The 72,089-nt window shown below is 34.4% G+C and overlaps 2 protein-coding genes and 1 long non-coding RNA gene across 3 annotated transcripts; all 3 read right to left on the minus strand.

Annotated features, from left to right (window-relative positions):
* Positions 1-27,049: 27,049 nt before the first annotated feature.
* On the minus strand, positions 27,050-28,778 carry LOC135087355 (uncharacterized). Its single transcript, XR_010260764.1, has 2 exons — positions 28,385-28,778; positions 27,050-28,274 (listed from the first exon to the last, which is right to left on the minus strand). It is a non-coding gene; the product is annotated as an uncharacterized LOC135087355 (long non-coding RNA).
* Positions 28,779-31,657: 2,879 nt separating this feature from the next.
* LOC135087316 (uncharacterized) lies at positions 31,658-32,719 on the minus strand. The gene has a single exon (XM_063982114.1). The coding sequence runs from the start codon at positions 32,717-32,719 to the stop codon at positions 31,658-31,660; it is 1,062 nt and encodes a 353-aa protein (XP_063838184.1).
* Positions 32,720-34,860: 2,141 nt separating this feature from the next.
* Positions 34,861-37,581, minus strand: LOC135087317 (uncharacterized). Its single transcript, XM_063982115.1, has 6 exons — positions 37,562-37,581; positions 37,291-37,416; positions 36,974-37,099; positions 36,339-36,674; positions 35,947-36,088; positions 34,861-35,061 (listed from the first exon to the last, which is right to left on the minus strand). Coding segments are annotated over exons 1-6 (933 nt in total). The 5' UTR covers positions 37,564-37,581.
* Between the last annotated feature and the right edge of the window lie 34,508 nt (positions 37,582-72,089).

Consider the following 72,089-nt stretch of genomic DNA (forward strand, 5'->3'; position numbering starts at 1 on the left):
AAGGTATGTTTTATTTGCATTGTATTATTAGTATTTGAGCTATTCTACAAAACGAATGTAAATTTATTAGTCTACGTCTATTAGTTTCGACGTAATTGTTGAACAAAGATAGCCCTTCCCAGCGGGTTTCCATAGCGCACGCGACATGCGAAAATGCACTGCCTGAAAGAATCACTCAGCCTATTCCGATTACTATGGAAATAGCTGGGAAGGGGTATCTTTGTTCAACAATTATGTCGAAACTAATAGACGTAGACTAATAAATTTACATTCGTTTTGTAGAATAGCTCAAATACTAAAAATACAATGCAAATAAAACATACCTTAACGACCTGGTTTTTCTTGTGTTGGAAAATAACTGAAAAAGAAGTGAAAAAAGTAATGTATTTTTCTAATTAAATCCATTCTTACTCCCATAAAATGTATGAAACTTGTATCTGTTTTCTTCTTCTACTAATAGATAATTTTATTGGCTATCGCATGATATAAAATATTTGCCTATTAATTTTAAGCTACCCACGCTTTCACTTGTTTTTAGGGTTCCGTACCTCAAAAGGAAAAAACGGAACCCTTATAGGATCACTTTGTTGTCCGTCCGTCCGTCTGTCAAGACCCTTTTTCTCAGGAACGCGTGGAGGTATGAAGCTGAAATTTATATCAATTACTCAGGTCTACTGTCCCTTGAAGCTGTGAAAAAATCAAACTTCTAAGCCAACGCAATCAAAAGATACAGCCGTTTATGCCGCAAATTTTCGACACTTGCAAGGGAATCAAAACCTACAGGGTGCTTCCCGTAAACTCAGAATCTTGAAATTTGGTACGAAGCAACGTCTTATAGCATAGATAAAGGAAAAATTACGAAAACCATAAATTTTTAGTTATATCACATAATATATATTTTTTTAATAATTTTAAACTTACTACCCATTTCCTCATAAACGCGTAGAGGTATTAAATTGAAATTCATACCAAATACTCAGGTCTATAATACCTTTAAGCTGTAACAAAATCAAACTTCAATGTCAACGCAATCAAAAGAAACAGCAATTTAAGCTGCATATTTTGAAACTCGCAAGTACTCGCAAGGGAATCAAAACCTAAAGGGTACTTCCAGTCGACCTAGAATCTTGAAATTTGGCATGAAGCAACGTTTTATAGCACACATAAAGGGAAAATTCCGAAAACTTTAAATTTTTAGTTACATTACAAAATATATATTTTTTAATAAATATAAACTTATTACTTTTTTCCTCATGAACGCGTAGAGCTATCAAGTTGAAATTCATATCAAATACTTAGATCTAATTGCCTTTAACCCGTGAAAACCAAACAAAACCAAACCTTGAACCAGATTTCTAAATAGTGACTAAAAAACTTAGTAAATAAATAACTTTAATAAAAGAACTTTCGCAAGTCTGCTGCAAGGCTAGTATAAGTGTTTCAGTTATATTATAGATAAATGATTTATGTTAATATAAAATAAAGGATTACTTAAACGATAAAGAGATCTTTGTCTTAAAGGATGATGGGCACTTTTCTATGGAATCTGGGCGTAAAACCAACAAAAATGTAACTACTATTATTTGTTAGGACTTAATATCAGAAATATATTTTCATATAAATAACTATCAAAAAATTCCGGGTTTGCTTGGAAATTGACATAATGTGTAATAGTAATAGGTGCTTTATTGCGCAAACAAAAAATATTATTAATTAATATACTTATCTACTCACATTTTAAATACATTAAGTTATTTATCCATTATTATGTCCAACAGTTCAGGAGTGGGGCCAACAAATGGTATATTTAAACCATGTTCTACATTATAAGTGTAGGACCATACCTAGGTACCATTTAGAGAAATGACATGAACACAGTCATGTTTCAATGGGATTTTTACCAGTTAAGTTGTAGTGTTGTCGCATAATCGATATTGCCAAATAACGATTTATCGATTAACAATTCGATTAATCGATTTTATTGATTACCATCATTACTATCATTTGATTGTTAATTCAATTCCTTATTTTCAGCAATATAATCGATTATTGCAATCGAATAATCGATTATGATTTATTTGGTATACATACTTACTAAATCGATAGAATCGATAGTAAGATATGATACGATACTCTCAATATGATCGATAAAAGCAATCTAATTGACATAATACTATTTTTATTACCCTAATGTGATGTGAAATACTATGGAAACTTTGCATATTCAACGACCTCTATCTCCGTATCCCGGCGTATTTCAGGATTGTTGTCATACTATGAAATGAAGTACTAGTATTAAGCTTTGATTTAGTATACTTTTTGTTTCTGTTGGTTTAACGCCCAATATGCCCATCATCCTTTATGCTCCTCCTCCATCTTTCCCCATTGTAATGTTATGAATTTCATTTTGCAATAAAAATACCATAGTTATGACTCGATTGTCGTAATGAACGAACTTTGTAAACCTTGCAGGTTTGTACGGAACCCTCGGTGCGCGAGTCCGACTCGCACTTGGCCGGTTTTTTTGTTACAACTATTAGTTTTGGTAGAAAAAATTCTTAACTTTCTTCTAATTTCACCAAAGAAATTTCCTACTACTCCTAAACGGCTGAAGCGATTTTAATGATTCTTTCACCAAATGATAGAAAATTTAATTATCTAAAAAATTGTTGTTCATTTTTTTTCAAAAATAATGTATTACGTGTCATACATTCAAAATACCCTGTAATTTCCACACGCGGGCCGCGCGAATGCGGGAGCTCAGTCTTTCACTAGCGTTCGCACGGGGAGGCTGTGTCGCACATCGGCACGCTCCGCTTCTTTGTTTTTCTATAAAGAATTTGTAGCGCAGATGGTACACTCGGTACTCATAGTAGTTCGGCGGCTGAATGAAAGTGATCTAAGTAGCTACTTACTACGTCATTTTAAACATGTATAGGTTATTATAAAATGTTTAAGATAATTTAAATACATAGGTATACAAGATGCTAATTATCAATTTTTTCTAGATTTATTATAAACTTCGAGATATACATAGGTATTTTTTTTTATTTTGTATTAGTAGGTAATAATAATAAAACAACGCACTTAGGTATAGGAAATCACAAGACAACAAAAAATACCTACAAAGGATTATTTAAATTCTGTAATTAACAAAACCGTATGTTATTAATTTCTTGGAAACTATCACATCACTTTTGTGCATTTTGCGTTTCGATTGATATTAATCTACAGGGTACCCCGTTTGGTATATTGGTTTTGGTTGGTTTGAGTTTTCTTTATCTCATTGGTCTCCACAAAAAATCGGAATTTTTCCCAGGGAATTTTCGATTCATCCAGCTCAATCATCTCGTCGCGAATAGGGTTAGGTAAATTGATAGGTACCACCTATTTCGATCCCTGATAATAATATATAAAATATACCTACAGGTGTTTGGTAGAACGTTAGACAAACTTCGTATGTTAGGTCATTTTGAATAAAGGTTCGCCCATTTGACCCTAAATGAGCTACTTTTTTTATTGATATTTTTATAATTATGTTTTTTTTTCGAAATTTGACCTAAATCTGCTTCTTTTTTTGTCGCGTTTTCAACCGATTTTTTTTATTTGGTATGAAGATCCAATATGTCTTTACTCTAATAAAAACATTTTATATCCAGATAATGATTGAATAGCTAATTACGAGCAGCCAAAGTTTAACAAAAGTATAAAACACGATAAAAAATTTAACTTGAAATTGATTAAAAAATGAAATGTGTTTTTAAGATCATTAAAAACATCTAATTATCTCTTCTTTCCAACGATAATAACTAAATATCACTTGTAGTAATTAGATATTGGATTTCGACAAAAATTCAAAGTTTAGTGATGAAAATGTGAAAATAATATAAAAAAATATCCATCAAAAGTTTCTTCAAACATCTCCATCTTTTCTGATATACTGTTTTTCATAGCTTTTTATATGATTTATTTCAAAATCAAATCAAAAATAATAACCGCATAGAAAAAGAAGTCTGTTTTTGTATGTGGCTTGATTTTTCGGCTGCCTATGATGCAGCCGTGATCACAAGCAGACTGGCAGCTGGCGGAATTGTCCGTTCGGGTGGGCTTAAATATTTTAAACTACCCTCATATTGTCATAATGTTACATTGTAGTGGTGTTACCTCGACACACAGTATTCGTATTCGTACTTGACATGTAACTCATATAAAAATGTCGCTCAATCCGTGTTTATCTATTTTAGTTGAAATGGAACGCAAAAATCTAAAATCTTATTTTTCTCTCGATTTTACCAAAAAATAATAACGGAGAAAGTAAAGTCTTAAATTGTATTCGATGATCAAAAATATTTATATTCAAAGATGATCACGAATATCGTCAGCCTAACTTTCAAACTGCTTAGGTATGTCCCTTTTTGCAAACTTTACAGGAGGAAATAACTGTTTATTTTTCATAGTTATGGTACTAATTAAAGTATAATAATGTCTAATTGAAATATAATCATTTATTTCAATTTTGTTTCTTAATATTTTAAACTACATATGTTGCATTTTTTTTTTACTCTAAAATTATCACTTCAAGGGATTTATTGCAACAATATCTATTTTAACCGTAAATTATTTACCGTTAAAATAGATATTGTTGCAATAAATTCCGTGAAGTGATAATTTTGGAAATTTGTTTCAGTTTGAAAATATGCTGACGATAATTATTATTATTCTGTATAATGATTTATTTTCTTTTTTTTAACTCTGTTTTGAAACACAAAATAAGCATCGCAATTTTTTTCGATCTGCGTAAATTAAAATCGAGTCAACATTCCCGTAGGCAGTTATGTTAGAATTGACAGCGCTTCGCATCTGTATTCTGAGCGCACTTTGGTATCAGGCAGAAGCGCGGGCGCGCGGCGGGTGGCGCGTTGTCTCGCTCTAATGCTCAAGGTCGTTCGGCCATGTAATCGCCTTAAGGCGATAGGTGAGGCAAAACTGCAAAATAGACCTCTCTTTGAATCCCTACTCCTCCTAAATGGATGATCCAAACAAGAAAAAAAAAAATGTGTGAGATGTATAATATCTTAAACTAAAAAATTGTTGTTCGATTTTTTTTTGTTACAACTATTAGTTTTGACAGAAAAAATTCTTAACTTTCTTCTAATTTCACCAAAGAAATTTCCTACTACTCCTAAACGGCTGAAGCGATTTTAATGATTCTTTCACCAAATGATAGAAAATTTAATTATCTAAAAAATTGTTGTTCATTTTTTTTTCAAAAATTATGTATTACGTGTCATACATTCAAAATACCCTGTAATTTCCACACGCGGGCCGCGTGAATACGGGAGCTCAGTCTTTCACTAGCGTTCGCACGGGGAGGCTGTGTCGCATATCGGCCCGCTCCGCTTCTTTGTTTTTCTATAAAGAATTTATAGCGCAGATGGTACACTAGGTACTCATAGTACTTCGGCGGCTGAATGAAAGTGATCTGAGTACTTACTACGTCATTTTAAATATGTATAGGCATTATAAAATGTTTAAGATAATTTAAATAATATTTTAAACTATTATGTTGCATTTTTTACTATAAAATTATAACATTATCAAGAGGGATAAGCAACCAATGGTGAGCAGGGAACCAGCTTTCCTTCCGTACGTGAAAGGGGTAACGGATAAAATTGGAACAGTACTCAACAAATACTCCATTAAGACTGTATATAGTCCGTTGTCAAAAGTAACGAAGGAAATTCGCTCGCCAAAGGATATTATACCTCTTCAGACGCCGGGTGTCTATAAGATCGATTGCAGCTGTGGTAGTTCTTATATAGGACAAACTAAGCGGTCTATAGCTGAAAGAGTCAAAGAACACATAGCGGCTGTAAAGAACCAACAGACGTGCAAATCTGCGATAGCTGAACATTTGTTAACTTCGGACGTTAATCACTGGATGGAAAATCTATGTGGCATATTTTCAAAATAATAGGCATTTAAAAAAAAAACTAAAAATTCTACTCCAGGTGACGGTCCTTTTACTCGTGTTGCCACAAATCTTCACTTTTTCCAAATTTTTTTTTTGTTATGTAACCCTGAATAATGCTTCTCTAAATTGTTATCAAAATTACAAAAACAGCTGCTCCAGCTTGGATGAAAAAAATACATTATTCCCAAAAAAAATTTAAAAATAAAAATTTTGCCTAGTTTAAACTGATTGTACTGAAAAAAAAAAGTACTACGCGAGTGTGGCAAGTGACGTCATAATTTGGCGCATTTAGTAAGGATTCCAAAATGGTATAACACTTGGTAATTTTTTGCTGTGATTGTCGACAATTTTTGGTTTTTTGGAAATAGTCCCGTTTTTAACTTTATCTACCTTGGTTAAAAATTATTATTCTAATGTGCCCAAAATTCAAGTTTCTGTGACTGACTACCGTACAGTCGTACAGTCAGTCACAGAAACTTTTGTCACCATGACAGTAATTAGTAGTTGACATACTGTGACAAAAGTCACCCGCGCGCGCGCCTTTACTACCTGCTCTGCCTGCACTTGTACTTGGTAACAGGGATAATAAGGATATGAAGTTTTGGTTATGAATACGGTTACGGATATTAGAATAATATTATACCGGTTTCGGTTACGGTCACGGATATGAAATCATTTCAGATTATCCGAAAGTTTCAGATAATTTCGGTTACGGAATTATTAGAATTTCAAAAATGTAGGTATAATACAAATAGCAAGATGCTGCGTGAGCGTGACCCACATAGCTACTTTATGTACCAACTAAGACGACACCTATGTATGATAAAGGTAAAACAGGCTGGCATATTAGATGGTGCCAGCCAATGCCAGACAAGTTGGTAACAAATATTAAGATTTAAGGTACAATTCCAAGACGGGCCGCAGACCGCAAACTGCAAAACTATGAAATCGGCAGCGCGGCATTGCAGCTGCGGCGTGTATACTGCAGATTTCATAGAGTTTTGCAGTTTGGAATTGTACCCTTAGACTCCGCCTTTATCCGAAACTATCCGTAACTTTTGAATCAGTTTCGGTTACGGTTATGGATATTTTTTTATTTCGGATATCCGATAGTTTCGGTTACGGTTACGGATATCCATAACATCCCTGCTTGGTAAGATGGCCCTCTCCGTCCCGCTCATACCTTTTAAAATGGCTTCTCCACCTCACTTAAGCCAGAAACTTGAATTTTGGGCACATTAGAATAATATTTTTAACCAAGGTAGATAAAGTTAAAATCGGGATTATTTCCAATAAACAAAAATTGTCGACAATTACACCATGATTTTACAAAGTGTTATACCATTTTGGAATCCTTACTAAATGCGCCAAATTATGACGTCACTTGCCACACCCGCGTAGTACAAGTTTTTTTCAGTACAGTCAGTTTAAACTAGGCAAAATTTTTATTTTGATATTTTTTTTGGGAATAATGTATTTTTTTCATCCAAGTTGGAGCAGCTGGTTTTGTAATTTTGATAACAATTTAGAGAAGCATTATTCAGGGTTACATAACATAAAAAAAAATTGGAAAAAGTGAAGATTTGTGGCAACACGAGTAAAAAGACCGTCACCGGGAGTAGAATTTTTTGATTTTTTTTACATGCCTATTATTTTGACAAAATGCCACATAGATTTTTTTTTATATTTTTCTGATAACCAGCATAACTTGCCTCAACACCCAGTTCCGGCTTGACGTTACATTACGGGACACCCTGTATACTCGACCATATGTCAGACTCCCCCCTGCAATCTTCACTTGTCGCTTCAACTCCACAATCAAGCCGTAACACGAGAGCGGAACGTCAACGACAGTCTGCAACTAACAGACCACGTCCCGTGAATCGAAAAAAGAAAACGGAACTCGAATTTCAATGGTCTAGTGGACGCTTCAAGCATTGTGCTGAATTGGATCCTGATGTTTTCGAAAACCCTATACCCGATAATAAGAATGCCTTTGACTATTTTACGGACTTTTTTTCTGAAGAGATTATTCGAGATATTTGCCAATATACAAATATGTACTCTATGCAAACAACAGGACGACCTTTGAATCTAACAGAAGCAGAATTACGTAATTTCATAGCTATTAAAGTGATAATGGGTATTGTGTCCATGCCGTCCTACCTAGACTATTGGCGAGCTGATACACGATTTCCTTTGGTAGCAGATATCATGTCTCTGAAGCGATACCAAAGCATTAGGCGATATCTACATTTTGTGGATATTACCAAAATGGATTCTGACCCTTACTTCAAAATAAGGCCGTTCTCGGAGGAAATCAGAAAAAATTGTCTCAAATTAGAGGAGGAGTCAAGATTTAGTATCGACGAGATGGTAATTCCGTACAAAGGCACAAAAGCCGGCAAAAGGCGGCAATACAATCCTCGTAAACCAAGAAAATGGGGGTTTAAAAACTTGGTACGGGCTGGCGCATCAGGTATTATATATGATTTTTTTTTATATGCTGGTAATGATACTTTTGAAAATTGCGTTTTTACTGAAGAAGAAGAAGGCTTGGGATGGGGTGCGAAAGCAGTATTAAGACTCTGTAAATCTATAAAGAAGAAGCCATGTATTGTCTACTTTGATAATTTTTTCTCTTCGTTAGAGTTGATACATTACCTTCGGGAGTCAATGGGAATTTTTAGTCTTGGCACGATGCGTGCAAACCGGCTCAGAAATGCTGCAAATAAACTAAAATCTGATAAAGATCTTAAAAAAAAAAAGGTAGAGGAGCATTCAGTCAAACTGTATGCAACAAAACAAAGCTTTCTCTGGTGAAGTGGAATGACAATAAATGTGTAACTCTAGCTTCAAGTTATACTGATGCCTATCCAACAACTAAAGTAAAAAGATATTGTAAAGTCAGGAAGACAAGGATTGATGTAGACTACCCTAAAATTGTAAAACATTACAATGCACACATGGGTGGCGTGGATTTAGCGGACATGCTAATTGCCCTGTACCGAACAGAAATAAAGAGCAGGCGCTGGTACTTGTCTATATTTTCCCAGTTACTCGATATCTGTGTAAATAACGCCTGGTTGTGTTACCGCCGTGATCAAAGCCGAAAAGGTAATAAAAAATACAAACCTCTAAAGCACTTCAGACTTGAAATTTACAAGGCATTGCTGTATAAAGGAAAGAATGTGGAAGTATCCAGTGTTCCAGACTTAAAGGAAGAAGAAAAGATTAAGAATCCTAAACGCACCAGGCCCATAGATGACGTAAGATTTGATTCTATAGATCATTTCCCTGAACATGGACAGGAATATGGTCGATGTGTTTTTTGCAAAAAGGGGTTTACAACTGTTTACTGCCTGAAATGTAATGTCCGGCTATGTTTTGTCAAAGGAAGAAATTGTCATTTCAATTACCACCATAACAGGGTTGAGGTGATGTAAACTTTTTCATATTTTAATAATAAATTGTGATAAATTCTAAATAAATTGTATTATTTTCCTTTATTGAGGTGTAATATTTGGGGCATTTCACGCGAAGCGGACAGCGAAAATCAAGTCAGGTTTTGGATTTTGTTCATATTTGGATTAAATGTACTGCTATATGACCTGAATGGATGTGCATCATTATAATTTTTTTATGAAGCTTAGTTTATTTTTTATGAGCGTTCAAAAAATTGGTAAAATTTTAGGAACAGATTTTTCTGAAGCAATTACTGCTATTATTACATTTGATTAAAAACAAACTGACTATTGGACTTTTGAGAATAAATAACTGTGTTTCTTACTATTTACTACAAATTTGAAATTTCTTTTTTGTTCACATAGAAAACCGGAAGTAAAGTTTTAAAATCGAATTTTACAAAACTTCGGTATTTTTAATTTTTTTTATTTTTATTTTAAAACATACCTAGTAGTCTATAAATAACGTGTGTAAAGTTGTAGAATGGAGTCTGTATTGGTTTTTGATTTAGACGCAGTACAGTGCGAGCGCGCCGCAATGAGCGTCATACTGGCTATCGACATTTGGCTACTGTATAAAAATTATTTGTTCGAAAACAACTGAAACGTTAATATTGTTGCATGCATACTCTTAAACAATTATAATTTTGACTCGGCGAACTTCGTACCGTCTAACAGACAATGATTGTTGGCATTGAGATGGTGCGTATTACGTCGCAGACTACCCACATCACATCTTATTGAATAATGCACTAAAAACATAATTCTTCTTTTTTAGGTAGTTGGCTCGCTACCTCCATATCAAATTTCATCAAAATCTGCCGAACCGTACTTGACTTATAAATCTTGTAACTAACACGACTTTGTTTTATGTATAAAACAAAGAACGGCTGAACAGATTTTAATGAAATTTGGCATGAAGTTAACTGGCACCCCGGACTAACATATCCCGACTACCCAAAAAGAAGGGTAATGTTTCAATAGTATTATCCAATAAGTTGTGGGTGGTCTGCGACGTAATACCATCTCAATGCCAACAATCATTGTCTGTTAGACGGTACGAAGTTCGCCGAGTCAAAATTATAATTGTTTAAGAGTATGCATGCAACAATATTAACGTTTCAGTTGTTTTCGAACAAATAATTCTTATACAGTAGTCATTAATGTCGATAGCCAGTATGACGCTCATTGCGGCGCGCTCGCACTGTACTGCGTCTAAATCAAAAACCAATACAGACTCCATTCTACAACTTTACACACGTTATTTATAGACTACTAGGTATGTTTTAAAATAAAAATAAAAAAAATTAAAAATACCGAAGTTTTGTAAAATTCGATTTTAAAACTTTACTTCCGGTTTTCTATGTGAACAAAAAAGAAATTTCAAATTTGTAGTAAATAGTAAGAAACACAGTTATTTATTCTCAAAAGTCCAATAGTCAGATTGTTTTTAATCAAATGTAATAATAGCAGTAATAGCTTCAGAAAAATCTGTTCCTAAAATTTTACCAATTTTTTGAACGCTCATAAAAAATAAACTAAGCTTCATAAAAAAAATATAATGATGCACATCCATTCAGATTATACAGGGTGTTTCTTGTAAGGTGTCAAGCCGAAGGCAGGTGATAGGTGAGGACTAGACCTATCGATTTCACCCCCATGTATGTTCTACGATTTTTCGTAGTTTAGAAGTTATCGTTAATTTTGTGATTTTTTCAAATTTCATGACTAGGTCATTTCAAAATTCATGACCTAGTGGCTTAATTTTTTTTTATCTTTTTTTTGGGTTGACTTTTCTCAGGTTTCTTTTTGTTGACAGATTCCCTATTAGTTGCAGATATTTGAAAAAAATAATCACCTTCCTATCTTTGATGCAAGATACAAAATTTTTGCTAGAAACATAAAAAATATGCTTTTACAGGACATTCTAAAATTTTCAATTGAAATGTATGAGAAAAAAAAAGAATTTCCATAGATCCAAAATAATTTTAAAAACTGCGCAGTTTTCTAAACTTTCATAATAACACAAAAAAACATGTACTTAATAGGCCATTATTTTCTGTAATCGCTCCACTAAAGTGGTAAGTCGGAGATTCCGTTACATGTTTTTGACTTTCTTAGGACTTAGTAATATTTGCAATCCCCTAAGTTTACGTTATGTAGAACACATTTAGAGACAATAACTGAAAAGTTTTTTTTATCCACAACGTGGAAGCTCTTGCTCTTCATGTGGTATACAAAAGGGAATATGAAAATTTTGATGATAAACCATATTAGAATGCAAGAAGCTTTTGTAAATATACGAATAATTGTTTTGCGTCGTTGTCGAATGTGCATTCGGGTCAGCGACGGACATTTACTTTAAATTAAATCATTACACCCTTTTTTGCTCTCTCTCTCTCTCTCTCACACACAGACACACACACACGCGCGCGCACACACACACACACACACACACACACACACACACACACACACACACACACACACACACACACACACACACACACACAACTCTTTCTCTTTCCTTTCACACTCTAATAGGTAGGTATATCAAATTTAATCGTAAAGTAACAATCACCACTGTGGTCTAGTGGACTATACGTGTAAGACTACCTATTTGACAGCCAATTCCTCTGTGGTTTAGGATTCCGGGTGAAGCTCGCTAATCATCCAGCAGTTTCCAATTTTCCATCAGGTTAGATGAAGGGCAAGAGCTTCCTCGTTGTGGATAAAAAATGTTCTGTTCAGTTATTGTCTCTAAAACGTGTTCTACGTAACGTACACTTAGTGGATTGCAAACATTAGTTAGTCCTAAGAAAGTCAAAAACATGTAACGGAATCTCCGACTTTACTACTTTAGTAGAGCGATTACAGAAAATAATGGCCTATTAAGTACATGTTTTTTTGTGTTATTATGAAAGTTCAGAAACCTGCGCAGTTTTTAAAATTATTTTGGACCTATGGAAATTCTTTTTTTTTTCTCATACATTTCAGTTGAAAATTTTAGAATGTTCTGCTAAAAGCATATTTTTTATGTTTCTAGCAAAAGTTTTGTATCTTGCATCAAAGATAGGAAGGTGATTATTTTTTTCAAATATCTGCAACTAATAGGGAATCTGTCAAAAAATAGAAATCTGAGAAACGTCAACCCAAAAAAAGATAAAAAAAAATTAAGCCACTAGGTCATGAATTTTGAAAAAATCACAAAATTAACGATAACTTCTAAACTACGAAAAATCGTAGAACATACATGGGGGTGAAATCGATAGGTCTAGTCCTCACCTATCACCTGCCTTCGGCTTGACACCTTACAAGAAACACCCTGTATAGCAGTACATTTTTAATCCAAATGTGAACAAAATCCAAAACCTGACTTGATTTTCGCTGTCCGCTTCGCGTGAAATGCCCCATTTGTTAAGCATACTTAACGTTCAAATGTTGCCTTCTTTTTATGAACATTGTTTTTTGTTGAGTATACTTAACGTACTATTTTCAGGAATTCCTTCAATGAACTATTTTTTAAATATTTTTTACATTTTATTTTATCACCTAGGAAATATAGTGTTATTTTCGCGATTACTTCATATTAATACTTTTAAAGTCTTGCCAAATGTTAACATCGAGGGTTAACATCGTTAAACCAAAAAATACATACATTTCAGGTACAGTTGTATCTTTCCATTTTGCTCGGTGATCAGTTGCGGAAGGTGAGAGTGACGGTGATTCAGAAAGTATTTTTGAGGCATATTTGTTGGTGGCCAAACATATTTTTTGTACAATGTCTTCACTAAAAAAATGTTCATACACCTCACCCTGCAGCGATCTACAGGTCAGATTCGTTTTCAGACCGCATTTTGAACTATCAAAACTGTGTATAGTAGGAGTATACTCTTGAGAAGTCCAATCCATTGGAGTATTCAAAGTCAAAGTCAAAGTCAAAGTCAAAATTTCTTTATTTGTTTAGACTAATAAATAGTTCTTACAAATCGTCATATGCTCTTAAGGAGCCTCTACATGTCTCATAATCTTTTTACCCTACCAGCGCTTCGAGACCAACATTTGGCAAGTGCTGAGAAGAAGCGCCGCAACAAACTCAGTCACCACTGTCTGCCGGTTAATATAAATAAATAGAAATAGTAGTAGTAGGTACATTCGATTCAGGAGCAGTTCACTGAATTTACCATGCGTTCTTGTATGGTGTATCATAAGAATGGGTATACAAGATTGCGTGGTATATTAAACAAGGTAGTAACGTGCTAATATCTAGACTTACATATTAAGGTACTAGTAGAAATGACTCGCATACATAAATTTGAATAACTTGGATTGACCAGTCCCCGAAAGCAGCGCCTGTTCACAGACATGACGAGTGAACCAGCCATCGTTTCACTCGACCATATTAGAGGGAATGTAACGACCCGCCTCACTACGCCACCACCCCAGAGACATTTTAGTGAGAATGACAGTGCCAAGTTATCTCTTTAAAAAAAAAACTAATAATAAAGCTAAGTAACAGTCCAGATTGAGAAGCATGACACTATAACATTTGAGAAATTATTATTAGTTTATACAATATTACTTTTCATTTTAATTCTTTTTAGTGCGAGCATGAGAGGACCATAATCCTACTCCCAGGATGACTTATCATTAAGAAAATCTCGAGTTGTACAATAGGCTTTTTTAAGCATGTGATCTTTAACTATACCTTTAAATTTATTATACGGTAGCTCTTTATATTTATCAGGGACTTTGTTATAAAAATGGATACCTTGTCCCATAAAAGTGGCAAACACTTTATTAAGTCTAAAAGCGGGTATAGCCAATTTATTTTTATTTCTAGTGTTAATTTGGTGAATATCACTTTTCTTTTTGAATTCGTTAATATTTTGTTGAATAAATAGAATACAGTTTAAGATGTATTGTGAAGCGGCCGTGAGAATGCCAATTTCTTTAAACAATTCTCTAAGGGACGCTCTTGCTTTCATTTTATACAAGTATCTTATCGCACGTTTTTGCAAAATAAATATTGTTTCAAAATCTGCAGCTTTGCCCCATAGCATGATTCCATATGACATTAGGCTATGAAAGTAGCTAAAGTAGACTAAGCGAGCTGTTGAAACATCGGTTAATGACCGTATCCTTTTTATTGCAAAAGCCGCTGAGCTGAGCTTTCCCGCCAGAGTTTCTATATGGGGGCCCCACTGGAGTTTTGAATCCAGGGTAATTCCCAGAAATACAGTAGAGTCTACCAGATCGATTGCATTATTATTAAGTTCTATTTGGGTACTAACTGTTTTTACGTTAGGCAAAGAGAATTTTATACATTTTGTTTTCTTTGCATTGAGTTGTAAATTATTTGTAGTGAACCAACTTAAAACTCTTGTTAGTGCATTATTTACATCGTCAAAGTTATTTTTACTTCTATCAATATTAAAAATCAAAGATGTGTCATTTATTTATTTATTTATTTAGTTTATTCAGAAACTCAACAGCTATATTACATTTTTTTAGAATATTTTTCTTACAATGGTGGCACTTAAGCTAAAAAAGAGTTCCATGACATGCAATAATGTTCGTACATTATAATATCTATTGTTATTTATTCATTTATACATTTCTTTCTTTCCATATACATTATACTTACGCAGGGTGAAACCGAAAGGCACCGCCAAGCTTTAGGAGCGACTAAGGATTAGTAACTTAATTTATTTTAATTTAATTTATAGATGTTATTTTAAAACTCGGCAACGCCCTGAAGCACCCCGCGCGTTGAAATAGTTGAAATATTTTTATCGTAATTATTATTTATAAACTAGGTATAGTTACTAAAGCAAAAAAAAAAAAGCCCTCATCAAGAAACTGAGGGTTAGTTGAAATTTTGTAAATACTCAATTGACCTAAATGTTCAAATATGTGATTCTGCAATTGTTTCTTCAATGCACTTTTACTCACGTTAAGAATATCTACGTCTTTATATTTAACATTATAGGTTTTAGGCAAACGAGCCAACACTGCATGTTGGGCATAATTGGTACTGTGCTTAGGTATGCTGAATAACGGTGTGTGTCTAGTGCGGTATCTGGGAGTGCAAAAATTAATCCCCGAAAGAAGGTTAGGTACATCCAAATTACCTTGAATGATGTCATATAACAAGCACATGTCCAGAATCTCACGCCTCGATTCCAGTGACAAGAGCCTAAAATGAAGACAGTCCTCTAGATAACCTTTAGTACGTCTAGATTGTCTGAAGTTCAAATGCTTAACAAAGAGTTTCTGGATTCTTTCTATGCTGCGGATATATTTATTATACTGAGGAGACCAGATAGGACTTCCGTACTCCAAAATACTGCGACAATATGCAAAATAAATAGTCTTAATGATTTGTATATCTCTAAATGGCTTGCAGATTCTCAAAATGAATCCCAAGTTACGATATGCTTTGTTAATAATGTAGTCTACGTGCAGAGAATACATCATTTTAGAGTCAAGAACAATACCCAGATCCCTAACAGACGAAGTGCGTTCAATAATCCTGCCATCAAAATTGTATGGATATAATATGATTTGTTTTTTTCTACTGAAACTAATGCATTGACATTTACCTATATTGACAGTGATATTGTTCCTGTTATAAAAGTCATCTAGTCTGTTGAGGTCGCTCTGTACTGACACACAGTCCTCCCAGGATTTCACCCTCATAAAGATCTTTTTGTCATCCGCATAAAGCAGATGATTTGAGTGCTGAAAACATTTGTGAATATCATATAAGTAGTAGGGATTCGAGAGTTCTGGCTCACCCAACTCTGGCTCACCTAAATCCGAAACTCCGGGGGCTAAAAAAAAAAAAAAAAAAAAAAAAAAAAAAAAAAAAAAAAAAAAAAAAAAAAAAAAAAAAAAAAAAAAAAAGTTTAGGGGGTCACTTGGAGCGATTGCACGCATCCCTAGCTTCGTATCTGCAACGGATCCCGAGATAAACATCTGCGAATGTGTGTCCTACTTCATTTCTTAATTATTACTTTATTAATTACCCACAACTAATGACTCCATTATTGTATGACTCACCACATTGTATTCCAAAACCAGTAACATTACTTATTACATCTAACTAATGACTACCATTACTATTACTTTATGACTCCCTAACTTAACTAGTTTACAGGTCTCTATGATGAAGTCTAATTTACCAAGTCATTAGTAAATACGGATAGTAGTATAAATACATTCAGAAAACACAACTAACTTACTTTTAAAAATAAATTCTGGCAGTGAACTTGTAACATATCTAATAATGACCAATAACCAGTGTAGCAGTGTACTTTTTTCATCATCTCATGATGATGAAAATGATTTACATTGTCCTTATTTTGATAATATTCTACTTGAAACTTGTAAAAAGGTTGAAAAAGAATTCGATCCCTATTTCGACAAAGAGCTAGTGCAATTGTGTGAAAATGTTGAAGATTTCGATCCCTATTTCGATAAGGACCTAGTGCAATTGTGTGAAGATGTAGAAAAAAGGATGTCTAGTTTACCCAGCATTGTTTTGAAACGCAAATCTAATTATAGTATAACATATCCTAATCCAAAACGACAACGACTTGATAAAGCGTCCAATTTGAGTGATGTTGCAGATATACCACTAAAGTAGGTAAGTTTTAAACTTTGATAGGTAATATATTTTTTCTCATAAAATATCAAAATAATGTTTAGATACTAAAATTGTTTATTTCATTTTGTCTACAGTGTCCACGTACAATGTGGTGGAGGTGCACAAAACCTTGATGAACCATCGACTTCGAGAGGTGTTGCAGAAGATACATCACAAACTGAGAACAATGATATGGTTTCCTGTTCAGCATGTAACATCTATATTAAAAAAAGGTATTTAGCAAATCATTTTAAAAGTAACCGTCATAAAAATAATACTTTTCAAATTCATAATGATTTGCCAAATGTTACTCTGATTGAATCTGCATTCGGAAAAAGAATTTTAACATATAGGATTACTTCAATAGCAGATGCAAGAGATCTGGAAACTGTTGAAACATTTGTTAATTCAATAAATGATAATTTAATTAAGTTATTTACAGATTGTATATTAAAGTTAAAAACTTTTAAAGTTAACTTCATTTTATGTGCAAATTTCATTCAACAAACTAAAAATTCGTTCAATATTTTTGATTTCCAAACACAAAATTATATTATTTCTGAATCTGACGATATTCATATATTTCTCAGTTCACTGAAAGAAACTTTAGAACATAGAGTGAGTGAATTTGAGAAAAAAGATAGTGGATGGAGTCTTAAAGATATAATTAGTTTAGACATGAATATTAACAAATTTAATCCTTTGCATGCATCATCATTTATTGAATTACCTCATGATATTAGATTAAAAAAGGCTATTGTTAACGTTAAAAACGCTGATGTACAATGTCTGAAGTGGGCTTTACTTTCTGCATTATATCCAGTATCGAAAAACGCTGATCGTGTAAATTCTTATATAAAAAATGAAAATAAATTAAAATTTGACGGGGTTCAGTTTCCAGTTAAATTAGCAGATATTTCTAAAGTAGAGAAATTAAATAATATAAGTATCAATGTTTTTGGTTTAGAATTTAACGATGACAATAAAAAACACAATGTAATTGGACCGTTACATTTTACGAAATCTAGAAAATCCAATCATATAAATTTACTCTATTTTACTAATGGGAATAATGGACATTACTGTTATATTAAAAATTTGTCTCGACTAGTCAGTAGACAGATCACTTCACGCAATGGTGCTATCCATATATGTGATGGTTGTTTACTATATTTCCCTAGTACTAATGCCCTTACTCTTCATCAGGAAAATGATTGTACACATATTCGTACGGTGTTGCCCAATTCAAACGTATTTAAAAAAGATTGGTTCGGTAAAAATGTTCCTAATGATAAAATATATTTTGATACATTTAATAAAAAGAAGAGAGTTCCTTTTGTAATTTACGCTGACTTCGAATCATTGTTAAAACCAATTTCTTCTTGTTCTGTGGATCCTAATAAATCATCAACCACAAATATTCAGAGACATGATGTGTACAGTTTTGGTTATTATATTAAATGTTCATATAATGATAATCTTTCAAAATATGTAACGTATAGCGGAGAAAATTGTTCTGATGTCTTTTTACGTAAACTTCAAGATGATTTAAAAGTGATATGTAGGAAAAATTGTTTTCAAACTGCACCTCTCCCTCTCACATTTGAAAATAAAAAATATATTGAAAAAGTCACTGTGTGTTACATATGTGAGAAAACTCTAATATCCGAACAACATATTGATCACGATTGGTACACGGGATCTTTTCTTGGAGTGTCTCATGAAAATTGTAGTAGAAAATTTCATAAAATTGATTTTATACCTGTTATATTACATAATCTCAGTAATTACGATGCTCATTTTATAGTTCACGCGTTAAATTTTGCCGAAGGCGAAGTTCAAATAATTCCTCAAAATAAGGAAAAATATATCTCTTTTTCAAAAGTTCTCCATGTAAATGATCAAAAAGTAAACTTAAGATTTATCGATTCCTTTAAATTTTTATCAAGTAGTTTAGATTCCTTAGCGAGTAATTTAAACAATGATCAGTTTATTGAACTGCGAAAACAATACCCCAACGAAAACGATTTTAATCTGTTAAAAAGAAAAGGTGTTTTCCCTTATGAATTTATTACTTCATTTGAAACATTAAATTCAACATCACTTCCAGAAATGGAGGATTTTTATAGTTCACTAACTGATTCAACTATTTCTGATGAAGACTACACTCATGCAAAAAAAGTTTGGTCTCAGTTCCAATGTTCGAATATGATGGAATATTCCAACCTGTACCTAAAAACAGATGTATTGCTTTTAAGTGACATATTTGAAAATTTCAGGAATGTTTGTATAAAAACTTATGGATTGGATCCTGCACATTATTATACTGCACCTGGATTAAGCTGGGATGCTATGCTTAAGTTTACACAAACTAAACTAGAGCTGTTAACAGATTTTGATAAAATAGCCTTCATAAAATCGGGTATTAGAGGTGGTGTATCTCAGTGCAGTAATCGTTATGCTAAAGCTAATAATCCCTACATGGAAAATTTTAAAGTTGATGAACCTCTTTCATATCTAACGTATTTAGATGCAAACAATTTGTATGGTTGGGCAATGTCCCAATATCTACCTATTTCCCAATTTGAATGGGTGAAAAATGATGTTGATTTTAATGTATCAATAACTTCAGATATTGGATACATATTAGAAGTAGATTTAGAATATCCTCATTATCTTCATGATAGTCATTCCGATTTTCCGTTATGTCCTGAAAATATTTGTGTTGGTGAATCTAAGGAACGAAAGTTAGTTCCAAATTTAGATGATAAGAAGAAATATATTATACATTATAGAAATCTTATACAATGTTTAGAATTAGGAATAAAATTAACAAAAGTTCATCGAGTTTTAAAATTCAAACAAAGTCCGTGGTTGAAGAAATATATAGATTTAAATACTAATTTACGTACACTGGCAACATCTGATTTCGAAAAAGACTTTTACAAGTTAATGAACAATTCGATATTTGGAAAGACAATGGAAAACATTGAAAAAAGAGTTAATGTGAAGCTTTTAACACATTGGGAAAATATTGGTAAAACAACAGGTGTTCAAAGTTTAATTGCGAAACCTGAATTTCATAGTTTATCAATTTTTTCGGAAAATTTAGTAGCGGTCCAGTTAAAAAAAACAAAACTTTTATTTAATAAACCCATATATTTAGGATTTAGCATATTAGATATTTCAAAAACATTAATGTATGATTTCCACTACAAATATATGAAGAAGAAGTTCCAAAATTTAAAGTTGTTATATACAGACACAGACAGTCTTGTTTATCAGATATTTTGTAGAGATTTTTATGATGAAATTAAACCAGATCTAGAAAACCATTTTGATACCTCCGACTATAAGATAGATAACATTTATGCTTTTCCTTTAGTTAATAAGAAGAAATTAGGATATTTCAAAGATGAACATAATGGTAATATATTTATTGAATTTGTAGGTTTACGATCAAAAATGTATGCTATGAGGGTAAATAATAAAATAATATCAAAAGCCAAAGGGGTTAATAAAAGTGTGATAAAAAAATTAAAGTTTGATAATTATAAGTCTTGCTTATTCGATAAAAATATTCAACTTGCTGAAATGTATCGATTTAAATCCATGAAACATGTTATTTTTACTCAAAAAATTAACAAAATATGTTTGTCATATAATGACTCCAAGCGCTACATTATACCGGACTCAACTGAAACATTAGCTTGGGGTCATTATTCATTAAAGTGATTTACTAACCTAATTTTATAAAGTTATTTTAATAGTGTTTTAATAATATATAATTAGTTAACTAGATTTAAGTAATGTATCTTTATGTGATGTGTGTCTAATAATCTGTTAATCAATATTGAGAAATAAAATTATTTTTATAACTGATGATATTTACTTTTATTTCATATTCCATTCAATTTTAGTTCAGAGTACACGTTTTAATTCCTACATAGTTAATTATGTTTCATTTTGAACATCCTTTCACAGCTATTGTTGCTGGTCCTAGTGGTTGTGGTAAATCAAATTTTGTATGTGGGTTTATTAAAAATATCAAACAAATGTGTAATGTAGGATTTCAAAATATCTTGTGGTGTTATGATGAAATGCAACCACTGTACAATTTCAATAATGTTAATTATTATCAGGGTATTCCTAATTTAAATATGTTTGATGGAAAGGAACCTCAACTTATAATAATTGATGATCTCATGAGGGAAATTGATGGTCGTGTTGTCGATATTTTCACCAAAGGAAGTCATCACCGAAATTTAAGTGTATTTTATATCACTCAAAATTTATTTCACCAGGGAAAAGGGCAACGAGATATCTCATTAAACTCAAGTTACATCATTTACTTCAAAAATCCCCGAGATAGAACACAAATTCGATATCTAAGTCGTCAACTTTCCCCAGAAAACTCAAAGTTTGTTGAGGATGCTTATAGAGATGCCACCAATAAAGCTCATGGTTATCTAATGATTGACTTGAAACAAAATACTGAAGATATGTATCGTTTCAAAACAAATGTATTTCCAAATGAGTACACCATCTGTTACATTGCTAAGAAGGGATATAAATACAGTGCATACCAACAAAAAGATCTCATTTCATAACAATGATTACACGAGTTACTACACATAAAGATTTTCTAAAAGCATTACATGTACTTAAACCGAAATTTCGTAAAGCATTATTAAAATCTTGTAACCAAGAAGAAATAAATTGTATTTGTGAATGCATTTATAATGTTATTCATGGTAAAATACCCATTCCAGATAAAGAAAAACAAAAATTAAATAAATATAAAAACATTCTCAGAAAACTTATTTCTAGAGGAAAAAATAATTTAAGGAAGAAAATAATTATACAGAGAGGTGGTGCTTTCTTACCCATCATCATAGGATCTGTTTTAAGTGCATTATTTAATTCGATTGTCAAATAAAATACATGATGGAGAATGCCAAGAAAATGATATTAATTGAACCTGAAGCAATAGAAAAACTAAAAAATGATAACACAAACAGCAATGTTCATAACTTGTCCCGCTTGGATGAAGAAATGCATAAAGTTTTAAAAACAAAAACCGATGACCGAGAAAAGTGGTCTCTTTATTTACAAGCATTACAAAGATATTTGTATTTTATAAGTCAAGGTCGAAAACCTTTTGAAATACCCATACTATCTTTTGGTGAATCAGAAAATAATAAAAATGTGAGTAATCAAGATCAGGGTTCAGAAATTAAACAAGACACCTCGAAGACAGACGAAAACAGTGACATTATCAATGAAAATTACACTAAATCACAATTAATCCAACTTCTACCTAAAACGTATAAAGTAAAAGGCGAACTTTTACTAGATATTTTGATGAAAAATAAAGATAAAATTTACTGGAACCAAGGAGGTACTGTTTTTATCAATAAAAAGGAGATTTACAAAAGCAACATAGTAGACTTACTGAATGATGTTATTAGACCTCTGAAAAATAGCTCTCCTAATGGTTGGGCAGAGTTTGCTTCTGTTTTAAAAGAGTTAAGAATACCTTTGAGTTACATAGGTAACCCAAGAAGAGCGACCTTTATTAATGTTATGTCTAATACTCCCGACTTTGGAAAGAGATTTGAATCAAACGTAGAAAAAGAATCTGAATTTTCTACCCCCCATTCAAGTCCAATTATTAAAGAAAAAGTGAAAAAGAAGATAGACTGGCAGAAATGGACCCCTTATTAGAAATACACAATATTTACTATGATGTATCTCATCCTGCTGGATATGGTAGTTTAAATAAATTAAAAAATGCAATGAAAAGTAAAATGACTGTTAAGGAAATAAAACAATGGTTGGAATCTCAGGAAACATACACCTTACATAAACCAGTACAACGTCGCTTTTCTAGGAACAAATATATCTTATCTAATTTAAACGAACTTTGGCAAGCTGATTTAAGTGATATGAGATCTTACAATGAATATAATGATGGTTATAAATACATTTTGTGTGTTATTGATGTATTCAGTAAATATGCATATGCAAGAGCTATGAAAAGAAAAAATTCCCATACGGTTAAACAATGTCTTGCTAGCATATTTGCGGAAGCGAAAGTTACTCCCACACATTTACAATCAGATAAAGGAACGGAGTTTATTGCAAAAGATGTTCAAATGTTCTTAAAATCACTGAACATTAATTATTATACTACTAATAACCCCGATATTAAAGCAAGTATAGTGGAAAGATTTCAAAGAACTTTAAAAATGAAAATGTGGCGTTACTTTACACATAACGACACTTTTCGTTATATTGACATATTGCAAGATTTGCTTTACTCCTATAATCACAGTTTTCATAGAAGCATAAAAATGAATCCTTGTGATGTAAATTCCAATAACATAATGACAGTTTGGTGTAATTTATATTCTGACAAAAAAGTTAACATACATCAAAATAAAACAAAATATAATCCGAAATTTTGTGTTGGTGATTACGTTAGAATTACAAAATATAAACATATTTTTCAAAAAGGCTATGAAACCAATTGGAGTGATGAAATATTTATTATAACATCAGTTATAGAAAGATCTCCATGTGTGGTATACACTTTGAAAGATCTACAAAATGAAGTTATTACCGGAACATTTTACGAAAAAGAATTACAAAAAGTTCAATATGATTCTAATATGAAACATAGAATAGATAAAATTGTGCGTTCTCGTTACTCTGGTCACAGAAAGGAATTGTTAGTCAAGTGGAAAGGTTATCCAAATAAATTTAATAGTTGGATTTTAGCATCTCACCTGGAAGAATCATGACTGGTGACAGTTTTTATTTAACCTTACCTAGTAACAGTTCTATGACATATTTTCCTGAAAATAAAACAGCAAGTTTTTGTACAAAGTTACCAAAATCAATTAAACTAGATGGAGAATGGTCAGTTGGACTTGTAGAATTTCAATATCCATGTACTATGTTTACTGTTCAAAACCAAGAAAACGTTATATTCATTACCAAAAGAATGAAAGTTCCAGGTGATGAAATGAATGAATCAATTGTAACATACAAAAGTCAAATACCACCATACAGTTATGATAATATCGATGATATTGTATCTACTGTTAATTCTAGAGAATCTTTTAAATTAAGACATGATAAAATATCAAAACATATAACTGTAACCCATGAAGATAAAAAACTGATATCTTTAAAATTTTCACCAAAGTTAAGTCTTCAGTTCGGATTTGATCCAGAAACAAATGTTGCTACTAAAAAAATCGGGCGATTTCCTCCCAATTTATACTTAGGGTTACCATCACAATTATTCATATATTGCGATATCATTGAACCACAAATGGTTGGTGATGTCATATGTTCACTATTAAGAATAGTTCCAATGGACACTGCAAAATATACATATGGGTCAAACAGAATGCAAATTTTTTCTCCACCACATTATGTACCTGTTATGCGAAGAGAATTTGATACAATTGAAATAGATATAAGAACGAACACTGGAGCAAATGTTCCATTTCAATTTGGAACGACTTGCGTTAAACTACATTTCATACGAAAATAATAATGTATTCAAAATATAATAACAATATTTGTCCTTATGAACATTATTATACACATCAAGCTGGGTCTGGTGTAGGGGTAATTTATAAAGGTGCATCACATCAACGTGGACATGGTATTGGAAGTTTTTTAGGTGGATTATTTCGATCTGTTTTGCCTCTTCTATCAAATGGAGCTAAAGTCATCGGTAAAGAAGCATTAAATGCAGGTGTTGGGCTCTTGTCCGATATGACACAGACTAAACCACTTGATGAATCAATCAGAGATCGTCTCAAGGAAGCGACTTCTAACTTAAAAAGGAAAGCTGATGATAAATTAGATCGTGTAATGAGAGGCTCAGGATATAAAAGAAAAAGTCAACAACTAAAAAGTATCAGTCGATCACAACATTCAAAACTGAGAACATTAAAAAAAGGAAAGAAGACTACTAAAAATAATTACATTGAAGATATATTTTCCTAGTTTACAATATGTCATTTTTACATAATCATTCTTGTGAATGTATAAAGTCTGAATTAGATTTATTTGCGTTGCCGGCTACTCAAACTAGTATTGAAAATGGACAATGGATACACTATAAACCAATTTCATCTCTAAGTGATGATGGACCTATAGAATTTCAAATCCCAGGGACTGGTGATGATTACATTGATTTGTCACATACCTTAATACATATAAAAGCAAAAATTCTAAATCAGGACTTAACACCTTTGTTGTCTACAACTACAGTGGCTCCTGTAAATAATTGGCTTCACTCACTATTTAGTCAGTTAGATGTCTATTTAAATCAAAAACTTGTTTCACCACCAAATAATACTTATGGTTATCGTGCATATATTGAAACGTTACTAAACTATGCTCAACCAGCTAAACAATCACATCTTACTTGTGGACTTTGGTATGAAGATACTGCTGGAAACATGAATTCAACGGATGATTCAAACAAAGGATTCATGAAAAGACAAAACCTCGTTAAAGAAAGCAAGGAAGTAGAAATGATAGGACATTTACATGGTGATATATTCAATCAAGAGAAATTTTTAATAAATGGTGTTGAAATGTGTGTAAAGTTAGTAAGATCTCGTGATGCGTTTAATTTGATGTGTTCATCTAATGATGTAAAACTAAAAGTTTCTATTGTAGATGCAACACTTATGATACGAAAAGCTCGTATAAATCCATCTGTTTTGCTTGCTCATCAAAAAGTTTTAGCATCAACTACTGCCAAATATCCTATAACTAGAGCTGAAGTAAAAGTTTTAACTATTCCATCAGGGATTCAAGGTAAAACTCTTGATAATGTTTTCCTTGGACAAGTACCAAAAAGATGTGTAATTGGATTCGTAGACAATACGGCATTCAATGGTATTCTTACAAAAAATCCGTATGATTTTTATAATTACAGTATAAACACGTTCAGTTTATATATTGATGGTATGCAAATTCCATCTAAAGCCCTCCAGCCAGCATTTCATAACAATTTGTTTACTTCAACATACCATACTTTGTTTTCTGGAACTGGAATCCATTTCTTGAATGATGGAAACGGAATTTCTAGAGATAATTATGCGAATGGTTACTGTCTAATGGCTTTTGACTTAACTCCAGACTTATCAGCAAATTCAACTGCTCACTGGAATCTTATACGACATGGTAGTGTTCGATTAGAAGTTCGATTTGAAACAGCTCTCACACAAACTGTTAACTGTATGGTATATGCTGAATTTGATAATATTATTGAAATTGATAAAAACAGGAATGTTACTGTAGATTTTAGTAGTTAAATTTAGAGTGTGTAGGACTACGTACATATTGTTATTACTATCATGGATACTTTACAAATTCAAAAATACATGAAAAAAATATATCATTCCTTAGAATTTAATGTGTTTGCTGCGAATAGAATACCAATTCATGTAACAACACCTGTTTACATGATCAGTAATCTTGACTCCGATACTGAACCTGGATCACATTGGGTAGCAATATACGTAAATACAGATGGTATTGGTGAATATTTTGATAGCTTTGGTCGTAAACCTGATGGTTATCATTTAGCATTTTTAAGAAGAAATACAAACTGGTATATCTATAACAATAAGCCTATACAAAGCATATTTTCATCTGTTTGTGGTGAATATTGTTTGCTTTACTTATATTTTAAGTTAAGAGGAATGAGTTTAAGAGATTTTATAGAAATGTTTAGTAACAATTTGATAAATAATGATATATTGTTAAAAGAAATGTTTAAGTCCTTTATGATGTAATTTTATAATGTTAAAAATGTATGTAATAATAAAAAATATGTATAAAAATTTACTATGACTTTTATTTGTGTAACCTATCTGCTAAGGAACAAAAAACCAAAGGGAAAAGATAAAGGAAACAAGAAAATGCTTAAAAAGTGTTTTTTATTCAATAAACGATTTTATATTACATTTACAAGAAAACTTAAAATTACTTAAAAAGTTAGTTTTGTATAATATCTCATATGTTTTAATTTTTTTAAATCATAAATTTCATCTTTATTTAAGTGTGTTGCTTTCGATCCATCATCCGCGCTAGATGAAACATAGGATATGGATTCAATAATCGGATTCGGACGTTCCACTGTCGAGGACATTTTTGTTTTAGCTTTCTTGTTTGGTGTGGTGAAGAATTCGTCAATGAATTCATTGTTTGTTCTCTTACTTGAACTTTGTTGGTATGGAGGAATCTCAAAGCATTTTTATTTTTTATTGCTTACCGTATATTTTTGGCACCCCGGTGCATTCGATATGCTCTTTGTTATTTCGTAAACTAATTGTCGAGTTTTTCTATGTATTGAATCGTTTGTTGGTTTTGTGAAATATTTCACACGTACATCCGCATGTTTCCATTGCTCTGATTTGTCTATGTTTTCAATTTTTTAAATTCATAAATTTCAACTTTAATTAAGTGCGTTGTTTTCGATCCATCATCCGCGTTAGATGAAACATAGGATATGGAATCAATATTCAGATTCGGACGTTCCCACTATCGAGGACTTTTTTGTTTTAGCTTTCTTGTTTGGTGTGGTGAAGAATTCGTCAATGGATTCATTGTTTGTTCTCTTGCTTGAACTTTGTTGGTATGGAGGAATCTCAAAGCATTTTTATTTTTTATTGCTTACCGTATATTTTTGGCACCCCGGTGCATTCGATATGCTCTTTGTTATATCGTAAACTAATTGTCGAGTTTTTCTATGTATGGAATCGTTTGTTGGTTTTGTGAAATATTTCACACGTACATCCGCATGTTTCCATTGTTCAGATGGCTCTATGTTTTCAATTTTTTTTAATTCATAAATTTCAACTTTAATTAAGTGCGTCGCTTTTGATCCATCATCCGCGTTAGATGAAACATAGGATATAGAATCAATATTTGGATTCGGACGTCCCACTGTCGAGGACTTTTTTGTTTTAGCTTTCTTGTTTGGTGTGGTGAAGAATTCGTCAATGGATTCATTGTTTGTTCTCTTGCTTGAACTTGAACTTTGTTGGTATGGAGGAATCTCATCTTCATCAGACAAAGGGAAGTAGTAGTTTTTAAATGTATTTTCATCGAATGCAACATTACATTCGGATTCAGGAATCTGTAACTAAGGAAAGATATGCAACGTTAGTATAAAAAAGATATTACTTAAGAAAATTAAACAAAAATGTAGATTGAAGAACATTATAGTAAAATGATTATTAATGTGTTACTTACCTCCATAGTTATGGATGTTATTGAGTCTTGTGTTGATAGGTATTGAATACGAATTCAGAGGAAGAAGTGTGAAGAAAGTAGTGATGTATATGGGTATTTATACCAGTAATGTCAATTTAGCAATGGATTTTTAATAGATATTATTAGTTAATAGTAACTTGTCTTGGAATGTGGTAGATGTTATGTTACTGGTTTTGGAATATAATGTGGTGAGTCATACAATAATGGAGTCATTAGTTGTTGGTAATTAATGAAGGAATAATTAACAAATAAAGTAGGACACACATTCGCGGATGTTTATCTCCGGATCCGTTGCAGATACGAAGCTGGGGATGCGTGCAATCGCTCCAAGTGACCCCCTAAACCTTTTTTTTTTTTTTTTTTTTTTTTTTTTTTTTTTTTTTTTTTTTTTTTTTTTTTTTTTTTAGCCCCCGGAGTTTCGGATTTAGGTGAGCCAGAGTTGGGTGAGCCAGAACTCTCGAATCCCTACTACTCATATATGTAAGCACAGTAAAATAGAGGGCCAAGATGTGATCCCTGTGGGACTCCTGATGGAACTAGAGCATAGTCTGATCTGAAACCACCCATAACAACGGCCTGAGATCTATTCGTAAGGTAGGACTTGATCCATCTGAGCAGATCCCCGCGTATGCCGAGTTGAAAAAGTTTGTCGAGCAGGATGACGTGATCCACGCGATCAAAAGCTTTCTCAAAATCAGTGTAGATCACGTCAACCTGCCCACCACCTTCCATCCCGTCAAGCACATAATTAGTGAACTCAGCTAAGTTAGTATTTGTAGATTTGCGTTTAAGAAAGCCGTGTTGGTGATGCGATATACCATTGGTTATTGTAGAATAGATACTGTCATATACAATTCTTTCCAACATTTTACTAAGTGAATTCAAGATAGAGATAGGACGATAATTACTTATTTCAGTTTTCGAAGCTTTTTTGTGGATGGGGACAATGTGGGCTCTCTTCCACACAGTGGGACAGATGCCGCTATTTAATGATAATCTGAACAACAAGTATACTGGGTAAGCCAAGACGTCAGCGCAACGACGAAGAAAGACAGGCGGTATGCCATCGCAGCCAGACCCTTTATTAATATCGAGAGTTTGAAGCATTGTCTTTACTTTGCTAGGGGTAAGATCCGCTCTGACCACGATGCCTGAGCCAGCCTCTCGGCTCATATCACTATCTAGATCTGTACCAGTGGTAACAGCTGAATGATGGGAAAACATTTTTTGAAAAAAGTTATTAAAGTTTGTACAGATATCTGGGCCTTCTACCAATGTTTCACCTTGGTAGGTGAATTGCTTAGGGTATTGAGAACCACCTCGCTTGGATTTGACATATGACCAGAACGCTTTCGGATTCTTATCAATACTGTTTTCAATGCCTGCAATATACCTCTTATAACATTCACGTTGTTCTGAGTGTTCACGTCTACGCAACATAGCAAATGTATCGTAATCGCGCGGATTCCCGTACTGTTTCCATTTTTTGTGCATTTTATTTTTCTCGCGTATGATTTTTATTAAGGCTGAACTATACCAGACAGGGTATTTATTTCTTACTCTATTTGTTTTTGTGACTGGAACATAACTGTCTAGACATTCGTTAAGTTTTTTATAAAATTTATCCAATGCCTCGTCAACCATAAAATCCTTAAACATATCATCCCATTCGATCTCACTCAAGTAAGCCTTGATGGCTGTGTAATCACAGGTATGAAACTTGCGACGAGGCGCTGGTATTTCTTGAAGTGGCCTAACAAAAAGGTCAGTAATACAAATATCTAAGGAGGGATGGTGTTTGTCCTCTGCGACCATAAGAGACACCGTCCTAATAACTGAGGAATTCACATTACAGAAAATAAGATCGAGACAACGTCCATTGTCATTAAGAATAAAATTAAATTGTGTAAGGCCCAGAAAGTTCATATATCTAACAAATTCCGACGCTGCATCTCGCATCACTAAACCGCCGCTATCAAGTAGTGTGTACCGGCCGTTCTCCCACCTGAGGCATTGCAAGTTAAAATCACCGGCTAATAGACAGGTGTCATTCGGATGCTCCAGAGTTAATTGTGTTAAAAATGATTTTATTTCTTCTAGCTGCTCGGGTATCCTATTATGATCGGGAGGTAAGTATACTAAAATAATATGCAACCCGTTCTTTGTTCCGAGACAGCGTGCAGGTACAGTGACACAAAGCAACTCTGTGTTTAAGGTTTTTTCACATGTGAATATAATCTGGGGACTTAACTTACTTTTTATGCACATCATAACTCCCCCTCCCGACCTTTTTTTTGTTAGAACTAAATCTCGATCTGCACGTAGTACTTCGTATCTCGGATCGCACAACTCAGAGCTAATAATATCATCCTGCAGCCACGTCTCGGTAAACAATAAAATATCATATTCATTACACAATATACTATTATACAGTTCCAAGCATTTGGTCCGAAGCCCCCTTACATTTTGATAGTATATGCTTAAATTATTTACCATGTTATTCATTTTAGCAATAATAAATATCGAACTCTGCGCCGAATGCAATAATAAATAGGTAGTAAGTTGTGACAGTCATCCAATTTAAGCGCCGAAAGGGTAAACACAAAAACACATGATACCGAGTGCACCGTTATGTAATCAATGTATAATTGGCAATTGTACAGAGTTACGCTACCGAGATGATACAGGTTTAGTTTACATAATACGCTAAGTTCAGTTTTTTTACATAAAAAACTGTTTAGCATAAACTCAACAGCACACGAATAAATGGTACCTACCCTCGTACATAAATATAGTAACAGTTTCAATCCGCCCGATACCCATATAATACCACAATACACGACACCATGAGTATAAAGCAGTGAGCTACATTGATAATGCCTTCCATGAACGATGATGAGTAAAATTAGACGAGCAATTATTGTGAAAGATGTCTCAGTTATTCTACAATAGAAAAAGTCTAGCCACAGTACCAAAATATTTCGTTGAAACACACTAAATAGATGAAGTTTAAATATTTTTACTATATTATAATCAAAAAAGCATCCCGACATTATAAAATAATTAAAGAATTTTGAGTAATGTGCGAAGAAAAGTGCACTAACCACAATGCAGTTACATAGCAGTATACCCTTGTTTGTACGCAACTTAGCGTCCTGCGTCTGATAACAATATAACATGAAACTCATTACAGCAATAAATGATATGAGAACAAAACACAACTGACCGGAGCATGATAAATTACCAAGAACACTACAATTTATCGAGTACAGAAGAGTTCCTAATAAAAATAGCTTCACTCGATTCATTCTTTCTCATGAAGATTCTTCCTGCTCTGATCCAGACAAACTTATATTTTAGTTCCCTGGCGCGTTGACGTGCCGCCGCGTGAAGTTGTTTATTTTCATGAGATAAACTTTCTATGACAAAAACCGGAGATTTTTTCTCAGGATCAAATCCGAAATCGGTAGTGTTCAATTTATCCTGTGAGTGTTGTCTATTATGTCTCACAACCGCAGACAGCACTGAGTCTCGCATTCTTGGTGAGCTAAACTTGGCTATAATTGTGCGTGGTCTGGTACTGTTTGGGTTCAGCTTAGCCACTCTGGAACAGTAGTGGATGTCGTGGTCGTTGATAGGACAGTTTACAACACGCCCCAGCTGCTTAATTATTTGCACGACATTTTCGGCTTTCTTTTCAGGAACGCACTGTAATTCCAGGGAAGAAGCGCGTGACAGTTGATCAATTAATTGCAGTTTACTGTTTAGGTTATCCACCTCTGTACGCAGACCTGCATTTTCATTCTTTAAAGTCGTAATTTCTTGTTTTTGTTGTTGGAATTCCTCAGTTATTCTGTCGAATTTCTCACTCATAAATTCGACCGATGTGCTCAAGTTAGAGATTTTTTCAGAGAACTTGCTAAGAGTAGATGTTAGTTCGGCGTTATGTGATTTTAAGATATTTGACATTTCTTCGCGTAGAAGTTCACGCAGATCGGAGCGTCGTATAAAGTCATCATTTTGGTTGGGCGCCGCCGCCGTAACCGGTTTGCTAGCCGCTGCACGCCGAGTAACGTTCATAAAAGAAATCTCTGCCTGCGAAGTCGGTGTAGATGGACGAGCCAAACGCGCGGAGTTATCGCCCTTACGTTGTTTGCTCATGCACATGGGGCATTGCCACTTCGATATTGCATCTGGACTCAGGTTATCCCTGTGTATATTGAGACATGGATAATGGTAGATCCCGTTGCATTTAGTACACTCCACGTATTCATCGCTGTGAGCGTCGGTATTGCATGCGAGACAAGTCTTCATAATCGGGGCCGCTCGGTTTGGTGTAGGCGAGACAGAGAGGGCAATTATTGGCGGAATGTCACAGGTCGCAGCGGTGAGGCAAGAGGGCACCCCGCTCGCAGGTAGTGTCCGCGAACTGTCACTGTCACTGTGTCTATTTTAAATAATTACGAGATCACTGCACATTGAACTTTAGGACTCTGAACTTAATTAACGCAAAACTACTTAGTTCAAGTAAAATTATCCTTTGACTGATTTACGAGTATTTTGAAAAGAAGACACACACGTCCTCCTTGTACGACTTACGACTGGATATGATGTCATCAGCAAATAACACGATTTCGCAAGAGTCCTTAACAAAATATGGTAGATCATTAATGTATATAAGAAACAAGAATGGACCCAGAATGGACCCCTGCGGAACTCCCATTTTCACAGGTGACCCAGAAGACAAAACACCATTTATGTCAACTTTTTGAACTCTAAAGTTTAAATAGGATTGTATTAAATCCAAAGCCGAGTCCTTCACCCCATAATAGTGCAGTTTGCGAATTAGCGTTTGATGTTCTACGCAGTCAAATGCTTTTGAGAGATCACAGAAGACCCCTAGTGCATTTTGAGAATTCTCCCAAGCCTCGAAGATATGTTTAAGTAGTGCAACCCCGGCATCGGTGGTGGAACGACCCTTGGTAAAACCATATTGTTCTCTATGAAATAGTTTATTAGAGCCAAAGTGAATCATAAGTTGCTCCTGTATGATTTTTTCAAAAATCTTGCTTAGAGCGGGCAAGATAGAAATGGGTCTATAATTGCCAGGGTCGGTTTTGCTACCAGACTTAAATAATGGCATTGGTCTACTATGTTTCATGAGGTCGGGGAAGATGCCCTTCTCTATGCAATTATTGAATATTATCGCTAACTGTGGGGAAATTATATCAATAATGTGTTTGACTATCTTGACAGAGATGCCCCAGATATCAGTTGTACTCTTTACATTTAAAAGATTAAAAGTTTTAGTGATATCTAATGGAGTAATATGTTTAAAAGAGAAGTGCGAGTCACAGGGTGTCACGTGGGTTTTCAATATTTCTTCAGCCTCGGAGGGAGATGACTTTAAGTTGGCAGTTGTTGCTGAAGCTATATTACCAAAAAATTTGTCAAAAGCTTCCGCTACATCTTTATCTGCAGATATCAAATTATCGTGAACTTTGAGAGAAAAGTCATTATCTCTTGGTTTTAGTTTACCAGTCTCTCGGTTGATAACATTCCAAGTTTCTTTTATTTTATTACTGGCGTTCCCTATCTTGTCCCGAATATAAAAAGACTTAGCCATGAAGCAAACTTTCTTAAACATTTTTGAATACTTTTTTACATGCTCAAGAAAAGATACACTATTATTATACTTTTTCATGCCATAAAGTTCATATAACGTATTTCGACTTTTGTATATTCCCTTAGTAGCCCAGTCACTAAACCTACATTTGGTATTTGGTTTTAATGGCTTTACCGTAAAAACTTTGTCATGTTCGGTTTTAATACATTCGAAAAGGTTATTGTAAAGAGCATCTGGGTCTCCCTGCACATACGGGACTAAATGCAATTTATTTTCAAGATTATTTTTAAAACGTTCTAGACGACTAATGGTTACAGGTCTACATACGGCATTTTTATTACTTTTATTATTTAAATTATTACAAATAAATTCTACTTTAATACCACAGTGATCTGACGTAAGATTGTGTATGACAGCTTTATTGTCAGGGACACAGCTAGAGAAAATATTATCTAGACAAGTAGCTGTGGTTTCCGTAATTCTAGTTGGTTCCTTAAATTGACTAAACAAATTAAATGACTTAAAAAGGGAAAGTAGTCTTACAGAATATGATGATGAACTATCTAGTAAATTGACGTTAAAATCTCCACAAACTAAGACCTTTTTGTTGCTGTTACAAGTTTTATTAAGAGCATCCTCAATAGCCGCTTCAAAAATACCAAAGTCCCCAGAAGGGGGTCTTTACACACATACAATGATGTAACTCTCAAGCTCGACACAGGAAATTTCGACAACACGCTCAACTGATAGCCCTACTACATCTTTGCGTTCTTTATATCTGATATTATTATTCACAAATATTAAGGAGCCTCCGTGAATGGCTGACTTCCTAATTCTTCTGTAGTCTCGCTTGATGTGGTGGAGGAACAACTGGTACGTTCTGAATTTCAGTCTCCAGGAAGTTTTCATCTTCATCGTCATTGGTGAGAAGAAGTGGTTCGTCCAACTCGTATTCGTCATCAGAATTAGGGAGCGCAATTAAAATGTTTGCGATATCTTCATCACGCACAACTTGGTGTTGATCATGAGGCTTCAGACATAATAACGCGAAAATAGTTTTGCAAGAGTTTAATTTTCAATAGCAACCAGTGACGCTGATCGTGTTCAAAACGCAACTAATGAAATTGTATCTTGAGATTCTATTTCATCGTTAGATCTAAAAAATAGAAGACAGTCATCACAAAAAAAAAACAATTTACCATGATGCTTTGTAATTTGGTGTCTTACTAAACGAGATAAATCTTTAATCAGACAATAATGAGAAAACTTATCTTGCTCTAATAATAATAAATTTACAGTTTTTCTGTTTCGTTTGCTGTATTGTGATTTATACAACGGTCCAGTAATCTGCTTACCGTTCTCTTATCCATAAACATTGACTCTTATATTTGTATTATTTTTCTCAAACAAACTAATATCAGTAAAAGATACTGGAAAAGACATTCCGTCAATGTTGAACAGATTACTGAAATGAGGATATGAAGATACCCTCTGAACGTTCTTACTGGTTGGATAAAGAGCTGCTGTGACCGACCACAAGAAACAAAACATGTCATCGTTACGAATATTTACACATGCCTTTTTATTTTTAATGTGTAGAGGCAAATCAATGAACTTTGATCCGCGAAGCGGCTGGTATTTATTTATGTTAATTTCTATATGACTGTTACTGAGTAATGTCCACCCGCTATCCTGTTCCTCAAACTCACTAACCTTCTTCATTAAATAGGAAACTAAATCTGAGAATAACAAATATAATTATTATATTTGCTGTTTTTAATGATAAAAAATAACAATACAGAATTAAAGTCATTTGGAACTAAAAATATAACAATTCACTTAAATTATAATTACATTCGAAGTTAACCTTGACGCAGATATGAGAGGCAAGAGACTTATCAATTAAAGATTTTACCTTATCTCTGAGGTTTTCGAAGAACACTGGCAGAGATGATTGCTCATTCTCATCTTTAGCAGTTACTTTATAGGTGGATATACGATTGCGAAAAGCGGAGTTGACTAGTTCTATACCGTGGTCTGAGCTTACTACATTATCACTGTGTTGTTTATGTATTCTACTTCTTAAGTGCCCTATTCATTGCTTGTTACCCACAGTCACACTACAGACTGAACAGAAAGGCATAATTAATTACCTAATGAAATAAATTACTCAAAGTTATGTTAATTATGTAATGTATTGAAATGTATGTTGGTTATTAATGAACGCTTGATATAGAAATAAGTATGTTTATTGATGCTTATAAATGTAATTTACACACCTATTTAAATTTAATGTTATTCGAATACAATGTGGCCTCCGATTCGTTGAACAGAGAGCTAGCCTCCCTCACAAACTTTTGGATCCGATCCCAGTGCGCAGTGTCTTCGTCGGTGCGCAGCTTCAGCCACAGAAACGACTTCTTCCACAGGTCGTCGCCGCCCGCGTCCACGTCCGCCGCGTTGAACACCTTCAGCTCCACGTAGAAGGCGCCGTCGAGATGCGCGGTGCGCCGCGTCTGCCCGTTAGCCACGCGGTTGTACAACACCGACGCTGGCTTCGTTGAGCTACGTCGTTCGAGGACCGGTTCACCGTCTTGTAGGTTGAACACGTCGAAAACGCCAGTTGTTTTTTTCTTACTGGTTCTGAAAAATATTAAAAGCATTGTGTTAACAGACATTCTAAACAATTTGTAAATATGTACAAGTTACTTAATCCTGTAGTGGTAAGCTAAATATGATGATTAATTAATAGTCGAGCGGGGTTCGAACCCACACCTTCACCTTTCGGTTGTCGTCATTTCTCTATTACTTATGAAAGATACTCGAATATCTGGGTAGATTTGTACATACTATAACACTTTCTTGTGATTGATATAATGGATCCCAGAAGAGAAAAGAGACAGAAGTTATTATAAAGATTTTAGTAAAAATATTTTTATTACCTTGAATGGTCGTTGCTAACGCTTTTGCTAGCTGAGGATTTGCGCTTGGCCGGCTCCTTAGTTCTCTTAAGCTTGGGCTGGCGCTCGATCTGCACTGATGGGCTGTCGCTGAACTCAGAGTCAGACCTGTGAAATAAACAACCGTTCGGTTATCGTCACTTCTTTAATACTTACAAAGATACTTAAATATCTGGGCAGATTCGTACATAGGTACTTTAACACTTTCTTGTGAATGATATTATTATAATATTATGGATCCCAGAAAAGATAAGAGACAGAAGTCATTATAAAGATTTTAGTAAAAATAAATATAATACCTTGAACGGCAATTGCTAACGCTTTTGTTAGCTGAGGATTTGCGCTTGGCCGGCTCCTTGGCTCTCTTGGGCTTGGGCTGGCGCTCGATCTGCACTGATGGGCTGTCGCTGAACTCAGAGTCAGACCTGTGAAATAAATTCAATTATAAACATAATGCAAACAGACACTAGATTTGCTCATTACTCATGAATGAGACAGTGGAAAATATTCTAAGTGCTTAATAAATTTAAGTTGGGACTTAGAATATTTTCAATACTTGAAATAACTTACATTTTGAATGCTGTATGTAGAAGGATAGAACTCACTATGAACTGTAGAAGAGCAGCGTGGTAGAGCTCGAGGAACAACTTCACTTTACTTTGTACTTCTTGCAGCCAAATCTGAAGCGCGGACTTGTAAGGCACAAAATGAGGCACTGATCGAAAAATTCCCGATTTTATTGGCAAATAATTTGTTAAGTCAACATAATGTGTTAGGGTTGTCACTACTGATGCAACGAATACGAATATTCGTATTCGTCGAATAGTGGGAACATTTACCTAATATTCGTATTCGGCGAATAAATAATTACGAATACTTTTTTTAACTGTCAATATCTATGTTCGTAAAAGTAGTATTCGTTGCATCACTAGTTGTGACTAATAGTTTTGCACGGAAAACATTGTATTAATGCTTAATATGTGGTTCGTACGTACGTACGTGATGGTTAATAACAATTATTTCTTTATTTATTACCTATATGTTTGTCAGCCATTTAGTGTAGTGGTTCACGTACCTGACTACTATGCCATGGGTCACGGGTTCGATTCCCGCACAGTACAAACATTTGTTTGGATGAACACATTTGTTTGTATTGGACTGGGTGTTTTCTATGTATAATATGTATATATTTACAAAAAGTAATTAAGTATGTTTTTATCCATTGTCTAGTACCCAAAGTAGAAGCTTTGCTTAGTTTGGGACTAGAGGCGCAGTGTAAAAATGTTCAAGGATATTATTATTTATTGAAAATGTTAATATTTTAATTTAAATCAATTAAATTAAGCTACGCTTTCAATTACATACGTGTGTAGATGTCGTTTTTCAGTCGGTGAGTTTATGTTACTAGATCAAGTTATTATTTCGAACGATCACCTAAAAGTTATATTGTATCCTCGGGAACAGTACATTTTTTGAGAATGAGAGGTACCTTTATTTCTATTTTGTACCCAGACAATGTGTATGCAAAATTTTATGAGTTGGATGAGTAGTATAAACAATATTTAAAAGATTTAAAAAAACAAAAATAAAAAAAACTACTTACTATAGTCGATAAAAATATGTATATCCACTATACAAATTATCGAAAAAAAAATTGAGCTGAAAAATTTTACGCGAGCGAACTTAAGAGCTACGACTCGTATGTCTTGTTAGAAATTTTGACGGCCCTAGCTGTGCGTAATAGCAAAGTCAGCACTGCTAGAATTTGTGCATTCTTGCAAGTGACGCAAATAGGTAGCGAGTGAAAAATACTTTGCGTATTTATTATTTAATTGACCTAAATTATAAAGTTCAGTTAAAAAATATTTTTTTCTTAATATCATGTTTATTAAAGTAAGTATCCTTCTCATCAATCAGGTTAAAATCGGGAGCTTATTTTTATGTTATGTTTTGGTAATATAAAAATATAAAACGATAAATTAAATTAGGTATAATAAATGTAAAAAATAGATAAGTAACAAATAAAGTTAGCTACGGCACCCATCGGGTAACTTCCACTTTGGTCAATAATATACAGGGTGGAAACGTTAAGTGATCTCACTCAATCATTTCTAAACTATACAAGATATTAAAAAACTGGTTACTGATCCTGAAAGTGCTTCATGAGCTCTTTCAAACGGTACCAATAATAGGTTACAGAATAAACTGGATCTGTCTGAAAATTCAATGTTTCCAGCTTCCATACTAAATGTATGCCAGACACACGATATTAGAAGCGTATTTTTTTTTTATTTAATAATAAACTCTTAAAATAAACTCGTAAAATGTATTCTTATTTAAAATTATTCATGGAAAACATTGGTTTTAGGCTTTACTTGCTATAATATTGTCAAGAGATGGGTGTCATCACTGTGGTAGTACTAAATGTATGGAAGAAGGAAACATTTAATTTTTGGATAGATCCAGTTTATTCTGTAACCTATTATTGATACCATTGGATAGAGGTTGTGAAGCACTTTTAGAATCAGTAATCAGTTTTACGATATCATGTGCAGTTTTTAAAATAATGTGCCTTTACCAAATGTATGGAAGCTGGAAACATTGAATTTTCGGATAGATCCAGTTTATTCTGTAACCTATTATTAATACCGTTTGATAGAGCTCATGAAGCACTTTCAGGATCAGTAACCAGTTTTTTAATATCTTGTATAGTTTAGAAATGATTGAGTGAGATCACTTAACGTTTCCACCCTGTAGGTTTATTATAACAAATACATTTAAAAAATGTAATGTTTATAAAAGACATTAAGATCGAATATAGGTAACGTACAACAGATGATTTTTACTTGTTACCAAATGCAAAGCAAAGTTACAATCAATGTAATCAAGTTGGACGACCCGAGGGCGTAGTGGATAGCGCGATGTATCGATTTGAACACAGTGGGTCACTGGTTCGATTCCTGGTCAGGTTTATTTAGAAATCAATTTTATCTAAATTATTATGTTACTTTAAAACCATCACATTAATCAGTGTGTTGTCTAAATTAATACATTAAATTATTATGTTATTGGCTTAATTATGCATTCTATAGAAAATACTGGTTGATAATCTCGTATTATGTTCAATAAATAAAATACATCTTTGCTCGACTTGGTAGATAATAGAACCCAGACCCCCGAGATCGTGGCTCGACGGTACCTACTCAACTAGTGTTATAGTTAATGTAGTGTTTGTATCTACGTACTAGATAGATACAATACGCTGTCGCACGTACACAAGTGATAGGCAGTCACGTGACGTCGTTACGAGTGGGACGAGTCAGTCGTACGGCAGACGCCGGCGAGTACGGACGTGCCGCAGTGAGACGCTTGGTGTGACGGTGAGCCAGTGTGCACATTTAGGTACACTACAAGTGGCGACGAGGATAAATACACATTTTTTGAAAAATAAGGAAAATAAAAGGTCAGTAAAATACATATTTTTGAAATAATAATTTGTAACAAACCTGCCATAATAATTAAAGTTCAGTAATGTGTCTGATTTCATCGAGTTATGGATAAAATAACGATGATTCTGCTTTGGAAAAGGCATAATTATTTTGTTGTATGAGAATAGTCAAGTTAGCAGGCGAAAAAATTTTGGTTTTTATCATTATAAAATCAGATTTTATTAGAAATACTTATTATCAGCTTGAAAATAGCAATAAAGTGATTGGTGATAATAAGTAGCGATATTAGAAATAAATAAGTATTCAGCAGAAATCGGCCAAAACAAAATAAAATAAAAATAAATAAAAAGAAAAGTAATCAGACCTATGGTAAAGCGTATCTACGAATTTTAATGTTGTTTATAACATAAACTACTTCCACCCACTCAGTTTGTCTAGATTTTTAACGTATAACTTAGTACTTTATGTATGAGAATAGACCATACTCACATGAAGTTAAACGCTGTTAATGTCGACGGCGTCCCAGCATTCGGTATTTTATAAAAAGAAAGAATCGAATAACGTTTTGTGGCGGTATATTTGTGGTATTATATTGCACAATTAAAAGTGGATCCAGCAATTGGTCAACGGGGTCCGGTACAGGTGGAAGAATTGGTGAAAAGGGAGTCCTTTTATAGTTCTTAAGTAGTAATTTAAACAATGATGGTGGAGTCTGGCTCGCCAGTCTTGTTTTCACATAAATCTAGTCTAAGCCGCATGACTGATCTGGTTACCTCAGAAATGTTATCGTCCGCGTCATTTGGACACAGAAATAAGTGTTGTTGTCACTGGCTCTCACCGTGACTTCACGGGTGGAGTGCATGAAGCGCTTCTTTGAAGGCCTACTAGTGGATTGTCACCATTTCATATAGCATTCATTGCTCTTATTGTGCTGCAAATAAAACAATGAAAATCGATCGGATGGAACAGATGGTAATTTGTAATCGTTTTGAATATTCAAGGTAAGCAATCGAATCTAAGATCTTTCTACAAGAGCGCGGTCCCAGCAGGGTAGAACTTGCGTTTTAGCCAGAGGACGTTGTCTGCTAGATGGATGCTTTCCCTGAGGATATCCATAGTGACAGATTCTGTTCATCAATAGAGTTTGGGCCGGGCTTGTTGGTGGCGGTTCCGCCAGGGTTCCTTTGATGTTTATTTACTATTTATTATTCGTTTTTTTTTTGGGCATTTAATAGAAAATGATTTGTTTTTGGAGGCATTTTACGATAGCGGCAGTATATTTAACTAGGTACTCAAAACATAGTTTACAAAAGGCATCTGTTGCCATAGGGCAATACAAACATAGGGCAATTTTAATCTGACAAAAATCATACTTAACACATTTTTAGCAATGAAATGTGCGTATATTGACCACCTTTATCGTTGTTTAATTAATTCATGGAATTAATGACCGTGTAATTTAGTATGGGGTCACCGGCATTGTGTTGAGAATATTTGATGGAACAACGCTAGCCGTAGAATACTTATAAGGACGAGTTGCCCGATGTCTAAGTGGCTCGTAGTTGGATTAGTCACCCGACAGGCTGGTGTGTATGACATGTACCACCTTAGGCAATTTGAGCAAGTCGTAAAATTGTATGTGTGTGAAAAAAAAGTGTTTTCATTAAATTGGATAAAGCGGTATAATGTTTACTGTAAATTAAATTAGTTCAATTAATTATTCAATGTTCTTTAAATGTAATTCAATAGGAATACTATGAATAAAAAAAAAATAAAAAAAAGGAAAAGTATTAGTGGAGTGAAAATAAATGCAATAGTTTTAGTTGTCAGCGCTCTAAAATCTGATGAGTACTTAAAGAATAAAATGTTTACTTATCTTGCATATAATTTGTTTAATGTTGAATTGGGAATAAAAAGTGAAAATGAAAAATGAAATGTTTTATTTCATAAATGAAAATGGTTTACAACATATTTAATTTTATTTATTAAACAATGCTTCAACAGCACTTAATTGTATATAGGCAGGAAGATACTACTTGATATTTTGGTACTTGTACATTCCTTTTAAGTTTGAAATATTTAAGAAAAGATAATGTTTTACACATAATAATATTTTCTTAAATAAGTTTGAATTGAATCCCGAAATCAGGCATAATTTTGAGATTCATTGATAAAGTTTCAAATATCCTTGAATAAATAAAATAAAAGTTATTTATTTCAAGCATGGGCCATAAAAGTATTAGTAACAAAGTTCTTAGAATCTACGTTAGTAAATTACAATACAACTACAAGATTACACACAAGTAAAATATGATAGTTTTAAATCTTTGAAGTCCCTCACGGTTTCTGGTTTAAGAAGAACGTTATTTTCGTTAAGAATTACAATTAATTTACTGATAAATATACTAATTATCAATTAAATTATTTATACTAGAAATAAACTGATAAAACATTAGCTATAAACATTGCTTAAGCGCTAGAATAATGAGCGTAAAGAGCACCTGCGGATTTACATTAAACGATTCAATAATTAATATCCTCTTATCATCATCATCAACAGACCTTTGAGGTCCGCTGCTGGTATAGACTAGCAGCCTCTTCCACTTTGGTGCAAGGTTTTGTCATAAGTCTTCACGCTTGGCAGGCGATTTGGAGAACGTATTTTGTGTTTGGGATTCCTAATAACAAGCGTGTATTGAGTATGCAACATGACCGTGATAGGAAGATGCCTGAGGGCCCAGTATCTTTGAAATTGTAAGTGAAGAATAGTTGGATTGGATGTTCTCAATTCGTTGGGTTGGAGACTGTACCAGGATGCCGTAGCGTAGCTCGGTGGAAATAAGTGTTTGCCTGTGGTATCTGCGGATAGTGTGGTGCAATAGTACGGTACTCCTGGGTAGTTTAGTCGGATCTTGCTGAGTAGTAAGGTCTTAAGAGGGGAGACTGTACTAGAATATTGTGGCTGTATTCTGGTAGAGGGTGGTGTTTGCCCTGAGTAGCCAGTTGGAATTCGGTAGTGCGATATTTATTTATTTATTTAAACTTCAGCACACAAACTAACAATGCACTGTGGCGGACTTAATGCCGGATGGCATTCTCTGCCAGTCAACCACGGGTCATGTAGAAAGAGTAAGGCGGTGCAAAAAAAAAATTACATTTTTGATAATAAACCTACTTACATAAGATTACATTAAAATAAATAACATAGTACAAATAAATATAATAGACATACACATAAATACATAAACATAATAATATTATAAATGTACACATGACTCATGTCTGAGATAGCGAGAAAATGGAGAAAAAAGGTCATTCCTTAAAATGTTTGCGCAGAGCCCTTTTGAAAGTAAATTTGGAAGAAGGTTTGCGTAATTTGGCCGGAAGGCCGTTCCAGAGCCGTACAGCGGAGACTAGGAAAGAGTTGGACATGAAGCCGGTGCTATGATGAGGGGTGGCAAGCTGAAGAGTCTGACTAGAGCGAAGATTTCTATTGTGAGTGGAGTGGAGGTACTGAAATTTATCTTTTAAATAAGATGGAGAGTCAGGATTGAAGAGAATCGAATGAAGCATACAAAGTGAACGAAGATATCTACGCTGTCTGATGGGAAGCCAACCAAGCTGCGAGCGAAAAGGGGAGATGTTCTGAGGTGAGATACTTCTGGGTGGTGCAGTCGGATCTTGCTGTGTTTAGCAAAGATTATAAAGCCATTGACTGTTTGACTGGTTGACTTAGGTTCCCGAGCCTGTAGCCGTATTCACGTAACAAAACTTCAACGGCATGCAAGCGATTTGATCGCTGGTGTCACTTTTCGTATTCACGTGTTAATTGCCCGATTTTGTTTTAATTTCGTTTTTATGCGTATTCAATCGTAGTCTCTGCAGTATTCACCTATTACCTATTTTGAAATTTGGTTCAAGTGATTAAACGTCAAATGACAAACCGCTGAGTTGGGATCCTATCGATTTAGAACTGTTTTCATTAGGACGTCGGACGATGTGTCAAAATACGTGAATTAGGCCACAGTTGTTTAATTGATATTTTAGAGAAAATTTTGGTAATTTTGCTCAATGATTTGTGGATCTCAGTGATCTTCAATGTTACAATTAATTGGAATTGTTATTAGTAGTTGATTTGAATCGTGAAAGCTAAGTAGCTTAAAATAGGCTATGGTTACAAGTTAGTAACATAAGATATTTAGTTAGATGGGTTTTATTTGATAGAGTAACTCGTAGTAGGTACTAAAAGTTTAGTTTTCTTGCTCTGAAAGCATATATATTTTATATTTCATGAAGAAGGATTGGCCGAGCGGATACTGGCTGTTCTTCTTAGTTTTTCAAAGGAACATACGAGGACGCATGTCGCGCAGGATGGCCGTGTTGCTGACAGTCGTGAGCGCGTGCACTAAACGGGAATACGGGCGCGGCACCTGGAGGCGAATCGGCACATCACCGTTGGAAGCGTTTCCGCAGAGCCATAATGATCATAGCAGGATGGATCGAACTGACTTTCACTCCTGACGCCGACAAGAGTAACCCGGATCTGTTAGGTAGACTTGTTGTTTACTAAATTCAAATTAACTTATTTGCATTAATTGAACGTAACTGAAATTGGATGTTTATTAAAGTAATGTATAATAGAAAAAAAAAGAGAGTGAGACGTATGAGTACAATTCAGTCGGTGTTATCGCTGTATAGCGATCTTTTCCATACTTCTATTACAATAATTAACCTTACATTTACTTGACAAAAACTTTCATTAAAATTTATTAACAAGGAAGGGATGTAGTGTTTGTATCTACGTACTAGCACAGAATACATAATAGTAGCAACAGAAATTGCACTCCTTTGTGTAGGATCAGATGCCGGCATTTTAACGGTAATAATAATAATGCAAAATATCTAACGCACATGGTGCATTCGAAATCGCACCTTACTACTACGCTCACAAGAGCGCTATTTTTTTGTGTTCGAATTGATCTACCTCACAGCTCAAGCGTCAGGGTTGTATAAGCAAAGTAAAATAAATAAAAACTTAATTTTAAGAAGCATTTATTGTATTTACGATTGGTAAACTTTAATCTAGTGGTGTTTGTATAATCGTACCATCTCTAAAGTACCTATTAATAAACTTCAGTGTTGCGATAATTCGAAATTGGACAAACAGTTTTAAAAGGTGTAGTGTCGGAAAATAGACACGGTAAAGTAAAAGTTAATGTTTTTATTAGGTAAAATATTTTTTTTTTTCTACAGTTTTTTGTCATAAGTATTTCAAAATTATTTAAAAAGTGTAATTTTTTAATTATTTAAATCACTACAGTTAATTATTATTTCTAAATATTACGATTTCCATTAAAGAAGAATAACAGTGCTGTTGGAACAATAAACCTTGATTGCAACGATGATCGACCGAGCGTGTATAGAAATACGCGTGTGCTCACAGGCGCGTCACGGCGCGTGGCGGCCCTGACCGATTTGCAACTTGAAGTTGTCGCGCGCTGTAGGTAATTATCTCGGCCGGCATAGGCGAGTGACGGAGGCCTGGTACTACATAGATACAATACGCTGTCTCACGTACACAAGTGATAGGCAGTCACGTGACGTCGTTACGAGTGGGACGAGTCAGTCGTACGGCAGACGCCGGCGAGTACGGACGTGCCGCAGTGAGACGCTTGGTGTGACGGTGAGCCAGTGTGCACATTTAGGTACACTACAGTTAATAAAAATAAAATGCTCTCAATTCTATTATAACTTCATTTTTTTCTTTTATTTAAGCTTATAATCATGTTAAGGTTTTTAGAAGCTTTGTTAAAATGGCTGTGAAATTATATAGTATCATAGTTTTACTTAGTTTTAACTAAATGTTGTTAAAACTCTTTCAAAAAAAAGTCAAAACGAAGGCGGATAATAATATTTTAATTTCATTCATCGATTAAATAAAACAATCAGGAATGGGTGCATTAGGTATGTGTATCGGAAGTGTCGCAACACTCATACGTACGTAACCTAACACGCAGCGAAATATGTGCGCATGCGGTCCTAAATGATGATGATGCATTTTACACTAACTACTTATAAATAATTAATTATTTAAAACTAACTGTTGCCACGGCTCCGCCCGCATTGTTATTATAAGCTCCTTTAAATATACATATATTTTCTTCTGGATGAAAGGGATTTTTATCTTTTTCTGTAGTCCTACAACGTGTATACAAAATTTGATAAAGATTGGTTGTGTAAGTATGACGAAAAAGCTTAACAAACGAACCAATAAACAAACACACTTTGTATTTCTAAATAATGTAGTTAGGATTTCCATCGATAGTAATGCTTGTTTACCTACACGTTTTAATACTTATAAAATGTTTAACATTATTATGATGATTACATTCTATTGGCATAGCAAAAAAACTTAAGTTAGTATGTAAGTTTTTTTTGCATGATAGCATAGTGGCTCCGAGAACCGCCTTGAACGTGGTGGGTCCCCGGTTCAATACCTGGTTGGGTCAATTTAGAAAATATTGTTTTCTAAATTGGTTAGTGTGCGCTTGAAGACATTTTATAGTAAAAATCTGGTTGCATTACTTACTTACTTTGTATTTCGGTAAACGTGATGTTTTGTCAGGCACAAATTTATTTCTTCATTGCTCACCATCGAATGTGAGATATTGGGCATTCTAACGAACGAGTGAGGTCACCTCTGTGACCGAACGAATGTGAGTTAGAATGCCCAATATCTCACTACTTATATGGCATTGTATGTAGCCACGACAACACAACACTCGAATCAGTGAAGGTATAAATTGGACCATTGAAATCAACAAAAACATTTTGCTTTATAAAATTAATGAGCTTAGTGAGCAGCACGGCTGCCATTAATTCAAGTCTAGGAATTGACATAAGAGGCTTGAGCGGAGCGACTTTTGATTTGCTACATATCAATCTCACCTTAACGCATCCGTTCTTATCTACGCTGCGTAGGTAAACACAAGCGGCATAACCGCGCGATGACGCATCACAAAAACCAACTAACTGCATCTCACAATGGGCAGGTATCAATAAATGCCGCTCGAGGCGTAGATCGGCCAGCGATGGCAATTCGTTTACGAATTTACCCCACTTGTTTTGCAATGTTAATGGTAAATTATCGTCCCAGCCTAGACCCAATTTCCATAAATCTTGCATGATGCATTTTGCTACAAAAGTGCAGGGAGAAATAAATCCCACGGGATCATAAATGCTAGCAAGCAACTTTAAAACTGAACGTTTTGTTGACATTGAGTCGGTAAAATTGTAATTAAAAGAAAAACAGTCGCACGAGGGTAACCATGTCAAACCTAGGACTTTTAAGGATGAAGATAACGTATCGTATATAGGTCGTCAACATAAAAACCGTTTAGTATAGGGTTGTCATACGTCCCCGTACGCCGGAACATGTCCCCGTTTGAAGCATGGTGTCCTGGCGTCCCGGCCGATAAGCAATTTGTCCCCGTTTAAAAATCATAGTTATTTAATAGAGGGCTGGACTTGGTAAACAGTAATATACCTACGTAGAAATAAACGCTCCTACTAACTAGCTAGGCTAATCTTACGTTGATAGAACGACGTAAGCGCTGACACTTAGTCTGTTTTAATTAAATTAGTGATTCAATGTATGAGGAATTTATGTACTTACAATCGTTCCTACAAACTGAAATGTGTGATGAATGGAAATGTAAAAACGTACAAGATAGATGGATTTTTTTTTCAAATGACAGAGGAAAGAGAAAGAAAAACTAATTTACTCAAAGTATGCCAATATCTCTTTGCAATCCCTGGCCATAATGCACATGTGGAGCGGGTATTTTCATTGATAACCTCGCAGTGGACTAAAGAGAGGAACCAGCTAGCTGTGGGGACAGTTGAGAGTATAATTCAGTGCATATACAACTACAAGATGACATGCATTGAGTTTTACAAGTACGTGAAGTCCCAAAAAGAGTTGCGTAAAGCGGGAACATCTGACAAGTATGAATGGGCCCACAAAAGTGGTAACAATTAGACTAAGAAGCTTCCTAACCGCTGGATTTTATATTTGTTGATTAATTTATTATATTTTGTACTAATAAAAAAAATGCCATGCATAAACGAGGATATAATATTTGATGATTATATTTTGTGTTAATTTAAAAAATAACATCCTATCTGTCAAAGAGACCCCAGGCCGTGGCCATAAATGGATACGAGTCAAAAGTATTCTACGCTGTGTCTGGCGTTCCACAGGGTTCTCATCTGGGTCCCTTGTTGTCTTTAATATTCATCAATGACATAGTTGCAAAAATAAGTCACGCCAGTGTATATATGTTTGCTGATGATATTAAGATAAGTAAAACTATCAGGGGACCCGAAGATGCGAACCATTTGCAAACCGACTTAAGTAACATTTCCGATTGGTGTGCTCAGAATGGGATGTTGCTAAACCCTGCCAAGTGTTACCACATCAGTTACACAAAAAAGAAACACCCTGTTGACACCACCTACACCTTGAATGGTGTCACCCTAACAGAAGTTAAGGAAGTCAGAGACTTAGGCGTGATACTTGACAGCAAATTGAAACTCACTGCTCATACGGAGAAAGCAATAAGAAGCGCGGCTCGTATGCTCGGTTTTCTGAAAAGAAATGCGAGAAGTTTCAGAAATATTCAAACTAAAAAGATTCTTTTCAATACCCTTGTGCGTAGCCATCTGGAATTCGCAAGCGTCGCCTGGAACCCAGTCTATAGTGCGCCATCCCAGCGCATTGAATCTATACAACGAGCATTCACGCGCTATCTTGCCTTTTCAACTCCAGGTATATCCCACAGGAGCCCTTACAACCAACGGCTATCATTCTTCGAAATGACAACTCTGAAGAACCGACGCGCGAAGGCAGACCTTATGTTTCTTCACAAAATTTTAAGTAACAAACTTAAAAGCACTAATCTTCTTGGCCAAATTAAAATCAATGTCCCTCACAGATATCCTCGATACCCTATACGCAAGTTGTTCAGCATACCGAAGCACAAGACTAATCTTGGAATACACTATCCCATAGCCAGAATATGTAACCTGTACAACGAAACGAAAAACATAATACCAGATATTGACATTTTCAACGATTCCTCTACCAAATTCAAAACCAAATTAAACAATCATTTTCAGCCTTTCAGTACACACTCGTGATAGGAAAACTTTATTGCTTGACTCGTTAATTGTGAAATTTTTTGTGTTTTGTATACACAAATAATATATTTAATAAGCTGCAATGTTTTGGAAATTGTTGTGTATACCTGTAATTGGCAAACATATTTAAACTAAAACCCCAATATGTGTTGTATACTGTGAATGTCTTAAATGTGTATTGCTGTTGGTGTACCTTTATCAATAAATAAATAAATAAATAACAATACCATGCATAGTTGAGAATGTTATATTTATTTTGTTGTTGATTATATTTTGTGTTTATTAAAAAAATAACATTGTGATAATTTTGTTTGTTGACTACATACAATGTTTTGTCCTTATCTGTCAAATTCAAATGTCACAATGACAGATAAGGTCAAAAGATTGTATAGCTATACCACCGCTATACAACCATTATTAGTAAGACTAAGGGGGAACGTGTGCTAATTAAAAAATGTTGACAGATACTTAATACTTTGGTTAATGTTGATTAATACCTATTGTTGTAATAAAAGCTCCTTTTTTCTACCTTTAATAGGTTTTCTTTAAATGTCCCCGTCTGAGTCCCCACACTTATGGCAACCCTAGTTTAGTAGGATTTTAGATGCAGAACTGTCCAAGTTATCCTGCGCAAGCTGGTGCAGCGTGCGCACCGCAACAAACGGAGCGCTGCGAAGCCCGTATGTATTTGTTTTTAACTCATAGATGCGGACCGGCTCCGACGGATTGTCACGCCATAAAATATGCTGATATTTACGTTCTGAGGGATCGATAAGTACCGCACGATACATTTTAGAAACATCAGCTGTAAAATATACTTCATACAGTCTGAAATTGGTAATAATTTTTATAATATCAGAGTGTAGTTTTCGCCCGGTCAAAAGTATATCATTTAGTGACAAACCGTTATCTGAAGGAGCCGAGCCGTCAAACACAACCCTGAGGGGCGTAGTGGTACTACTTGGGCGCAACACACAGTGGTGCGGAATAATGTATTTAGAAGGCTCTGTGCCTTGATACAGTTCCATGTGATCCAAGGATTCATATTCCTTCATGAAGTCACCATAGGCCTTACGAAGGTCTGGTGCTCTGGCGAGACGGCGCTCGATTTGAGTGAGTCGTTTATAAGCGACATCATAAGAGTTACCTAGATCCTGGTGATCAGGCTTCATTAATATTGGGGAAACATATCGACCAGTTTCATCACGAAAATATTTTTCTGAAAATATTTTTTCAGCTATTTCTTCAGACGGACTCATGGGAATTGAGCACGGCTCAGATTCCACTTCCCAAAAACGTTTGAGAGTGTCATTGAGGTTATTTTTCTCGATAGTGTACGACACTAACGATGTTGTAGACGCTACAACGGTGACGTCACGGACGTCATTCACTGACTGAATTGACAGTTTACCAGTAATCACATAGCCAAAAACACTGCTTAATGCAACAGGCGTGTCTGCATTGATAACAATCTTTTTTCCATCGTATATGTGAGGAAAAACATCACCGGCTAAAATTAAATCAATTGAAGATTTTTTATAAAAGTTAGGATCGGCTAAAAACAAACTACTAAATTCCTTAACAACGTGCTGAGGAACTTGTACATTGGGCAAGTCGGATGTTATTTTTGGTAAAACAACAGCGTCTATATTAAAAGTGAATTCATTACTATGTCGCGGTTTAATAACACACGACGTCATACCGTGATTTTTTATGCCTTCTCCGGCGAGTCCAAAAATATTAAAAGAACATTTACGTTGAGGTAGGCCTAAACGTTGTAAACAAGAAATAGAAATAAAGTTCGATTGCACTCCCGAATCAATGAGAACGCGACACGGCTGACGGACGCCAAACGCGTCCTGCACGTGCACAACAGCTGTTCCCAATAGTACGGACGTATAGCTATGCATAGATGACGCATGGCAGGTATTGGATGCGCGCGGCGCACGGTGATTCACCCATAGGCCAAAAATCCAAAAATGTCACTGTCTAATCCCGGTCCGATGATGTCCCTAGGTTATTAACTAGTAACCAAGCTATCAAAAACTATAAATAGTAATGTAATAAGGTCAAGGTTTCATTCACTTTTGTGCATCGGAAGTGAGGGCATCTCGAGTCTATTTACCGCGAGATGTGAGTCGTCGAAAGTTAATCACTATGTTATTGAGTGTTACTGTGCCAAATCGAATGTTTAAGTGTGTTGATCATATGGAGGTTCAAGAACAAGGCTATGTACTTTTATTATCAACCATTTTTATTTTTTACTAGCGGCCGCCCGCGACTTCGTACGCGTGGATCCCGTTTTACCCCCTTCATCTATCTTACACGGTTAAGATTTTTTCATACAAATGTTTTTTCCCGCTAACTCCCGTTCCCGTGGGAATTTTGCAATATCCTGTTGTAACTAAGCTTTAAGTTTACTAAGGTACCTGCATGCCAAATTTCAAGAGTCTATCTTACGCGGTTTAGATTTTTTCATACAAATGTTTTTTCCCGCTTACTCCCGTTCCCGTGGGAATTTTGCAATATCCTGTTGTAACTAAGCTTTAAGTTTACTAAGGTACCTGCATGCCAAATTTCAAGCGTCTAACTTAAGCAGTTTAGATTTTTCATACAAAAAGATTTTCCCGCTAATTCCCGGTCCCGTGGGAATTCCTAAGTATCCTATAACCTGCCCAGGAGTATGAAGAATAATTGTGCCAAGTTTCGTTAAAATCCGTCGAGTAGTTTTTGTTTCTATAAGGAACATACAGACAGACAGACAGACAGACAGACAGACAGACAGACAGACAGACAGACAGACAGACAGACAAAAATTTTACTGATTGCATTTTTGGCATCAGTATCGATCACTAATCACCCCCTGATAGTTATTTTGAAAATATATTTCATGTACAGAATTGACCTCTCTACAGATTTATTATAAGTACTAGCTTTGGTCGCCCGCTACGCGGGCTACAAAAGCTAGATCTGCGATGCTGGCCGCTCCGGGCTTCGCCCTACGCGGCGCTCGGCCTGCGGCCTCGCATTCGGAGCTCGGCCTTCGGCCTCGCAAAAATTACAGGGGGCGTTTATCGTTTGTCGCAAGGCTCTTTTGCTTTTTTGACGCAACACAAGTAAATCTATGGCGACTGTCGGGATTTGAACCATCGCTCGGCCTTCGGCCTCGCCTTTCAGTCTGTCACTGGGCTCTAGTCCTTTTTTGACGCATTAAAAATAAATCTATGGCGACTCACAGGCTTTAAACTATCGCTCGGCCTTCGGCCTCGCCTTTTTCTACGTTAGCTAAGCCCCCCTGCATACAATTTGTATGGAGAATTTAGTCCCTTTAGGAAAACGGGTGAACGCTTGGCGGCCATCTTGGATTTCCAAAATTTTGCATTTTTGCCTTAATCTGGACCATTTTCCGCGCCGAACCCCATTTTTACTTTTTTTCTAACTTCACCCAGTCCCGAGGAGCAACGCCTTAAAAACACCCATGTCACAAAATTTTGTGTTCCCGTAATTCCCAGTGTTGCCAGGTGATCGAGATAAAAATAGTCAAATGTCATTAGTTTGACCTATTTGCAGGAGGCGTCATCCAAATTTCTGACCGAAAGTCGTTATTTCCATTTTTTACATTTTTGGACCAAAACTCTCAAAGTATGGCAACACTGGAAATTTTAGTTTTTCCAAACGATACTCCTTGACAAACTACGTAATCGCCCCCTACAACTCGACTTTCCCAAATGTTGCCAACTGCCCGAAAAATGCATTTGAAAAATCAGAAATCTGAAACTTTTTACAAAATGGCCGCTCACTCGCTCACTCATCTTGATTTTCTGAAATTTCGGATTTTTCCCATAATCTGGGTCGTATAACCGACCAAACTTCATTTTTAGATTTTTTCCGCCATATCTCCTTCTGTCCGTCCTTAACTTTAAAGACACCCATGTCGAAAAAAATACTTTTCCCCGTAGCTCCCAGTGTTGCCAGGTGATCGAGATGAAAATGGTCAAATGTCATTTGCACGACCCCTTTGCAGGAGGCGTCGTCCAAATTTTTGACCGGAAGTCGTTATTTCTACTTTCGACATTTTTGGACCAAATCTCCTAAGGTATGGCAACACTGGAGAAATTTCTTCACCCAAGCGAAACCTCTCGACAGGACACACAACCGCCCCATACAACTCGACTTTCTAAAGTGTTGCCAACTACTCGAAAAATGAATTCCAAAATTTCGAAATTTTCAACTTTTTACAAAATGGCCGCCCACGCCGCCGCCATCTTGATTTTTTGACATTTCGGATTTTTCTCATAATCTGGGTCGTATATCCGACCAAACGTCGTTTTTATTTTTTTTCTGCCATAATTCTTTCTGTCTGTCACTAACTTTAAAGTCACCCATGTCGCAAAAAATACTTTTCCCCATAACTTTCAGTGTTGCCAGACTTTTTTGATAAAAATGTTGAAATTTCATTCGGGGCCCCAAACGTCACCAAACTGCATACCAAGTTTTTGGAATTTTTGGAAATTTCCATTTTCTACTATCCGGGGCCGTGGTGGAAAATTTTCTTCCAAAATGGTAGTTTTTTCCGATTCATGGCAACACTCGAATAACAGACCAACAATCGCCCGGAACATTGTACCCCACTCCGGTGTCGCCATCTGCCGGAAAATTGCTACCAAAGTTTGGGAATTTTTTGATCGCAACAAAATGGCCGACGGCTCAGCCGCCATCTTGTTTTTTGATAATCTGTAAATGTGGCCTTGAAGCAGACTATATAAGTCACAAAAACTCAAAAGAAATTTTCAAAAAAAATGGCGCATCTCGGAATGACACCTCCCCAAAAACACCCCCGAAATCGCATTTTCAATCCAAGATGGCGGCGCGGCCATTTTGTTTTTCCATTTTTTTCCCACATTTTTACGCACACCTTGGCATCCCCAACCAACCACCAAAAAAGAAAAAATTCAGGACCAAAGACAGAAAAGTTTGTGTTTCAAAAAGTGCCGCCATTTTGTTTTTTGGTTCAAAAAATGTGGTAAAGCTGTCAGTCAAAAAATCTAGTTAAAAACAAACACCAACAATTTTACCCCTCTCCCCTCTAAATACCCCAAAAATACCCCTGATCAGTGAGTGAGTGAGTGGTAATCGAGCTTTATATAATATAGATGAGTCACGTTAAAGTGTACATATGAAAATAGATGAAACTAGACCTATTTTTATCGACAAAAAAGAGGTCAAAAAATTTTTGAGATTTTTTTTTAATTTTTTATAGAATTTATTTCTTCAAATTACTTATTGTAAAGAAAACGTAATAACTTTTAAACTAAGCGGTATATCTTGATAAAATAAAAACAGTAATAATGCTAAATAACAGGCGATACTAAAAAAATACATAAAATACACAAAAAAGGCCAACAAATAATAAAAAATGATACTTTTTGAAAAAAATCTGCTTTTAAATTCGTATTTTTTTGGTTATTTGATAAATTTCTCCAAAAAATGCCCCTATAACCAGTGGTTTTTATTACTTTGTATTATTTTCTATCGTATTACCTTCGTAAAACCAAAAATCGCATGTCTCTATCCCTATCACAACGTTTGCAATGATCGTTTGAACTAAGCCTCTCCGGGCGCGCCATTCAACGCTTCGTTAACACCGAAACTGAAAATGGCTCTAAAATTGTAATTTTGATAAAGACAAGTTAGATTTCAAATAAAAACAAAAGATTTCGAAGTAAAATAAGCATTTTAGTTAAAATTAAAATTGTCTCTACCTGTAGCGGAGAATAATGTTGTGGCAGGCCTTTGTTCAAACGATCATAGCAAATGTTGTGATAGGGATAGAGACATGCGATTTTTGGTTTTACAAAGATAATACGATAGAGAATAATACAAAGTAATAAAAATCACCTGTTATAGGGGCATTTTTTGGAGAAATTTATCAAATAACCAAAAAAACACGAATTTAAAAGCAGATTTTTTTCAAAAAGTATAATTTTTTATTATTTGTTGGCATTTTTTTGTGTATTTTATGTATTTTTTAGTATTGCCTGTTATTTAGCATTATTATTGTTTTTATTTTATCAGGATATACCGCTTAGTTTAAAAGTTATTACGTTTTCTTTACAATAACTAATTAGAAGAAAAAAAATTCTATAAAAAATAAAAAATAAATCTCAAAAATTTTTTGACCTCTTTTTTGTCGATAAAAATAGGTCTAGTTTCAACTATATTCATATGTACACTTTAACGTGACTCACACTGTATAATATAGATCGAGCTTTATACAGGGTGTTTCTTGTAAGGTGTCAAGCCGAAGGCAGGTGATAGGTGAGGACTAGACCTATCGATTTCACCCCCATGTATGTTCTACGATTTTTCATAGTTTAGAAGTTATCGTTAATTTTGTGATTTTTTCAAATTGTATGACCCAGTAGGCTTTAAATTTTTTTATCTTTTTTTTGGGTCGACTTTTCTCAGATTTCTTTTTTTTGACAGATTCCCTATTAATTGCAGATTTTTGAAAAAAATAATCAACTTCCTATCTTTGATGCAAGATACAAAATTTTTGCTAGAAACATAAAAAATATGCTTTTAGCGGAACATTCTAAAATTTTCAACTTAAAAGTTAAAAAAAAAAAAGAAATTCCATAGGTCCAAAGTAATTTTAAAAACTGCGCAGTTTTCTGAACTTTCATAATAACACAAAAAAACATGTACTTAATAGGCCATTATTTTCTGTAATCGCTCCACTAAAGTGGTAAGTCGGAGATTCCGTTGCACGTTTTGACTTTCTTAGGACTAAGTAATGTTTGCAATTCTCTATGTTTACGTTACGTAGAACACATTTAAAGACAATAACTGAACTCAACATTTTTTTATCCACAACGAGGAATCTCTTGCCCTTCATCTGACCTGATGGAAACTGATGGATGATCAGCGAGCTTCACTCGGAATCCTAAACCACAGAGGAATTGGCTGTCCTAAATAAGTGGCCTTACCACTAGACCACACTGGTGGTTGTTACTTTACGATTAAATTCGATATACCTACATATTAGAGTGTGAGAGAAAGGGAAAGAGTTTGTGCGTGTGTGTGTGTGTGTGTGTGTGTGTGTGTGTTTGTGTGTGTGTGTGTGTGTGTGTGTGTGTGTGTGTGTGTGTGTGTGTGTGTTTGTGTGTGTGTGTGTGAGAGAGAGAGAGAGAGAGCAAAAATGGGTGTAATGATTTAATTTAAAGTAAATGTTCAAAATGTCCGCCGTTGACCTGAATGCACATTCGATAACGACGCAAAAAACCTTCTTCTTCATTTTAATTTGGTTTTGTGCTTCAGTCAGCTTTGTCCGCAGTTCATCAATATTTTCATATTCCCTATGGTATTTTTTTGATTTTTTTTTTATACTAGATGAAGGGCAAGAGATTCCTCGTTGTGGATAAAAAAATGTCGAGTTCAGTTATAGTCTTTAAATGTGTTCTACGTAACGTAAACATAGAGAATTGCAAACATTACTTAGTCCTAAGAAAGTCAAAACGTGTAACGGAATCTCCGACTTACCACTTTAGTGGAGCGATTACAGAAAATAATGGCCTATTAAGTACATGTTTTTTTGTGTTATTATGAAAGTTCAGAAAACTGCGCAGTTTTTAAAATTATTTTGGACCTATGGAATTTCTTTTTTCTTTTTAACTTTTAAGTTGAAAATTTTAGAATGTTCCGCTAAAAGCATATTTTTTATGTTTCTAGCAAAAATTTTGTATCTTGCATCAAAGATAGGAAGTTGATTATTTTTTTCAAAAATCTGCAATTAATAGGGAATCTGTCAAAAAAAAGAAATCTGAGAAAAGTCGACCCAAAAAAAAGATAAAAAAATTTAAAGCCTACTAGGTCATACAATTTGAAAAAAAACACAAAATTAACGATAATTTCTAAACTATGAAAAATCGTAAAACATACATGGGGGTGAAATCGATAGGTCTAGTCCTCACCTATCACCTGCCTTCGGCTTGACACCTTACAAGAAACACCCTGTATAATATAGACTAGCTTTGGTCGCCCGCTACGCGGGCTACAAAAGCTAGATCTGCGATGCTGGCCGCTCCGGGCTTCGCCCTACGCGGCGCTCGGCCTGCGGCCTCGCATTCGGAGCTCGGCCTTCGGCCTCGCAAAAATTACAGGGGGCGTTCTCGTTTGTCACGGTGCTCTTGTGCTTTTTTGACGCAACACGAGTAAATCTATGGGTACTGTGGGGATTTGAACCATCGCTCGGCCTTCGGCCTCGCCTTTCTGTCTGTCACTGGGCTCTAGTCCTTTTTTGACGCATTAAAAATAAATCTATGGCGACTCTTGGGCTTTAAACTATCGCTCGGCCTTCGGCCTCGCCTTTTTCTACGTTAGCTAAGCCCCCCTGCATACAATTTCTATGGAGAATTTAGTCCCTTTAGGAAAACGGGTGAACGCTTGGCGGCCATCTTGTATTTCCAAAATTTTGCACTTTTGCCTTAATCTGGACCATTTTCCGCGCCGAACCCCATTTTTACTTTTTCTCTAACTTAACCCAATCCCGTAAAACAATTCCTTAAAACCACCCATGTCCCAAAATTTTGAGTTGCCGTAACTCCCAGTGTTGCCAGGTCATCGAGCTAAAAATGGTCAAATGTCATTAGTTTGACCTATTTGCAGGAGGCGTCATCCAAATTTTTGACCGGAAGTCGTTATTTCTATTTTTTACATTTTTTGACCAAATCTTCCAAAGTATGGCAACACTGGGAATCATTGTTTTTCCATACGATACTCCTTGACGAACAACATAATCGCCACATACAACCCGACTTTACCAAATGTTGCCAACTACCCGAAAAACGCATTTGAAAAATCGAAAATCTGAAACATTTTACAAAATGGCCGCCAACTCAGCCGCCATCTTGATTTTCTGACATTTCGGATTTTTCCCATAATCTGGGTCGTATAACCGACTAAACCTCATTTTTGGATTTTTTCTCCCATATATCCTTCTATCCGTCCTTAACTTTAAAGACACCCATGTCGAAAAAAATACTTTTCCCCGTAGCACCCAGTGTTGCCAGGTGATCGAGATGAAAATGGTCAAATGTCATTTGCACGACCCCTTTGCAGGAGGCGTCATCCAAATTTTTGAGCGGAAGTCGTTATTTCTACTTTCGACATTTTTGGACCAAATCTCCTAAGGTATGGCAACACTGGAGAAATTTCTTCACCCAAACAAAACCTCTCGACAAGACACACAACCGCCTCATACAACTCGACTTTCCAAAATGTTGCCATGTACTCGAAAAACGAATTCCAAAATTTCGAAATTTTCAACATTTTACAAAATGGCCGCCCACGCCGCCGCCATCTTGATTTTCTGACATTTCGGATTTTTCCCATAATCTGGGTCGTATATCCGACCAAACGTCATTTTTATTTTTCTTCTGCCATGAGTCCTTCTGTCTGTCCTTAACTTTAAAGTCACCCATGTCGCAAAAAAAACTTTTCCCCATAACTTTCAGTGTTGCCAGACTTTTTTGATAAAAATGGTGAAATGTCATTCGGGTCCCCAAATGTCACCAAACTGCATACCAAGTTTTTGGAATTTCTGGAAATTTCCATTTTCTACTATCCGGGGCCGTGGTGGAAAATTTTCTACCAAAATGGTAGTTTTTTCCTATTCATGGCAACACTCGAATAACAGACCAACAATCGCCCGGAACATTGTACCCCACTCCGGTGTCGCCATCTGCCGGAAAATTTCTGTCAAACTTTGGGAGTTTTTATGCTCGCAACAAAATGGCCGACGGCTCAGCCGCCATCTTGTTTTTTGATAATCTGTGAATAGGGCTCTGAAGCAGACTATACAACACCTTAATAACTAAAAGAAGTTTAAAAAAACAATTGCGCATCTCGGAGTGACACCTCCCTAAAAACACCCCGAAATCGCATTTTCAATCCAAGATGGCGGCGCGGCCATTTTGTTTTTCCGTTTTTTTCTCACATTTTTTAGCACACCTTGGCAACCCCAACAAACCACCAAAAAAGAAAAAATTCAGGACCAAAAACAAAAAAGTTGATGTCTCAAAAAATGCCGCCATTTTGTTTTTTGGTTCAAAAAATGTGGTAAAGCTGTCAGTCAAAAAATCTAGTTAAAAACAAACACGAACAATTTTACCCCTCTCCCCTCTAAATACCTCAAAAATACCCCTGATCAGTGAGTGAGTGAGTGAGTGGTAATCGAGCTTTATATATATATATATATATATATATATATATATATATACACTAGCTTTGGTCGCCCGCTACGCGGGCTACAAAAGCTAGATCTGCGATGCTGGCCGCTCCGGGCTTCGCCCTACGCGGCGCTCGGCCTGCGGCCTCGCATTCGGAGCTCGGCCTTCGGCCTCGCAAAAATTACAGGGGGGCTTCTCGTTTGTCACGGTGCTCTTGTGCTTTTTTGACGCAACACAAGTAAATCTATGGCGACTGTGGGGATTTGAACCATCGCTCGGCCTTCGGCCTCGCCTTTCTGTCTGTCACTGGGCTCTAGTCCTTTTTTGACGCATTAAAAATAAATCCATGGCGACTCACAGGCTTTTAACTATCGCTCGGCCTTCGGCCTCGCCTTTTTCTACGTTAGCTAAGCCCCCCTGCATACAATTTGTATGGAGAATTTAGTCCCTTTAGGAAAACGGGTGAACGCTTGGCGGCCATCTTGGATTTCCAAAATTTTGCATTTTTGCCTTAATCTGGACCATTTTCCGCGCCGAACCCCATTTTTACTTTTTTTCTAACTTAACCCAATCCCGTAAAACAATTCCTTAAAACCACCCATGTCCTAAAATTTTGAGTTACCGTAACTCCCAGTGTTGCCAGGTGATCGAGTTGAAAATGGTCAAATGTCATTAGTTTGACCTATTTGCAGGAGGCGTCATCCAAATTTCTGACCGAAAGTCGTTATTTCCATTTTTTACATTTTTGGACCAAAACTCTCAGTATGGCAACACTGGAAATTTTTGTTTTCCCAAACGATACTCCTGGACAAACTACGTAATCGCCCCATACAACTCGACTTTCCCAAATGTTGCCAACTGCCCGAAAAATGCATTTGAAAAATCAGAAATCTGAAACTTTTTACAAAATGGCCGCTCACTCGGTCGCCATCTTGATTTTCTGACATTTCGGATTTTTCCCATAATCTGGGTCGTATAACCGACCAAACCACATTTTTGGATTTTTTCTGCCATATCTCCTTCTGTCCGTCCTTAACTTTAAAGACACCCATGTCGAAAAAAATACTTTTCCCCGTAGCTCCCAGTGTTGCCAGGTGATCGAGATGAAAATGGTCAAATGTCATTTGCACGACCCCTTTGCAGGAGGCGTCGTCCAAATTTTTGACCGGAAGTCGTTATTTCTACTTTCGACATTTTTGGACCAAATCTCCCAAAGTGTGGCAACACTGGGGAAATTTCTTCACCCAAGCGAAACCTCTCGACAGGACACACAATCGTCTCACACAACTCGACTTTCCAAAGTGTTGCCAACTACTCGAAAAATGAATTCCAAAAATTCGAAATTTTCAACTTTTTACAAAATGGCCGCCCACGCCGCCGCCATCTTGATTTTCTGACATTTCGGATTTTTCCCATAATCTGGGTCGTATATCCGACCAAACGTCATTTTTATTTTTTTTCTGCCATTATTCTTTCTGTCCGTCACTAACTTTAAAGACACCCATGTCGCAAAAAAAACTTTTCCCCATAACTTTCAGTGTTGCCAGACTTTTTTCATAAAAATGGTGAAATGTCATTCGGGTCCCCAAATGTCACCAGACTGCATACCAAGTTTTTGGAATTTTTGGAAATTTCCATTTTCTACTATCCGGGGCCGTGGTGGAAAATTTTCTTCCAAAATGGTAGTTTTTTCCGATTCATGGCAACACTCGAATAAAAGACCAACAATCGCTCGGAACATTGTACCCTACTCCGGTGTCGCCATCTACCGGAAAATTGCTGTCAAAGTTTAGAAATTTTTTGATCGCAACAAAATGGCCGACGGCTCAGCCGCCATCTTGTTTTTTGATAATCTGTGAATGGGGCTCTGAAGTAGACTATACATGTCACAAGAACTCAAAAGAAATTTTAAAAAACAATTGCGCATCTCGGAATGTCACCTCCCTAAAAACACCCCGAAATCGCATTTTCAATCCAAGATGGCGGCGCGGCCATTTTGTTTTTCCGTTTTTTTCCCACATTTTTTAACACACCTTGGCAACCCCAACAAACGACCAAAAAAGAAAAAATTCAGGACGAAAGACAGAAAAGTTTGTGTTTCAAAAAGTGCCGCCATTTTGTTTTTTGGTTCAAAAAATGTGGTAAAGCTGGCAGTCAAAAAATCTAGTTAAAAACAAACACTAACAATTTTACCCCTCTCCCCTCTAAATACCCTAAAAATACCCCTGATCAGTCAGTCAGTCAGTGAGTGGTAATCGAGCTTTATATAATATAGATCGAGCTTTATATATTATAGATATATAGAATATATATATATATATATAGATATAGAATAGATAGATAGATAGATAGATAGATAGATAGATAGATAGATAGATAGATAGATAGATAGGGGTTTTGTTTAACTAGTTTTGCAGCTTCAAGTATATATAGACAGGGTAATGGTAGGATGTTCAAAGACTTGAATAGTGGCTTACATGAATGGTCCGGTGCTATACCACATATTGCCCTAACACATTTTTTTTGAGCTATAAATGCCCTTTGCAAATCAGTACTGTTTCCCCAGATAATCAGCCCATAACGAAGCACTGATTCGACATATGCAAAATAGGCTGTGAGAGCTGTTGTCCTTGTTGCTGTTTTTACTAATTTGTACAGAACAAATGAAAATCTGTTAATTTTATTACAAACCTTGTCTACATGTTGTTTCCAATTTAATTTATTATCTATTTCTATACCCAGAAATCTAACACTATTTGCATGTTTGAGTACTTGTCCTTGATAACTTATGTTCATATTTTGTATAGAATTATTAAAATTTATGTAACATGTTTTGTCAATATTTGTTTTTAAATTATTAGAATTTAGCCAGTTAACAATTGTCATTAATGTTTTATTTATGTCATATTCGTGGTCAAGTATATTACATTTTTTATTCGTTGTCACTATCACTGATATGTCATCAGCAAAAAGAATACATTTATGGTCAATACAGTTTGGGAGGTCATTAATATAGACTAGAAATAGCAGCGGGCCTAATATACTACCTTGTGGCACTCCAAACTTGTTAGTTTTGAATTCTGATCTATGAGCCTGAATAGTTTTATTATTATTCAGTTGAGTAATTTCAACCGACTGGAGTCTGTCATTTAGGTATGTCATAATCCAGTCTAGAGCTTTACCTCTAATGCCACATTTCTCCAGTTTCAGCATAAGTTGTCTATGTGAAACAAAGTCGAATGCCTTTGACATATCAAAGAAAAGGACTGTTGTATAGTTTGCTTCATTTACACTTAGGAGTGTGCTATTTACTAGATCAAAAGCTGCTAGCATTGTAGATTTTTTCTTTTGGAATCCATACTGGTTGTGATTTAAAACGTCATATTTATCGAAAAATGAAACGAGTTTGTTATGCATCACCCTCTCAAAAACTTTAGATAAAATGGGTATTAGTGTAATCGGCCGGTAGTTGTTTAAATCAGTCTTTTCACCTTTGTTTTTATATAACGGTTTTACGATGGAACGTTTTAGTTTATCAGGAAAAGTACCAGTTTCCATTGACAGATTTATCAGGAATGCCAAAATCGTGCTTAGCTGCTTTCCGCATGCCTTAACAACTTTAGTGCTTACTTCATCATAACCCTCCGAGTTTGTGTTTTTTAATGTCATAATAACTTTTTCTACATATTCTTTGTCAATAGGTGTAAGATAAATTGAATTATTTAATGTCTTTATATTATTATTCGAATTAATGTCAATATTTTTATTTATGTTATATGTCAAGTTAATAAAAAAGTCATTAAATGTATTTGTCAATTGTGAGGGGTCATTAATATTAAAGCCATTCAATTCAATTTTATCTATGTGATTGTTATTATACGATAAACCATTACTTTCATTTTAAATTACCCTCCATGCTGCTTTACAAATATTTCCACTTTTTAGTACATATTTAGTGTTTGCAATTTTCTTCACTTTAAATATACACTTTTTTAACAATTTCGAGTAGTTGCTATATTTGTTTTTTTCAACGCGTTTTTTTTTACCGTAGTATATATGTCTTAAATGTCTGTTAGTCGCACAACTTTTTTTTAAACCCTTGGATATCCATGACAAGTGCGGTTTTGTGTTAATTTTTATCTTAATAGTTGGAAAACAAAGCTTATATAATAAACAAAACCAATCATAGAACCGATTAAAAGCCGTATTTGCGTCAGTTTCATTATACATATCGAGAAAAGATAAACTCTCCAGATAGTCCTGAAACTTTCCAATATTTTCGGGAGAGTAACACTTTTTAAATGTGAATACAATCCTGGGTAGGGTTGAATTTGACTTAGTCACAAAACACAGTAATTGTGCAGTATTATGATCAGACAAATAGAGTGATAGTAACGATCCAGTAGCACCTTTAATATTACTAATAATATGGTCTAAGCACGATGCATTTCTAGTAGCTTCCGTTATGTGCTGCTTCATATTATAATTTTTGAGAATGTCGGTAAAGTGCCTAGTGCAGTTGTTATCCTTTAAGGTATTTATGTTCAGATCTCCAACAATTACTATTCTATGCTTACTATATTTGAGTAAATATAAGTTAAGTAAGCCCTCTAGACGGTCAAGAAAGTAAACAAGGTGTCGCGCCTTCGTAGCTGAGGAGGATCTATACACACAAATAATTAACACATTGTGTGTAGGAATGGCTATAGAACAACACTCAAAATGAAAATCTATCGCCAAGTCTTCAAAAATGCTATTTTTTTTAAAAGGAATACCTCTTTTAATCAATATACATGTCCCTCCCCTTTTTTTATTCCTTGAATAGTGTGTGGCTAGTTCATAGTTGCGTATATTTATATTTTTTTCTTCACTGTTTTTTACAAATGTCTCTGAGAAGCATAAAACATCTAAGGAAAAGTTAAGCTCTGACAAAGTGATCTCGATTGTCTCTAACTTCGAGAGCAATCCTTGTATATTTTGGTGAAGAATATAAAATTTATTTACATGTTGATGTTTAGGAACGAAAAAAATCGGCACCTTGATTTTCTTCCGTTTGCAATTGCTTATGGACCTTTATTTTTTGGAAATAGTATGGTATCGTGCCTTTTTTGTGCAATAATTTAAATTGATTGAGGTTATCATTATCAGCTGTAATCTTTTTTTTATGAATTAAGAAACTGCCCTTTAGTCTTTTAAAGTTTGTGATATAGTCAATTTTGTATTTAGCGTAATCAATTTCTATGTTTATTTTAAAACTGATCAATTGTTTTACTGTCATGTTTCCTAAAGGATAATCAGCCAAAAGTAAGTCAATATTTATAAATGTGCAGTTTGTGTAGTTTCTAATTAATGCATTCATTTCAGAATTTAATCTATTTACATTTAAATAACAATTTTGTTGTATACTCAGGAGAAATATTTTACACTTTTCAAATTTACCTAATATATTACATACATTTGACATAATTGAGTACGGATTTTTATCATTACAGCCTACAGAAAAAATCAAAATATCATCATTAGTTACTGAGTCATAGACTGATGTACAGGTGTTTAATATTTGCGAACTTAATGCAAATGGTTTCACTATACCAGTAATGTTATAGCAATCATTCCAGCCTTTATAGCGTGATTTTATTATTTCTACCGCCAGGCCTTTTACTTGTTGGTCTCCGATTATGTAGATATTTGGCTTTCTCACAGAATAACTAATATTAGGCATTGTTATGTTTGGCGGATTTCCACTAGAGACATCTATCGGTTGAGATGCTTGCGAATTTTCAACCATGCAACTCGCGCTGGAATGGTCGATATATCGCATGAGATTCACTTCTCTGTTTGTAGATGGCACCGGCGTCGAATTATTTTCACACTCTGAAGTTACACTATCATCATTACAAAAATCCAGTTGTGTACTTTTCAAACTTTTTCTTTTACTTTTATTCCTTATTGTTATGTTCTTTTTACTACTAGAGTGAGTTATAATATCAGCCAGGTATTTCGTCTTATTTTCCTGCTTGGATAGTATTTTCTTCAGTTCTGAATTTTCTAGGTGTAGGTTATTTATTTCACTTTCAGCTATTTGTAGTTGCTCCTGTAGGTCTCTGTTACGTTTTTCGAGTTCGTATATTTTTCCTTCCAAATTAATTTTTCCAATATCCGGACAGCTGCTGTTTAGCCTGCTGATTGGTGAGGTCGGTGTTTGATCGAAAAATTCTTCATCTGACAAATTCTGAAAGGAATTATTTGTCGACACATTTACTTTCAGATTACAATTCCCACTTATGTTATGGATTTCCTGATCAATGACTGAGGTCGTGTCTTTTTTTGGTATTTCTTTCCTTTCTTCCCTTGCTGCATGGCCTTTGTTATTTGGTGAATGCGGTTTTCGACTCGTGAATGGAATAGGAGAAACCGTGATGCCTGATGTTGAGTGGACTTTTTGTTTTTGCTCGCATATTTTACACCGCCAGTTTTTTTTTGCAGTCGAATCCTTTAGCCTGTACAGTTTTTCAGAATATCCGATGCAGTCGTATTCATAATTATTTTTGCATAAAGTACAGATTATGGTAGTTTTTGGGTCGACTTTTTGTTTGCATTTATTGCATGTAACCAGTGCCGCCCTCTTTCGTGTGTCAAGTATGTTTTTTGTGGATTTCGACATTGCTGTAGTATGGTCAATCAATAAGCACTCAAACAGTTCTGATCAGTTTCAGTATCGTATCTCTAGATGTCAGCACAGATTAGGCGCCTAGATCGATTCCTATTGGTTGATCTTCCTTGAGTGCATCTATCGGCTGGTGGCAGAACTACTTAGATTTCGGGACGTGCTGTTTGTAATTATCACCAATGCATAGAAAGTAACGCCATCTAGCGTCGGCTGGACCGTTTCTTGATTTCCCAACTCCTTCACTTTTCCAACAGATGGCAGTAGTTTAGCGGTGAGAGTTCTTAGCAAGCAGTGACATCTAGCGTCGAGTAGAACAGTTTTATAAGCACACAAGTGTCATGTTGCTGTGATTCATCAGCTGTTCTTTGTTTACTTGCCTGTTTGAATTTGCAACGATCGCAAATATAAATAAGTAAAATTTTATAAAAAAAAATAAAACCGACTCCAAAAAACCTACACTAAAACGTAGAAAAATAATTACTAATTACCTACTTATTTATTAGGACGAATTATTAATATTTATGTAGGTATACCATGATTGATACTTCTGGAGTCGGTGCCAAGATTATGAAACATGTAAAGTTTGCCTGCACCGACTCCAAAAGTATCAATCATGGTATACCTACATAAATATTAATAATTCGTCCTGTAGTGTATGACACACCTCTCCTTAGGCATAGTTATACTTATAAGTTAGCTGTAAGCCATTTTAAAGTAGTATTAAACCGATCGTCGACCAAGTAACATCTTTTATTCCATCTCCTTGGTCCCCACATTACATGGCGACCCTGCCAGTGCTGCCTTAGGGCAGTGCTGTGCACATAATAAATAATAAAATGTGAATTTCGTGTACAAGTGAAAAACTAAATTCGGACAATTAATTGAAATGCTGCGATAAATACTACGATAAAGTAAATCAAGTGCGTTGGAGGAGACATTTTGATGGCAGCCGGGCGATGATGGTGCTCAAGGTTTTTGAAAATGAAGCTGAATTAATGGAATAATGGCGAGTTATGCTGGGTGCCGGGCGATGGTAGGAGTCCGATGTCGATGATGTTGGTTGCTGGGCGCTGGGTGTTGTTGGAGCCGTGACGATTGTGGTTCCCGCCGGGAGTGTCATGCGTGTCAATGGATAAGGAGAAGACGCAGTTTCGAAAAAATGGAGAAGACACGGCAACCCCATTGTATACTTTTTTTTTCTTTTTCCCTTACTGGAATTTTATTAATTTAACATTTACGTGGCCACGCTAAGTTACCTAGTATGTACGCTACATTATTATATTACGGTAAATGAGAATGGACGGATCAATTCTATTTTCATTATTATGCTATAATTAGTACTTAAATTTTGGTAAATACAAACAACGTAATTTTTTTGCTTCACTGGAATTCACTAATTTTATCAACATAGATTGCTGCTCCACGACAGTGAAATTACTCAAATTTTATTTTAAAGGTTAGTGATATGATTAATTATTCATTCCATTACTCCATTAATCCCATAAATAACTTTACATACTGTGATTATTGCATTTTGAAGTAGCTCTACACGTCAGGAATAGCGATAGGTTAAAATTGCTGATAGGATGAAATGTTATTTTTAGATGCCTGTACGAATATTATGATGTTTTAAACAAAGTTCTAGATTTTTTTACTTCTTTAAAAATATTTATTTTGGCAAAGTAATTTACAAATTATTGTATTGCGAAAATAAGCTTTTACTTCTCATTTACATCTTTACAATCAAAGTTATTTTGTTAATAAACATTTTTCATGATTTTACCCCATTAATAGTAATTAACTACATACGACAATTCGTAAAATTATTTAAAACAGTTACCAACTAGTAGAGAAAATTATTTTACTTATTCATTTGAATTATGCTTTATTCACAAAAAAAAAACAGTTATAGTTAGTTTGTTTTCATAATGATTCCAAAAGTTATATTGAAATAGAGGTAAAGTCCATTGGCTATTTATTAAAGTATGATGCATTTATTAACTTGATGAAATATGAATTGTTCATAATATTGAAATTATTTAATTCATTTTAATCTATCCTTAGTACACGTTACATGTAGTACACACTTACAAAATAATTATTAAATTTGTGAACATTTCGTGGGTTCAAATCCCGCCTGAGACAATTAGTTTTTTTTTCTCAAAGATTTAGGTTAATTTCTCATTTATTTCTTTAACACATTAGGTATTATTTGCACAGTTTGCATACAAAATACATGATGTTACATAAAACTTTTAATTTGGTTTTCTCAAATTTAAATGTAAAAAATGTATTGGCGTAAGTAATTAGGTACAATCGGATTTGCAATTTTTTAAGTAACAACTCTTTTTAGGCTTTCAATTATTCAAGATTGTAATATCCAATCATTTTTTTTTGCATAATAATAATATTAAGTAAAACATCGTAATCAGTATGTCCGTAACCGTATACATTTAAATTCTTAATAAAGTTTAAAGTTAAATCATATGATTTCTTATAACAATTTTATTGCGTTAAAATGTTGATAGTTTTATTATTACATCTATAGATTTTAAAAAATACATTGATTTGTAGAATTAATTGTAAATTACAATAGTTGAATTGCATAATAATATACTTTAAAACATCGTCTTACTTTTGCTAGGTAGGTGATTGCATCATCTTGCATCGAACCATATTTGTCGACACGTGTTGTAACATCAGCATTTTGCGAAATATGAAGCCCTTCTTTATAGAGAAACGAACACTAACACAAACAATGTTTATACCAGGAATCATTTTGCAAATTAGCTCAATCTAATCCTTGTTATTCGATATCATATAACTATTTTATTTGAAATTCTTGTTACTACTCGTAGAATAATAGGATGCAGCAATCCGTTTAATTGTTATTTTTCTCAACAGTGGGTTATCTAAAAATGTTTAATTTTCATTTTCAAGCTACATTAAAAAGCATTAGATAATAAAAAAAAATGAGACATAGATAGGTAGTTAAATAGAATGATGTGTCTAATAATTCACGGAATTGACTTTTACTTATATGCGATGAGGAAACGTAGGAATAATGTTGAGAGAGTTATTACAGGAATAGCTAAAGGAATGTATTAAAATAGCTTTGCATCAATATAAGTTGCATTAGCTACATTCCAAATAGTGATAGAACGGTGGTAGGTAAATAGTTAGCAGGTAGAAGTAGTTAAATGAGTCTAAAAATAATGATTGACAATTAGATGGTGATGAATATGTAAGATGTGGTAGATAATCTAGAAACAGGGAATACTTTAACCATAATGTTTTATTACACTTTTGGACTGATCACCCAAATGTCAACAAAATAATTATGCTAAAGGATTCATTTTGATTGGTTTGATAGTTGGTGTTGGTTATGATAGTGGACATGGTTGAAATACGAGAATATTATGTTGAGATTGAATGTTTCAGAGTTTTGTTTATGTAGAGATAGGAAGAAAGGATAAGGTTGCCCTACCTCATAACTAGAGGCACAAACGGTGTCAAATCCTTCAGTTTAATCAGTGTAAACGAGATTTCTCTGTAAAAACCGTTGGAGATCAATAGGATCTTAAAAGTGGACCCGTTTTATGACAATATAAAATAAGTATATAAATAAAATATAATAATGGTACAAGGTACAGTAATAGGGTGTCAGATCCTTCATTTGATCATGGTGTAGACGAGCTTCTCTCCGTGAAAATAGTTGGAGATCTTATAAATAAATGTGATCTTAAAACGTGACCCCATAAAAAAAAAGGCTATGCATAGCAAGTGTTAATGACTAAAATGTCATAATATATTAATGAATAAAAGTCGACTATAAAATAAATATAAAATAGACTGTACCAATAAATGAGTATTGCATTAATGAAATGAAATAAATAAAAGGGACCGGCCGGCCCAATCAATTGTGACAAATGAAAAATGATGAAGTAAATAAATACTTAAAAGTACGTACTTACTTACTTACAAATAATATTATTATGACGCGTCGTAGGTAATTCATAAAAATTACGAATACACTATGAGAGTTGAAGTTGAAGAAGAGAAATGATGAACGATTTGGACAAAACGTAACGTAATGTTAATTAGGTCATAATATGAATTTTATGACAATTAATTTTGATGTTTGTGTTGGAAAAAACCTTTTAAATAATTTCTGGAAGTGACCTTTTTAATTAAAACAGTAGATACTTGCATGTTTTGCTTTATGTTATGAACCTAATAGAGGATACCCACTGAATCACTATTCTATTGTGGAATGTTTTACTTATTGTGCATAGAACGAAAATCAGTATATTTAATAATTCATTGTAACTATTATGAGATTGAAAAATAAAAAAAAACCTAATTAGAAATTTGATTATTTTATACTTAATGAATAAATTGATCCGTCTACCGTCAACAAAATGTATCTTGTTTAAATCTTTAGTTTTATAAATACAATAAGTGAGTAAGTGTATTATGCCTTCATTTATTAAGTCCTACATTAATAACGTTTGATGAATATTTACGTGGTAGTCTGCCCAAATGTATGTGTAGGTATACTAAATTGCGGAAACATAAAAAATTGGTTTGTGTGTTATTTAACTGTTTCTAACTCTATAAATGGTTTATGATAAAAGGATATCTCTTCAAAATTTATATAAATGAATGAACTTTACACAATAATATTGATTTGTAATTTTGTGTGTAAATTAATGGCAACTATTGCTTACATAACTACGAATGCATTTATTTAGATGTCTGTAATAAAATTTTTATTGGAATTAAATTGTAAAATGAAATAAGTAAATTTATTATCTGTTCAAGAACATAATCTTTATAAAATAGTGTTACAATAGAGTGATTGTGTAAAAAATTTTTTAGATAAATATAAAAAAAAAACATGTTTTGATCGGAATTAAATATCAATGAAAATGTAATTTTGATTTATTTATGATTGATTATTATTATTAAATGGTAAATTAATATAAAGTATTTCATAATTTCGGTTAATAATAAAATTGTGTAATGTCACATTTTTATTTTCTGCATTTGTATGTATTAATTGTATTTTTGTTATAATTTGGAATAATTGGAATATTCATAGATATTTGGATAGTCATTATTTTACATTGTATTTTACAACTACCTAGTTGATTTAAAAATTTTACTCTTTACCAGTCGTTTTTTTTAATCAGGCCATATTTCAATACGATCTACAGATTTATATTTTTTCTAATAGACAATAATATGTACTTATTTAGATCTAGTTTTATTCAGCAAAAAAAAAAACTTGTAACAAAATGTAAAGTGAAATATGTATTTTGAACAGTACATTACTCCGACTTGTTCTATTTAATTGTATTAAATTCAAAATAAAAATGTATACTTAAAACAAACAATTGGAATCAATAACATAGTAATAATTTTCTAAATTTTTATTCTATTTGGTTTAACTAATTTAAAAAAAAAAATGATAACACATTTTTTTTTCTCAAAATTACGGGGGTGGTGTAGTGTATGACACACCTCTCCTTAGGCATAGTTATACT

The sequence above is a fragment of the Ostrinia nubilalis genome, assembly GCF_963855985.1.
Source record: "Ostrinia nubilalis chromosome W unlocalized genomic scaffold, ilOstNubi1.1 SUPER_W_unloc_1, whole genome shotgun sequence".
Taxonomy (NCBI): domain Eukaryota; kingdom Metazoa; phylum Arthropoda; class Insecta; order Lepidoptera; family Crambidae; genus Ostrinia; species Ostrinia nubilalis.

Coding starts and splice junctions, on each gene's coding strand:
- LOC135087316 (XM_063982114.1), bottom strand. CDS start 32,719: ATGAAGACTTGTCTCGCATGCAATACCGACGCTCACAGCGATGAATAC.
- LOC135087317 (XM_063982115.1), bottom strand. Junction 37,100..37,290: donor GTTAGCAATTGCCGTTCAAG/GTATTATATTTA, acceptor TTTATTTCACAG/GTCTGACTCTGAGTTCAGCG. Junction 36,675..36,973: donor GTTAGCAACGACCATTCAAG/GTAATAAAAATA, acceptor AATATTTTTCAG/AACCAGTAAGAAAAAAACAA.